The sequence below is a fragment of the Cyprinus carpio genome, chromosome B21, assembly GCF_018340385.1.
Source record: "Cyprinus carpio isolate SPL01 chromosome B21, ASM1834038v1, whole genome shotgun sequence".
Taxonomy (NCBI): domain Eukaryota; kingdom Metazoa; phylum Chordata; class Actinopteri; order Cypriniformes; family Cyprinidae; genus Cyprinus; species Cyprinus carpio.
The window spans coordinates 7,627,643-7,699,731 of NC_056617.1; the positions used below are offsets into that span (position 1 = coordinate 7,627,643).

At 36.6% G+C, this 72,089-nt stretch overlaps 2 protein-coding genes across 12 annotated transcripts in view; one reads left to right on the plus strand and one right to left on the minus strand.

Moving 5' to 3' along the window:
• Positions 1 to 8,316, plus strand: part of zgc:113162 (uncharacterized protein LOC553743 homolog) — an 18,025-nt gene extending 9,709 nt beyond the window's left edge. For both annotated transcript variants that reach the window (XM_042748079.1, XM_019072056.2), the window contains 6 exons: positions 766 to 814; positions 1,072 to 1,221; positions 5,406 to 5,579; positions 5,907 to 5,990; positions 7,600 to 7,686; positions 7,881 to 8,316. In XM_042748079.1, the coding sequence (XP_042604013.1) occupies positions 766 to 814; positions 1,072 to 1,221; positions 5,406 to 5,579; positions 5,907 to 5,990; positions 7,600 to 7,686; positions 7,881 to 7,982 (646 nt within the window). In that variant the 3' untranslated portion in view covers positions 7,983 to 8,316. The remainder of the gene's footprint in view (positions 1 to 765; positions 815 to 1,071; positions 1,222 to 5,405; positions 5,580 to 5,906; positions 5,991 to 7,599; positions 7,687 to 7,880) is intronic.
• A 12,939-nt stretch (positions 8,317 to 21,255) lies between these two features.
• On the minus strand, positions 21,256 to 53,774 carry LOC109045518 (NMDA receptor synaptonuclear signaling and neuronal migration factor). Of its 10 annotated transcripts, none has more exons than XM_042747790.1 (16): positions 53,380 to 53,774; positions 39,982 to 40,029; positions 38,933 to 39,709; positions 37,220 to 37,286; positions 36,986 to 36,991; positions 35,792 to 35,860; positions 30,942 to 30,994; positions 30,493 to 30,582; positions 28,449 to 28,576; positions 28,009 to 28,092; positions 27,538 to 27,571; positions 26,408 to 26,478; positions 26,064 to 26,143; positions 25,868 to 25,970; positions 23,400 to 23,475; positions 21,256 to 22,640 (listed from the first exon to the last, which is right to left on the minus strand). In XM_042747790.1, exons 1-16 carry the CDS (start codon positions 53,411 to 53,413, stop codon positions 22,543 to 22,545), a joined length of 1,818 nt encoding a protein of 605 aa, XP_042603724.1. In that variant the 5' UTR covers positions 53,414 to 53,774; the 3' UTR covers positions 21,256 to 22,542. The 10 variants fall into 10 exon arrangements, with proteins under 10 accessions (XP_042603724.1, XP_042603719.1, XP_042603718.1 ...); XM_042747785.1 differs by having other exon boundaries at positions 39,982 to 40,034; XM_042747784.1 differs by having other exon boundaries at positions 38,933 to 39,757; positions 53,380 to 53,773.
• Positions 53,775 to 72,089: the final 18,315 nt, after the last annotated feature.

The window sequence follows — 72,089 nt, forward strand, 5'->3', positions numbered from 1 at the left end:
GTGAAATGGCTACAATTTAGATGGTGTTCTGTCATTAAAAGCATCAGCCTGTGAGACTGTATTACCTACTGTACACACAGCCATTGTTTTAGATTCTGAGTTTTAGTTATGTTTGCCAATCATTATTAGTATAGCTTTAAGTATAGATGATATATCTGCACTAGTTTAGTTTGCAGATAGATATTAGATATTTTTATTAAGAAGATTGTTATCATTTAAATGTGCATCTTAATTTCTAATATTTTTATTGTTAGAGGACCTTTCCTGTCAACTAACACTCACAAAAGTTAATCTTCAAGAACATAAAGACTTTAATGGTGTTATTGAATTATTAAACAAATTTCAATATGAATATCCATTTTCATACTGCACACCTGTAGCGTTTAACGTGTTTTATTTTTAATATATTTAGACAATATTATATATATATTTTTTATTTTAATATCAATTATCATTAATAACATGAAAATAATGTTTAGGGATCAGCCAGAATTTGAATATCCCTTTGTGCTCATATTTAGGGTAAGAACTAACATTTAACCCTTTGTATTCAGGCCATATCTAGAGAGCATAATATCATAAAATGTGGCCTCCTTTGACTACCCAGAACGCAAGCAGTATGCAACTGCATAGCAACGCCCTTTTAACTGCCCTATCATGATATAGCAGGGAGTTTTAGATAGGCATTACTTACATTTGGCTGAAAATGTATTTGCACTAATTTGTTTCATTTATGAATCCATTACTGTGATTTTTATTCTGTAGGTACCTGGGGATCTGTGTCAAGGAGAACAAGCTGTACCCAATTCTTGAGGTGGGTGGCAACTTTTAGGATTTAGTATTCACAGTTCAGCATATCCAGTCTTTTGCCTTATCGACGTTCTGCCCAGAAAGTCTCATGACACAAGCAGTGACTCACCATTGTGTTTTTCTAATGTGTCAAGAGTATATAATTTTCTACAAAGAATTTTTTTCCTGATTTAACATGCTGCAAAAGTGAACTGCATTTTCACTGTATAAATCATAATTCGAAGTGTTTTATAATCTCATGTCGTTCCCTCCTCCACCTAGTATGTGAGTGGAGGCTGTCTGGAGGAGCTGCTGGCCAGGCATGACGTCAACCTCTGCTGGAGAGAGAAGATCGAACTGGGCTGTGATATCAGCCGAGGAATGACCTATCTCCACTACAAGAATATCTACCACAGAGATCTCAACTCTAAGGTGAGGATGAGTGAGTTGGCAGACTTTAGGGATCAAAGTTGAGCAATTATGGCAAAGATATATTATGAAATATCACCTTGCAGTGTCCAACCTAGATTTGAAAGTGTGTGCCAAGAACACGCCTTGCATTTATAGCTAATCACAGACATTTGTAATGTCACTCCATTGAAATTTCTGCTAATGTTTTTCACGTCTAATGTTCTGTTAGCTTGCCTGACTTTACTGACTTGAGTCATGTTTTGAACAAAATGTGTTCAAAACATGATTCAGCAAGTACCATATATGCAGATAAAACCACAGATTTTAGTGTTTAACTGGTAGTTAGGACACTTCGCTTGTGTCCATTTCCTCCTTTCTCATATAACCTAATATATATTTTTTTTTTATTGCTTGCAGTTTAGTTTCCGATATTAGTTGTGAGATAAACATAATATTATCTCCCATAATCTTACAAAGTGAAGATTTGCATACTTACACAGTGACCCCAAAGGTATCTGGATGCTTAAGTCATACTTAAAATCTGTTAAAATAAAAAAATAATATTTTATATAAAAGTGTTTTTTGTATAATATTGATATACGTTTTCTTTTGTTATATATTTTGATGTTTTTTCTGGAGTGGGTTTTTTTCTGGTATGTTAGAATGCTTAGTGAAATTCTGCAATGAATTTAATGCATTTTATAGGTAGTATGTGTGGAAAAATATCTATTTGGCTTCTATTCACTTTTGGAGAAAAAAAATGAATGGCATTTTGTGACAAGTAGCGCTCAGTGTCAGTTTTTCAATGTGTGAAACTCAGAGTGCTTGATATTATCTTGAGTGAAAGGCTTTGGTTTCTGTAGATTTATTTCAGTTATGGTTTCCATTCATTGCTTATGAACACAGTTGCAGAGTGATTGAATGTAGATAACGTGTTTAATACCGAAACACACAGAACATGAAAAACTGTGCCACATGCCTACACTGTGACCATTCTCACACCACGGGCCAAGGTTTTTCAACATTTTTTGGTAAAGAACATTATGTCCTGAAGGAAACATGTTTTGTAAAGGAACAGAATCAGCCCTGGGGAAAATAAGAATGATGCTTCATGCTTTTCTTCAGAATGTGTTTATAGAAATCCAGTGAAGGAAAAAACATCAGGAAATCCTTCCTATTGAAAATCCCACTGTAAATACACTGGCCTTTTAAAGTTTGGGGTCTGTAAGATTTTTTTTCTCTTATGTTCACCGAACCTGCATTAATTTGATTAAAAATACGGTAAAAACAATTATATTGTAAAATATTATTATTTATATAACAGTTCTTTCTGGTCCTCGAATCTAATTGGCAGAGAGCCTTTTCCAGCTGTGCGATATTCTAGTGATAACAGAACTGTTTCATCGTTTGTATCACTCTGCTTGCAGTATTTCTCAAAGAGAGCCTCATGGCAGATGCTCAAATCCATTATGATTTTATAAATAATACTCTTCTTGTGTCACAGAATGTAGTTTTTAGTCGAGAATATACTTGTTTAGACTTCAAATATGCGGTTTGTTAATAAAGATAACGTCTATTTGATATTTTGCTCCGACGTTTTCAAGTATGTGAGCTCAAGTATTACTGTTATTGTGGAAACCGTGATATATTTTTTCAGGATGATGAATAGAAAGTTTAAAAAAAATGATTTGTTTAAAATAGAAATCTTTGGCAACACTATTACTGTCACTTTTAATCAATTTTTTGTTTAAAATAGAAATCTTTGGCAACACTATTACTGTATTGTTGAAAAAGACAAGAATTTTGTTGCATTTTGGGAAGGGAACCTGTACCCCATAAAGCTGTAAGCAGAGAAGAACAGTCATGGTCCTGACAGGTTTAACTGTGGCAGTTGCCAGGCTGCAGTGAGCAGTGAGCACAGGCCTGTGTGTTTGAACAGAGATGGGAGGTCAGACCTTTATTATGCTAATGCTGTAGCCAGCATTCACCATTCCATAAACTCCAGACTGCGGCTGCTTTCACTCGCTAACCTTTTTTTCTCATTTCCTTTCTTCTTTTCTTCATAAGAAATGACCCGCTGACTCCTGTCAACTGTCAAGCTTTTATCCTCTCACCCTGCTCACAAGCACAGACATAAATTAGCCTTGCCTTATTATAACTAGATTCTGACATTTTCTGAAGAAAATATATATCCATGCTAAAGTAAACTCATTCCCACAATGCTGTGTTGTTGCTAATGTGTTGGTAGCTGGTGATTGTTTACTGGCCCAATGTAAGTCTGAGGGATTTTTTTTTTTTTTAGCTTTTATCATCCACCAGGAAAAGAAAGTACACTCACTTGAACAAAACCTGAACAAGCCACATGAAGTCCATAGCACAAATATTGCTACTATAGTTTACAAGCCATTACACATTGTGGAGGTAAAACATTACTCGTTCTGCTTACATAACACAGCAGGTTCAAATTTCCACGCCAGAGGTTACATGTGGTTGTCAATGGGTTTACTTAAAATACAGGGGTACTGTTACTGCCACACATGAAACCTCAGAGCATGATACCACACTCATTGCACATTCTCACCGATGTCCCATTGATGTATATCTCTACCTGCTGCTCAGGTGAAAGACTCTGGTGTGTGCTTTAATGAGAGTTTGTTCTCACCCTTCCACATCATATTTATCAATTTGTGCATTTTACTCACTAATGTTACTGATTCATTGACTGAACAAAATGCTTGTCAAGTAAAGCTGATTTGACACTTAAAAGAACTCGGGTAAATTACACTAAATTAAGTTCACTTGATTACACACATTCATTGAGGAACATGGGCAAGAGAAGATTTAGTAGAACTCAAGTAAAAGTCAACTTTAGTGTACTAAAAAAATAATAATAATGTAATTATTAACAAACTCAATTATTACATTTTGTAGTTGTTGTTGTTTTTGTTGTTAAAGATATAGTATATAAATGGCTTCATTAACAATCAACATCATTATTAAATAATTAAATAATAATATTAGATAATTATTAAATAATAATAATTAAATAATAATTATTATATAGTATAATGAATTAAATAAATGTATCTATAAGAAAATAATTGTTTAATTATTAAACCCAATTATTACATTGCATATGTATTATTATTATACATTGTTTATAATAATATTTAAATTATTATTATTAGATAAGTAATAAATGAAATGAAAGAAATTAATATATCTATAGCACTGTGAAACAAATTTTTTATAAAAAAAATTGTTTCGCTTTTATTTATAAGTTTATTACATGCTGAATGTGAAAATCACATTACGTTTTGTGTACCAAACTAAAAAAATATATATATATATGCTGTCCACTTACACATGCTAATTTGTTGTCACTCATGCATAAAAATTACATAAACCATTACCAAAAGTGAGTTGTGTTTATGTTGAATGATTTTTGTCTTTTATGAGTAGTCCCACAGTGATCTGGAATGTTCCAGAAAGAACTAGAATGTTACAGAAACGTCTAGAAAATTTTAATCCTTGTGAAAGTAAAATATCCTTCAAAAAACATGCTAAATTAGTATAAAAACTGATCTGTACTAAACCAGTGTTCCATAATTGACCTGACCAAAATGCTAATGCGTGAAAATAAATAGTGCAATAATAACGAACACCACAGAATTACGGAAGAACCTTAAAAATTCAAGTGAAATAATTTGTTACATTGTGTAAAAATTTGTGTAATAATGATTTTTTATTATTATTATTATCATTTAAATATCGTTTATAGGTATATTTATTGCATGCTATTATATAATATTAGTCCAATCATGTTAGAGCCTTGACTTTCTGTTTATAATAGAGGAAAACAGGAACTTTAAAGTTTAAGAAGTTGAACTCCACAGCTTTGGAGTCATGTGTTGATGACAAACTGTCCATGACACACCAGATTTAAATTATTAAATGGTCAGGTAATGTCTAGGTTTTTCTTCCTGTGGTGCAATACTGCCATCTTGTGGCACAATACTCTAATTGTGCTGCTTTATAGTTCTGTTTGGAAAAATTATCATTTTGGTAATCTGAGATGGAGAAAAATCTTACTTATACTTTTTTCCTTTGCTTATTTTAGCTTGCTTTCTTTCCTCATACCACATTGCAAGATGTGAGATAAAATCTTCTATCTTTTATGTGGAATCTTGTTTTTGTCAATCCAGAACTGCCTGATCCGCGTGACCTCGCGTGGCAGGGAGGCCGTGGTCACAGATTTTGGGCTGGCCAGAGAAGTGGGGGACCTGCCTGCAAATGACCCTGACAGGAAGTTGTCTCTGGTGGGGTCGGCCTTCTGGATGGCACCAGAAATGCTTAGAGGAGAGCCGTACGACCGCAAGGTACTGAGAACAGAATACTGTACCAATAAAATGAGAGGGATGACGTTATGGTTGGATAGTCTTTTTCCAGAAAATTAAATTAGTATTGATTTACTGACAGATTTCACATGAACCTTTTGCAGTTGCATCTGAATTAAAAATTAACCTTCTGATTTGGTGCCAACCTTAATAGGTCAGGGCTGAGGTACAGATTTGGAAAGTCATTTATAATGAGTAACAGATAAACTGTGAGCTGTTTTTACTTAATTGAGAGAGAGAGCCAGTGCTGGTGCTAATGTTATTAGAGTTTAAACTGAACCTCTGCCGTATTTCTCTGTTTAATCACAGGTGGATGTCTTCTCTTTTGGGATCATGTTGTGTGAGGTCTTAGCAAGAATCCCTGCCGACCCAGAAGTGCTGCCCAGGACTAAGGTAAACACACAAAGAAAACAGTTTCTACATCTTTTTTTTCAGCATATGCAAATGAATACTACTTCTTCATGTACAATATATCGTTACACAGAATGCATAATTTAGCACTTGCATGAGCTCTGGGATGGTTACATACAACCCTTGAGAGAGGTTTGTTATGTCGCGTGAATTAATATGGTTCTCTTTCCTGCATTGGGGATGAAAGTAAGGTCAGACAGATTGATTGCGTTTAGTAGAGTGGTCATTTATGCTTCATTAATTCTGATGGACAGCCGATGATGTCTGGAGGGGAGAGAACAGATAGATCTGATCCAGGTCAAGGGGACCATCACAGACATTTAGATTCTTTAGTATGGATCTATTCATCGTGCTCTTCTGTCACGTCAAGGATAATGATTTTCTGGTCCATCTGTAGTTGTTAATATATGTTTGAGACTAAAGACACATAGTTGTTATGTACCAGTCAAAAAATGTTGTTAAAGTTTTTGAAAGAAGTGTCTTATGCTCATTAAGGCTGCATTTATTTGATTAAAAAAAAGTAAAGTTTGCTTTGACTCCCATAACTGCGATATATTTTGTTTGTAAGGTTTGTCTGTACTTTTTAGTGATATATATAGTTATGTTTAAAGTTATTTGAAAAATGTATCTTTTAATTTCAAGGTGAAATATAGTTTGTTAGTATAGTTTGATGAAGTATAGTTTGTAAAGTTTGTTGCAATTTTATGGTGAAATATAGTTTGTAAAGTTTTTAGTAATTTTGTAGTAAAAGCATAGTTTGTGTTGCAATTTTGTGGTGAAATGTATTTCATAAAGTGTTTTGTTAAAGTGTTTTTCTGGACAAATCATAAAGTATAGTTTGTAAAGTTTGTGCTTATACTAAATTTTGTTTAATTTCTTGGTAAAATTGCAAGAATTTGTCTTACAGTTTTCTGGTGACATATAGTTTGTTTTGTAAATTTCTGGTGAGATAGTTTGTAAAGTTTGCTTTGCATATTTCTGGTGAGATATAGTTTGTAAAATGTTGTCTTGCAGTGTTATTGTGAAATATAGTTTGTAAAATTTGCATTACTCTTTTTTTTTTTTTACAGTTTATCATAGTTCATTTATCATATTTTGCATTTTGTTGTTTAAGTTTGTTCTACACTTTCCTAGTAAAATACAGTTGTTTGTCTTTGACGCCCCTAAAGAAGTGTTTTCGAATTGGGGATAAACTTTGAATTGTGGGTTCGAGTCTCGGGCCGGCAATACCGCGACTGAGGTGCCCTTGAGCAAGGCACCGAACCCCCAACTGCTCTCCGGGCGCCGCAGCATAATTGCCTGCCCACTGCCACGGGTGTGTGTTCACGTTGTGTGTGTGTTCACTGTTGTGTGTGTGCTCACTGTTGTGTGTGTGCACTTTGGATGGGTTAAATGCAGAGCACGAATTCTGAGTATGGGTCACCATACTACTGTATGTCACTTTCACTTTTTTTTTGTAAATTTTTTTTATGAGATATATTTTTTTATGAGATAACTACTGAATGCTGACAATGTCACATCTTTCAGTATGCAGTGTTCTTTCAAAGGAAATATTAAAAGGAAAATTGTCATCTGTGTGATCTGTCGACAGGACTATGGGCTGGATGTGGAATCGTTCAGAGAGCTGGTGCAGGGCTGCCCAGAGCGGGTTCTGGAACTCTCTGCCAGCTGTTGTCAGGTATGAAGTAGCGACTCGAGGGTCGTGTTTAATATGGCGTGACTGTGAATAGAACTAACACCTGTCAAGAGAGAGATTTCACCTTCAGCATTAATAATGTGGCTCCTCAATCACCTGGTTAACTGTTTAGAAGATGCATATGTAACAGATTCAGTGAAACACCAAAGCTTATCCTGTTTCTGTCTTTCTCTCAGATGGATGCATTCCGAAGACCTTCCTTCTCTGAGCTCCTGGATGAGCTGGAGGACATCGCTGAGACCCTAGAGCCATCAGACAACGACCTAACCACAGGGTGATCTCACAAATCCATCCTAACAAACCCCTGGACTGAAGGATTTAAGGGACTGTGCTACATGAGAGTGCAGCAGTGGACCGTGACTGGCACTCTGTTCTCCCAAGAGTAGAATATAAAGGGGAATGTCTGGTAATTGAGGACAAAACCACTCAACTGAATGTTCGCTCAATAACCAGTTCTGGACGCCCTCCATGCAGCGTGTGAACCTGAATGATTGCGAGAGTCCATTTGAAAGGCTGAATTTTACCTTTTCTATTTTTTATTTCATATAGATGAAAGTAATATGATTTTTTAGGGACCAACTTGTCAGCTGATTTTTTTTTACAAGACCAAATTCTCTACAGACCATTTCTGTTTTATATGGGTTTCAGAAAAGTTCCTTTTTTTTTTTAGGAAATGAGCTTAAAATTTAAATACAGCAGAGGTTGCACAAACCTGGAACAAACCAGACCAGAGAAACTAATTTGTCCTGTATTTGATTTCACCTCACTGCTTAAAACTAGCATATTCTGTCAAAATAATAGCACACTTTGCTTATTTGACACACTGCTAATGTCACCTATTTATGCCTTGTTGTACTTGCCATGTTACCCATTTTCCCCACTGTTAACATCCATGTCTGATTGATAGAGCTCTAAAATTATCCAGTTAAATTTCTCAAAAATATGTTTGTAGAATATGCATAGAGCTCAACTTTTAAAACAGTGTTTTTGCACAAGTGTTACCCTAGACTACAAAACCAGTCATAGGGTCAATTTAGCAAAATTGAGATTTATACATCAACTGAAAGCTGAATAAATAAGTTTTCCACTGATGTATAGTTTGTTAGGATAGGACAATATTTGGCCGAGATATAACTATTTGAAAATCTGGAATCTGAGGGTGCAAAATATTGAGAAAATCGCCTTTAAAGTTGTCCAAATGAAGTTCTTAGCAATGCATATTACTAATCAAATATTAAGTTTTAATAGATTTAGAGTAGGAAATTTACAAAATATCTTCATGGAACATGATCTTTATGATTTTTGGCATAAAATAAAAATCTTTAATTTTGACCCATACAATTTATTTTTTGGCTATTGCTACAAATATACCCCAGCGACGTAAGACTGGTTTTGTGGTCTGTAATGTAGTACTGAATAATAATTCAGTTCATTTAGTCATAAAAGCTGAACAATCACAAAACCATAAAAACAGTACAGAGCTGTTTGTTAATGTATTACAGTAAGGGCTGTGAAATCACTGTTTTCTCAGGTCACAAAGGGGTTTTAAATATGTGAATATTCTCATATTAGTTGGGTCTTGTGCTTTGTCCTTGTGCATATGTTTGTATAATCCTTTCGCAGATGTCCACAACTAGTCTTTCTAAACCAGAATCTATTTTGTTTACGGAGTTTAATTGAACTGTTTGTATTATTCCTGACTCTATTTGTGTATATGGTGCTCGGTTACGTTCAAATATGTATATATCTAGTTTATTAGTTACTCCAATAAACGCATACTGATTAGTTTTCATTTTTTTATTTATTATTTATTAGTTGAGTGTTGTGTTGTATGATGGAGTACGAAGTAAGAAGGAATGTGTATAAATGTGAGAATGAATAAATGTAGAAACAGGAAAATAAATAAAGAAATAAATGACTTGGTAAAAACAAATATAATTCATTTATAATAAAATGTAATCCTGAATTAATTTATTTTTTTTATTTTTACCCTTTTCCTTTATTTTTATTACCCTTTTCCTGTAATATTTTCTGGTTTTTTTTTACATTTCTTTTTATACTTTTTAACTTTTATTTATGTATTCTTTCATTTCTTTTTATATTTAATTTATTACATACAATATCCATAAAAAGGTATATTGATTAGCTTTCAGATTTTTTAACATTTCCAAAAAACACAATTAAGCAAAATCCATCAAAAATCAATATGTCCTTATTAAACTCCTTTAGGCTGCATTAAAAAGCTCTACTTAAATCAAATCATGACAGTAACTCAATATGATAAGTACTTGGGCAAGACAAAAACAAGTCTGATTTGTGTCCTACTGTGTGTGAGTGGAGAATTGCTTCTTTTAGTCATCAGTATTCAGGTACAGTTCAGGGTTCCTGCTTGGTTTCTCTGATATGGGTGTCTGTATAACTGCCCGTGCTCTTCTCTGTAATTGAGGTGACTTGAAGGCCATGGATTTAGCGTTCGGACAATGCTGTGTGCTCGAAAGTTCGATTTCCACTGGGCCAGTCCTGTAAGAGACGTGGCCCGAGTAATGTTAACACTTTAACACTTTGCTACTAAATAAACCTTAGATGTGGCATGTCAGCGGTTTTCTAGGGTAAACTGAGGGCAGATAAATTGAGGTTTAGTAGAGTCACAAGCAATAGAGTGAAAGGGGCATCTGTGAACTGAACTTAATTGTTCTAAACAGCCCTCTCTGTAAAAGACATGTGTCAACAAAGAGTTGAGCAATCATATAGCAAGAATGGGCCTTTTTAAAAAAATTTTTTTTTTTTTTTTTGATGTATGCCGCAAATCAATGTTTCATTTAACAAAATCTGTTGTTTCCTGCTTCATTTTTGCTTGACAAAATGGCTCATACAAACTAAAGGGACAGTTCACCCAAAAATTAAAATTCCGTCATTTACTCAGCCTCAAGTTGTTCCAAATCTGTCTGAATTTCTGTCTTCTGTTGAACATAAAATGACATTTTGAAGAGTAAACTAAACAGTTGTTGGTCCCCATTGATTTCCATAGTATGGAAAAAGAAATACTATGGAAGTCAATGTTAGAGAATCAGAGTATATATTTGCAGGTCGGCCTTCACAAGCAATGCACAAATCAAAGTACAAGTGCTCGGGGTAAAGAAAGTGGGGTTTAAGAGTCAGCAAAATCATTCCATTCACTCCGGTCAGCATGTTTCAGGCAGAAAGAGTAATGGCCTTCTGTTACAGATTATCTATAGAAAGGTGAAACATCTAAAATTGTACAGCTGAAGCAGCAGCTAAAATTATACACAACCTTATTCACCGTGGAGTTCACTGTGTACACGTCATCACTGATTCTGATTGATGCAGCTGTGTTTGTTATCTTGCACCGGTCTTATGTATAAAACAATGCTATACTAAGAGCTTTGAGTAAATGCTACGGTTATGGGAAAAGGCATCATAGGCTGTCAATTTCAGCTCGCTCATCAAGAAAGTAACATTAAAAGCCTTCAACAAGATTTGCTGATTCCAGGGGTGCTTTGTATCCAGACGCCATGTTTAATTATTTATTTAGAGAACAGGTGCAGCAACAAACATCTCCAAGCGCCATATGAGGATTCTCGTCAGTACTGTACAACTGCAGGTGCAAGGCCTGGTTTTGTAACTTTGCTTTCAGAGATTCTCTACCCTTGTGTTCAATCACTTCTATTCTAGTCTGAATACAAACAAAAAGCTGACCCGGCAAAAAAAAAAAAAAAAAAAAAAAGGAAGATTCTGGTTCCATAGAGACTTTTGTACTATTTTATGCACAATGTGTATAGATCGATCGATAGATAGATAGATAGATAGATAGATAGATAGATAGATCTATTAACTAGTACTCTATTGTTATTTTCACACAATAAAAAAAATCTTTAAAGTGATCGTTCACCCAAAAATCTAAAAATGTGATGTTTATCTGCTTACCCCCAGGGCATCCAATATTTAAGTGACTTTGTTTCTTCAGTAGAACACAAACGAAGGTTTTGAACTCAAACCATTGCAGTCTGTCAGTCTTATAATGGAAAAGAATGGGAATCACTGCTTTGGGAGTACAAAAACGTACACAAACAAAACTAAATTAAACCCTGCAGCTCGTGACAATACATTTATGTGTAAAGACACAAAACCATCGTTCTGTGCAAGAAACTGAACAGTTCTTATATTTTAAGTTTTTTACTTCTGATTTTCACAGCAATGTCCGAACTGTCTGTCCTGAGCGTGTTCTTCCAAACAGCAGGTGTCTGATGCGTCTTCTTCTTGCTTTACGGCGGATCGCAGACTTATAAGTGCATTACCTCCACCTATAAACCAAAATGGACCATTGACCCTCTATCTACAATCGCAATTAAGAGTGTCAATGGTCCATTTGAGAGATAGGTGGCGGTATTATTTAGGTGAAAATTTAGGTGGCTGAGATTATAAATCTGCGATCCACGGTAAAGCAAGAAGAAGAAAGTTAGTCAACTAAATTTATTTATTTAATTGTAGCTAAAATAAATTGATTTCAACCACTTACCTTAAAAAATGTGGATTCATTTTTTTCAGTGTTTAATTAACTTTAAATTTTTATTTAATTTAATTAACTTTAAAATTACATAAACTGTGTACCATATTTAAGTGTCTTTATCTCACAGTCTCGTTTTCACCCGCGTTCAATTCAAAATGTCATCTAACCAAGGTGCAGAAGAACTTCACGATAAATGGTTTCTTTCTTTCTTTCCTTCTTAATTTTGTTAAAACACGGCAGGTGAAGGTCTGTGACGTGTTTTCCCCCTACATCTCAAGAATAAGTGACGCGTCGTACTCGCACTGTCCTCTGGGTGGCGCTACTGTCGAGCCTTCCGTCAGGTGGGTTCATGTCCAGAGCAGATCTCAGACCTATATAAGAGAAAATGATAGATACAGGACCATCTCTCTCATCTAGGTCAGTGGATGATGGAAGAGAAAACATATTGCCTCTACTGTCACAGCTGAAGGCTTCCTGGCATATGGCTGTTTGGATTGATGTTCTCTGCGCAAGGCCAGTCTGTTCACTGCGTCAGTCTCAAGGCTTCATATGTGCTTTCACATAAACACAAGTCTGTCCAAACAACTTTTACTGTAAGGTTAACTTTTCTTAGGCCTTGGCTAGTTGTTACAGTGTACCCCAGGGAATATTTCTCAGGCTATGTATATTTATTTATTTAATTGTATGTAAATGCTATAGCCTACCCAATGTATATTTAAAAGTAAACATATACAGAAATATCAAACCAGCCCTTTGGATATTTCTCCGACATATTGTGCAGTAGCGAATATATATATATATATATATATATACACACACACATATATATATATATATACATACATATATACATATATATATATATATATATATATATATATATATATATATATATATATATATATATATATATACATATATATATATACATATATATATACACACACACACACACACACACACATATATATATATATATACATTTTTTTTGTTAAACATGGACATATAAATATTTATGAGCTATGAGGACCTAATTAATATCGCTGCTTCTGTTTTTAATGCTTAATAAAACCCTTTGGAGTCAAGGCTCATAAGAAATAATGAGTTTATTATGCATAAGGCTTATTACATAATCCCTCCAAAACAAAGTTCATCAGGTTTTTGATGCAAGTTAAACCACAGGTGCTCATTTAGGTGAATGAATAAAGTAATAAAGAGGGAGAGAGAAGAGTTCACTGATCCAAAGCCCTTGCGGTCCGCTGCCTGGTGAACAGTACAAGTGATAAATCTCTGCAGCTCAAGCCTAGAGGGCTGCAAGACGCACGTTGTGCCGTGACAAGTCATCAGCGTCCTCACCGCAGCCTTGAGCTCAGCAAGGTCAGCAGATCACGGCCCCCCTCATCTCATGACTGCTCCTGTCCGCTCTCACCTCGCCTGTCCAGATGGCCTTCTGGGAAAGAGTGAAACACAGTGCCGGGTAAATCTACTTTTAAATAAGCAGAAAAGTTGAACAACATTTTGTTTTCTTTGTGGGCAAGATTTGAATTGAACCAAAATAAAAACACCACAATAAACCACAAGTAATCCACATGACTCCAGTCAGATCTATTAACATCTTGTGAAGTTAAAAGCTGCACCTTTGTAAGAAGCAAATCCATTATTAAAAGGATTCACATCATTTTCTCACTGTCATGTCACCATCAGAGTAAATGATTTTGAAAACATTTGAAACTTTAAACTGTTGCTTCTGACCAAAATATAAGTACATAATAATGCTTCCTCTAGTGAAAAAGTCAATACACTGTTGTCCTCTCACATCAAAATCACATATTTGTTTATAACTGATCTGGACAGCTGATTTCAGTGCTTGATATGTGCATATATCTCTCCTGATTCAGAAAAGATGACTTTTTCACTGGAGAAAGCAGCACAGAGGACTTGTATTTTAGCCTAAAGCAAAGTTTTGAAGTTTTAATGGTCCATTAAGAAGTTTTACATCTTAATGGATTTGTTTCTTACAAACACACAGCTTTTTACTGGAGTGGAGTTTTAGTAGAGTGAAGTCGTGTGGATTATTGTGATGTTAGACTCTCATTCTGACGGCACCCATTCACTGCAGAGGATACATTGTTGAGCAAGTGATGTAATGCTAAATTTCTCTAACTCTGTTCTGATGAAGAAACACACACACACACACACACACACACACACACACACACACACACACACACAAAAACAACTCGATTTGGATCGCCTGAGAGAGAGAGTTAATTTTCAGCAAATTTTCATTTTTAAGGTGAACTTTTCCTTTAAAGTCAACAGGAAATTGAAACTGATTACAAATAATACTTTCCAAATTGCTTGTTGTTGTATTTTTCTGCATATGTCATGTATAGGCCAAGAAAGATATTGGATAGCTGTGTTCAGTGGATTAGAGAAAGTCTGGAGAAAAATTAAGGTTAGAAAATGATTTTCACTTTTGTGTACACACTAATGAATTAATACAATTACAAGTAACATGAACTGTTAGTTAATTTTTCTGTGTTTTTGTGACACAGAGTTTAATGAACGCACATCGTGCACCAAAGACCAAGGTCAGGATTTTCATTAAATAATAAATTAATTAAATTTCAGCATGTTTTTCATCAAACCCTATTGTACACCCGAAGAACACTTAGAATATACAACATGTTTCACATGGCATTATTCTGTGATACTTTTGTGTCTTTTTAAAAAAGCTTGATGCTGGTCACTATTCACTGCCATTGGATGAGCATAGAGCAGGACGTTTTCTCCTTTGGTGTGTCGAAAAAGCATTGAAACAACATCAGCATGAGTAAATAATGACTGAATTTTCATTTTAGGGTGAACTATATCAAATTAATATGAATTAAATCATGGTGCCCACAAATGCCCTTTAGCTGTGACATTCATCAGATTATATTATTTTTTGAATTAAATTCTTAATGTTTTTTTCTATAAAGGCACAGATGGACAAATTAAAATGTAATAAAAAGGGGTAGAGAACAGTAATAGCATTCGTGAAGAGAACAGTTGAGGAACAGTGGAAAGAGCTCACGAAGCATGATCGAAACAACATTTTATTAGAAAAGAAAAGCATTAGAAACACTTTGCACCCGTTCAGTGCCAGCATATTGGAATATCGCCACATGAGTTAAATCTCCAGCACAATGATTCAGTTACACCATGAAATGCACGAGACACAAATCTGTAGATATTTCAATGACATAATCAACACCAGATATATTTGTTATGTAATTCATATCTACAATACCTACTTCATAAAAAAACAATAACATGTCATCATTATTCATGTGAACGACAAAAAAAAAAAAAATCAGTTATCCTTGATGGTACACTCACTCCACCTCTCAAGTGGCACAGAGAACATGTTTATTTTACTCTTTACTGAATAACAGACGAAAAAGGGTGTATTTTTTTTGAATATTCATACTCTTCAGTTATAAAATGCAACCTCATATGATGTGAAGAGGGTTGGAGTGTAATGTTCTGAAAAGCAAACCATCTATCAAGTCCCTCATAAGGCTAATGAGCTCTGGCGCACCTGCGCTCCTGCTAATCTTTCCACACACATGAACGGGACGAAGCGAGATGGGCAGGAAGAGAGAGAAAACATGAGCGCGGATGAATGTTTATGGAGAAAGTCTAAGATATTTATGCTACTCGAGGGCATTTTGAGAGAATTTTGAGATGGTCGGTCTGTAACTACGCCCTCGCTAGAAATTAATTCGGTATAACTGACCAGAGAACCGTTAAAATGCATTAACAAGTGTAGTGCATGATCACGAAGAGCTGAAATATATGAAAGCCCATTTGCCATGGAATAAAAGACTTTTCTGAAAAATAAGATTCTTTTTTTTTTCAGAATTTTTTCAGAGTTGTGAGATATAAACTTAGAATTTGAACTTTATTTCTCGCAATTACAAATTTACATTTAACAAGTCTGAGTTTATATCTCAATAAATTTTTTTTTCTCGAAATTCTGAGTTTAATTCTCACAATTCTGATTTTTTTTCTGTAGAATTGCCAGTTTATAATTGCAACTTTTTATTTCACAATTAAGACTTTTTTTCTATGAATTCTAAGAATTGCGAGATATAAATTTCTCACAATTCTGACTTTTTTTCTCAGATTTCTGTTAATATCTCGCAACTATGAGTTTATAGCTTGCAATTCTGCATTTATAGCTCAGAAATCTGAGATTATATTTCACAATTCAGAATTATTTTCAGATTTTTATCTCATAATTCAGACTTCTTTTCTAAGAATTCTCAGAATTCCGAGATATAAACTCAGAATTACAAAATATAAACTCAGAATTCAGACTTCTTTGCAAATCTGAGTTTCTATCTCACAATTCTTTTTTCTTTAGAATTCTAAAGCTTATATCTCCCAATTCTGACTTTTTTTCCTCAGAATTCTGTTTTTATATCTTGCGATTTTGAGTTTATATTGTGGATCATATCAAGCAATTTTTTTTTTTTTTTTTTTAATTGCAACTTTTTATCTCAAAATTCTTTAAGAATTCTCAGTTGTGAAATATAATCTCAGAATAAGATAGAAACTTAGAATTCAGACTTTTATAGTTTATATCTTACAATTCTGACTTTGTTCCTTAGAATTCTGCGTTTATATCTCGCCATTTGGAGTTTCTATCTCATAGTTCTGAGTTTATATCTTGCAATTCTGAGTCTAAATTGTGAGATAAGTATTCACGATTACATTTTTTTGTTTTGTATCCCATGGCATTAGATATAAAATAATACTGTATATAGGCTACTACATCTAATGTTGTTCTTTGTGCTCTCACTAGAAGCACCAGATTGATTTGGTGATTGTAGCTGACCAATGCAAGATATATAAATGTAAATACTGTACTCAAGAGGTCAAAGTTCAGCTAGTTTACTTAACCAGGTTAGTTCCGAATAGTAGATAGGCCTCATTTAGCCTTCCATTAAGGCTGTTAGAAGCAAGGAATAGATGCAGAACTGACTATAAGCAAAGTTGACGTATTTTAAATCACATACTTTTAGGAAGTAGAGTTGTGATGGATGGAAATGCTAACAGATAGCTTTCTCCAGATATTATAGACCTTCTTGATCGTAATGCCTAATAAAGGCTACTAAAATTATGAATAAAAATAAATACCGGAACACTGTACTGTTGTCCATAAAGTCTCATAAAAATACCTTGTATGTTTGAATAAATAAATCTTTTGTCTAAAAAAATTACAGCACCGCTCCTTTAATACATTTTTTACACATAATTAGTTTAGGCCCAAAAACAAAGGGAATACATTAGATGGCTAAACACTGTTAAAGCTGAGGCAATCTTCTGATCGTGTACAGTGACAGCTGAAACCGCCCATTCATGCACATCAAACTCTTATGACAAACAATGCCAATTTAAACATATGCACGTTCTGTTGGTTAGCTGGTTTAGAATCAACCTCTACCACCAAATCTCTGGGACTAGGGGTTAGGGGTTGGGTTATTGATGACATTTGGCCAGGAGCTGAACTTGTCAGCCTTCTATAAACTGTCTCTGTTTACATTAAGTACAAGCAAACTGGCATCAAGTGAGATCAGTAAGACTTTACAGTAAGGTTCAATGTCTTAACATAACATGTTAATGTAAGGGGTTTTATACACTAAAAATAAACAGCAGTTATTAATCAAAGTTATTGTTAATTTACACATATTTCTACATATTTTAATATTTTAAGTTGAATAAATCAACATCATTATACATTAATTATCATTGTTTATACATTATTTATGTATATTATTATGAGGTAACAATGAACAAAAATATATTTCTATTAAAATGAATGAATAAAATTTAGCTAGATTAAAGAGTTCTCATTGTTAACTAAGACTAAAATTATTAAAAAAAACTTTTGATAATTTATATAAAGTTGAAATAAAAAATAAAATACCAAAATGACTAAAACTGAAATAAAATAAAATAAAAACCAAACTAATTACACACACACAAAAAAAAAAAAAAAAAAAAAAAATAAAAAATACCGGTAGTAAAACCTAAATGGAAAAATAAAAATAAATAATATAAATACTATTAAAATAACACTGATTCATAAAAAGATGTTGTTTATTGTACCTAATGCATTAATGTTAACAAATTGACCCTTATTATAAAGTGTTACTGAAAAACATTCTTTGAGGCTAATCCAATAAAAAGATCAATTTATAAAGCGGCTTCCTCAGACATTGCCAAAGCTTTGTGTGTTGAAGAATCAAGATTCTTCTTAACAAAAAAAAGAAGACTTTGCACAAACAGCCATTACTGTCCAGCACAAGTACAAAATAAACAGCATAAATATATAATAAATATAATAAATTAGTAAAAAGCTCAAAACATTAACATTACATCATAGAGGAATTACATATATTGCTACATCGACAAACAGCTTTAAAACACTATTCAAAAGTAAATGAATAAATGTGCAAACATTCGTACAGAACAGTTGTAATAAGTGATTTGAGTGATAGACTGCCCTCCATTTGATGCATTCTGTTCGTACTGGACGTCCCGAGATAACATTCCCTCTCGCCACCAAATGTTCCCGCTATAGCGTGATGTTGCCGTCTGTAGTATAGTGTTAGTAGATTCTCTCTTTCCCTCTGACATGCCAGGCTCTCTGACGCCCACTGTGAGTCACAGATGGCCCCATAATGACTGGAATTGCTAGAGGATCAGGTCCAATTCATTTGCAACCTATTTTCTGGCCGGGGTGCAGCCCTTTAGGAGAAGCGGTGTGTCAGCTAGACTAGAGAGATAGCAACGTCCCCTAAGATAACAGAACCTTACTGTATTCTATATCCAGACACTTCCAGTGCAGTTTTGCAGACTAATTAAAGCTTTTCTTCACTAGCTTTTGTGTATGTCTGCCATATTGGATCACTTTTTGTACCTATAAAATGAGGGCATGAATGACTAAATATCTTGGTAGCACATGTACATTGCCAAGATGTCCAATCAAAGTGTGCATTTTGATGCATTTTAGATACATTGCTAAATATGTAATGTATTAATATGTTGCTAAAATGTTCCTTGTTGCTTTATTTGAAACATTTGTGATTAAAAATGTACCACATGACAAAAAATGTCAACAACCAGGAATGTAACAATATGTTGTGTCACAATATATAATTATACAGATTTGTAGTAATTTGTATCGTGGCGGTATAGCGGCAGTATGTATTGTGTTTACCCAAAATAAAAGTTTAAAGTTAAAATTTTGCTTCAAATATGGTATACCCAGAAGGTCATCTTCCATGTTTATTAAATTTTATTAATACATTATTTAATAAAATACAATATTTTACATTTTTTTAAATGTATTTAGTCCAAAAATATTCAAGTACACCCTGATGTAATACCAAATTTAGCATTTTAATGAACAGTACTTTTTGATAACTGTTTATCATGTCTTAGAAATAATAATAATAATAATAATAATAATAATAATTTAAAGGGATAGTTAACTAAAAAATGAAAATTCTGTCATCATTTACTCACCCTCGTGTTGTTCCAAACCTGTACGAGTTTTCTTCGTCTGCTGAACACACACACACAAAAAAAGATATTGACTTCAAGTCAATGGCTGAAGTCAATGGCTACTGTCAATTTTTTGCTTACATTCTTCAATATATCTTTTGTGTCCAACAACTGCAAGAAATTCATACCGGTTTGGAACAAGTGGAAGGTGAGTAAACGGTGACAATTTTCATTCCTGTTCATTTAACTGTATTTTAGCTTTGTTTGTGTCGTGAGAGTATATCATATCATGAGGAGATATTGTGTATCGAATTGAATTATGACATGAATGTATTGTTACACCCCTATTGACAACCCTTTAGAATGAACAGATTAGTACCGCCCCCAACTCACGCCATTGGTTGAACCACAGTGTTTACACTTTTCTGGGAAATAAACCTTATTTTTAGTTGTACATCCATATTAAATTGAAATAAGAGAAGGTATTTTAATATTAAACACCATTAAATCATCTCTAAATGGATCAAATGGATACATTCCCAAATGATGAACATCTTGGCAAGGTATGTTGCTAACGTTCTATTAGTATGTTGTTGGAGTTCCTTTCCTTCTCATAAGATGGCTTGACACAGCATACTTACAGCTTCACTTATTTTCATGGGGCAAGACCTCATACTGTCCATCAAGTAAGTTAAAGATTTCCTGAATAACACTAAAGGAGTAGCCAATTAGCATTGTGGATACATAAAAAAAAAAACAAGACAAGAGAAGATTCCATCGTTCCACCAGCTCAAAGTTCTTCATGAGTGCCTGAAGCCATCAACATCAAAGAGCCATCAGTCTGAGCAGCTTGCTAAAGAGGGTATGGCTTATTAGCTTGAGTACATTAGAACATTCATAAAGATACACATGAGAAACAACTCCCGAGTTGCTCTAAACCTTTGAAAGCTACTAATGGAAGAAGAAAAATGCATAGAGTTTACACCTGCAAGCTGCCATAAAACGGTCTAAATGGTTCTATTATCCATATACGGCCATCAAATACCATCCTGCCCCATAAGGCAACAATGACCTTCAGAACAATGCCTCTTCATGACCCACAACACCAACGGCTTTAGACTAAATAGAGAGAGGCTGTTTTCACACTAAAGCTGATGGTGTGAACCCAAATCCATTTGGTTGGGGTGAAATCGGCTTCTGATATCATGAAAACAAACCCAAGTCAAGAAAACAGGGGTTCATGTGGAGTCAAATACGATTCACAATTGTTATAAAAGTAATCCAGCCTTATTTGTGGATGCCAGAAGCTATTGATGGCATATCATTTAGTATACATACACTAGCATTCAAAAGTTTGGGGTCAGTTATATTTATGGATTCAAGACTGCATTTATTTGATCAAAAATACAGTAAAAACAGCAATATTGTGAAATGATATTATAATTTAAGTGTTTTCTTTTTGAATATATATTAAAATGTGACAAAGCTGAATTTTTTAGCAGCCATTATTCCAGTCTTTTGATCAAGTTAATCAATCCTTGCTGAATAAAATATTAATTTCTTATTGGAAAAATTTTATTGAAATTTTACTAATGGCTGTATATTTCGTACAGAAGTGCCACAGTAAAATTTGGTACTAAACCCAAACAAATGAGTAAAAAAGTGAACTGGACAACAATTCCCTTTTTTGATGTATTGAGAAACACATGATGAAGATGCAAATATACTGCCACTTGAAGCCGAATACTATGTTTAAAGACAGACAGGTTCAAACCAAGTGTCAAAACAGCCTAATTGTTATCAACACATTGACACAAGCGCTTATTTTAGCAGTTCTGTAACGTCTCCCAGTAATGCTATGTTCCTGCTGACACTTCAGGTGCACCTGGTGTAGATGTCTGGCTATATTGAGGTCAGTGTTTCTATTATTAAATGACTGGAAGTCACAATTTCCCAGTTTGGGGACTGTGTATGGTTGTGTTTTGCAATGCGGGTCTATATTTTTCGATGGAGGGACAGATACTGGCATGTAATGAGTTGTGCCGGAAGCAAAACGTGATGAAAGATTACTAAATCTATGAAGTATGTCGACAGAATGTACATTCTTTCCACCTAAATGACTTCCACACATCTGGATAGGGGACTAATTAATATATATCCGAAAAGCCTAAAACCTGAGTTATTCAAAATAGTTCATTAGAAAGACCACAACAATAAACATCGAAAAAGTAAATTGTGTACCATTGACATTTAGATTATTTGCATGACTATAGCTACTCTATATACTCATGAGATGTATATCCTGTATGTATACTGATATATTAGTTTTTTTTTTTATATAGGACCATTTTTGTGTTCTGGTAGGTATGTTTCGGCGTGACACTTGTAAGCACAACGGTCTCGGCTAGTGATCGATAAGTCGGCGATATGTTAGTTTAAAAACAAAAGCAGTCGACCGACTGTCAACCAGTTCTGAGAAACGACTTCTCTTTTCTCCATTAGAGAACAAAAACATCACATATCCGGATTTGCCATTCGTTTTTGTTTCTTGTGTGTTACCGTTCTGAGGCGGTCGAAGTCCACAGAGGTGAGCTGAAATAAACAATACTCAAGACGCAATGATGGCAGCGAAGTGGATGTGTCCCTCTCCACTCCTCTTCCTCCTGAACTCCAAAATGAAAGCTGGTGGAATGGAGTTTTACAGTGGGACGTCCTGCCCGCAATGCTACACACTGACCCGCGCGGGGTCACAAGAGATCTTCGTAATCGAGGAGTTTTGAGTGCTGCCGGGTTTTCCAAAGTCGAAACAGACGGAAGTCAAAGTACATCTCAATCATATCTTTGCCTAAAAGAGAGGGAAACAGAGACGGAGATATGAGTCTGGAATACATTTGGTGAATTCCATGTGAGCACGTCTCTCTATGATGAACAGACACTTCCATATAGATTTGCTCAGGCCATAATTGGAAAACAGCATGCAGTGAGGGACAATATAGATAAAGAGAGATGAGAGAGAAATTATAGAGAATGAAAAGAGTAAATTGAGAGTCAAGAAAAGAAAGGTGGGTTGTTCAGTCGGCCCAGGACAGGTGAAAAAAAAGAAGAAAAAGACCTGAAAACTACCTTTAAATGGTTTACTATTATAAAAACATGTCAGTAAAGATGAGCATTACCCACAAAGTAAAAGTAAATTTTTTTGATGCATTTAAAGTTTAAAAGAATAGTATATATTTGAAACATTATCTTTACTTTTTACTTTTCCATCAATTTAATCCATTCTCTGCAAAAGATATATAAATAAATATAAATGAAACAATTTGTTCAAATTTATTCATACTGACTCTGGTCTATGTTGTTTATATGAAAAAAAAAACCCCAGAAAAAATAACTTTACAATTCTGGAATGACATGAAGGTCAGAATTTGCATTTTCGGGTGAAAAATCCCTTCTACATAACATGCGGTGTATATATATATCAGTATTCTTTCATTAACAACTACTAGATTTCAAATCATGCAAGGAAGAGTCTGTTTATGTGTGCTTATTTGTGTGTAGGAGTGTGAGCATAAGCACATTTCAGCAGTTTTATTGCAGACAGTCTCACCCTGAGCGGAGAGCTCCAGCGGTGACTCAAACGTGACAGAATAAGGCCTCATCAGGTTCTTCAGTTTCTGGAACAGCTGTTGGCACATGATAAGCCAAGACATTAATAATCCGCTTTTTTCTCCCCCTCACACAGCTCTCTCGCTCTCTCCTTCACTCGCTCTTTGACTCGAGGAGGTTAGTTAGGGATAATGGCAGCCTCTGTGTTTGTGACCCTGGATAGATCTCACACGGGCAACTGGAAAGGCAAACGAGAACCTTCAAAAGAACCCAGTTAAGATCTTAACATCCATGCAGCGCTCTGAGATGCTTCAGAACCCGGACAGAGATTAAAGATGAAGTTACAGACACAGATTTTCTCTTCTGGCTCACCCTGCCTTACAGAGTGGATAAAAATGAAAATATGAGTACAACTCTAAAGGGGAATTGTCATTTGAGATCAACGTGCATTGATATTAACTCGCGAATGCAAAATTCTGTCGGCAGATAACCCAGCATGCATTCACGAACTCACACAAGTCAGTCATCCTCCGTGTGTCAATCACAAGCACGCACGCAAACGCAATTCTCAGGAACAGTGGCGCCTCTTGGGCAATGACGCACGGCTAATGAGATTTACACCAAACCCGTCTCCATAGAAACGCATTCGTACATTAGGTTCCAAGGGCGGCATGAATGTGTCCTTGGGGTGTAATCTCGGGGCTCCTGTCATATAACACTCATCAGGCTACCAAACAAGACAGAACGAGCTGAAAGTTAACGCTGACCCTAAAGGACAGATGGAGATCCAACAGTTAAGGAAGTCTCAGATTAGATGTTAATGATCACAGCAACTAGTTTGAGTGTTATATACACTACATTTCAAAAGTCTCTTAAAGGGATACTCCATCCCAAATGAAAATTTTGTCATTAATCACTTACCCCCATGTCATTCCAAACCTGTAAAAGCTCAGTTCATCTTCAGAACATTCTGATGATGACTTTCATACCTTTTATGAACTGTGACACTGTTATTTACTTGACAGTCTATGGGACAGTCACAGGCCTCCCGGTTTTCATCCAAAATATCTTAAATTGTGTTCCGATGACAAACGGAGCTTTTACAGGTTGGAACAACATGGGGATAAGTGATTAATGACAAAATTTTCATTTTGGGTTGGAGTATCCCTTTAATACGTCTAGCAAATATGCTAACCAAGGTTACATTTAATAATCAAAAATACAGTAAAAACAGTAATGTTATTGATAATTATTATTTAAATTTAAAAGAATTGTTTCTATTTTAACATAATTTAAAATCTAAATCATTCCTGTGATGCAAAGCTGAATTTTCAGCATCATTGCTCCAGTCTTCAGTGTCACTTGATCCTTCAGAAATCATTCATATATACTGATTTAGTGCTCAAGAAACATTTTTATTTTTTTTTTTTTTTTTTTTTTTGTTATATTTTTGAATATACTATATATGCTATTTGTTATTTTTATTTAAATGTATACTTCTGGTAAAGTTTTATTAATTTTGCAGTTTTTTTGTCATTTGTATTAGTTTACAAAGTTCTTTTTCATTTTTATTTAATTTTGTACTTAAACTAAAAGAATATATACAAGTACTAAAATAAATAATTCTAATATACTCGTTTGGTGTTAATAACAGTTCTAATGATTATCTATTTTAGTTTTGTTGATATTCTACTATAGTTTTTAATAATATTTTGAATTAGATTTTATTTTTATTTGAGTTATTTTAGTAGGTAAAGTTTGTTTTATTAATTTAAGGTAATATGAATTGAAATGTGAAAATTTGTGTTGTTAACTTGTTTATTTTCATGTTTTTTTTTATTTTTATTATAAGTTTTATAATGGTTTTATAATTACCCTGAATGTTATCAATGCTGAAAACTGTTTTGCTACTTAATATTTTTGTGGAAACTGATCTTTTTTTTTTTAAGGAATATTTTATTTGAAATCAAAATGAAAATGCAATATTCTAAAAGTCTTTACTGCAATTTTTGACAAACTTTTGAACAATCACCAAAGTCAGAATCAAAGTTGGGTTTAGTCCTTACATTAAAGAAGTCGATATGAAGTATTTCCAAAAACTGAAGTGTACTTAACAGGAAAAAGTAAGAACACTTTCACAAATTGCAATGAATAGACGGTTACAGAGAGCAGATGCATAAACACAGCTCTATATCTATTAAAGATTGAGTACTGGACAGGAAAGGGTTATTTTAAGTTATATAACCAGGGGGAAAATGTTGTCAGGCATGATGGTGATGGTGACAGACAGAGAGGTGTTATATAGAAAAATGGAGAGATGGAGTTGGTGCATGTCTGTGTCTAAAGAGATGAGAGCTGAACAGTGGCCACAGCAGGCCCCAGAGGGACCATTTCTAAATATAATGCAGAAACTCAAGGTACAAGGATTACGTAGATACCGCAGACTTGCTGCTTCAGAACTTGACATACCTTCTCTCCATTAGGATTGCCCAGTACATAACAACCCATGATGTGGATCAGGTTGGGCTCTGGATTCACTTTACTCATAAACCGACTCAGACGTTTCCAAAACCTGCATGTACACCACAAACACATGAGCGAAATCCCACAGATAACAGTCATTAAAGTAATATCAAAACAAGACTTTTCTATGGATCTCACTCACAGGCTCATGTCTTCCTCTTTCTCGACCTTGGCAAAAGTGGCCACTTTATTCTTCAGAAGGTACAGGTGCCCCGGGCCGCCCTGAAACAGAAAATTACACATTTAAAACCTTACATAACATCAAACTCAAAGAAACAGAAGATCAGTAGTATTGCCCTCTGAACTGAGAGAGACAGACCTGTGAAATCCTGTCCATCTGGACACACAGCCATCACGCAACATCAAAACCAAATCACAGCAGTGAAGTACTGTATTATTCCCACAGACACTGCTGATTCACTTTGGTGCACTTACAGTCTCATTTCTTGTCATTTTGTTTGTTTGTTGGCTTTGTTTTTCTCTCACCTGACAGAAGATCAGCATGCGCCAGATCTTACTGCCCCTCCTGTAGGCTGTCAATCTCTTCTCAATCTCCTCTGCACACAAAACAAACACTGCTGTAGTCAGATTGAGTGCATATACATGCATGATCTTACAGTGCATATACATAAGTTCACACAGTCTACAGCCTTTAAAAGTTTTTTTTTTATTGGGGAAAAGCCATGGCAAGCAAAACCTTCTGTATATTAGACTGATTTTACTTTACATGTAAGAGTCTATAATCACAGTTCTATCAGCTTATTCAAAATATAAGTTTAGATGTCAAAAATAAGATAATGTAACCACAATTTCCATGCATTTTGCCTTTTTTTGACTTTATTCCTGAGGTTACCCTTTATTATAAATAATAATATAACATTATATTATCATTTTTATATATCGGACGAAATTATGCATTATTTCTATATATTATTTCAAGCCCTTTCATAATTTTAGATCGAAATCTAGATTTTAATTATTATCCTAACTTAACTTTACATGTAAGCGTCTATAATCACTGTTTTAAAGGATTATTTAATATATTACAATATTATTCAATACATAACAGACTTATTCAGGATGAATTTCCAAATCTTATGTAACTACCATTTTCTTGCATTATTTCTTTCTAGATTTGCATGCAAATATATAATTATACTATAATATATTACATACTTTTCAAGCCCTTTCAATACTAATTCTTTCCTTTTTTTTTTTTTTTTTTGTTAATAATGAGCTAATTTTGATGGCTATCATCATTTTGTTGCTTGTTATATGGAGAAACAAATGAACAAACAATCAACATTATAATTAGCATAACTACCCACCAGCATTTAATGAGCACACTGAATAAATCTTGATCACCACAGATTTTATAGAGTCACTGTTGTAAAACAGTCACTAGAAAATATAGGCACTTCTCTGATCCAGTGTCATTTATCAGGAATCCAATTGTTATTGTGTTTCTCATGCTGGCTCGTGCAAAAATCAATAAAACGCCCAACGTCGTATCACAATGAAATAACCAGGCAAGGGGTAAAATGCTCAAACACACACAAAAAAACACACACGGCCAGCAAACACAGCAACAAACACACACACATAAAGCTACATACCCAAAATATCATCAAACGTGGCATGCTCATGATCCTGGAGATAAAAATAATGAAAACAATTAATAGAAACACACAGATAAGACCAATTCTGAAGGGAAAATGTTCTTTGTATCACGCTTAACGTCTCTTATCTCTATTTTACACTCCAGATAACATTACTGGCGTCTGCGTTTCTTTGTGCTGTTGAGGACGTGTTGTCATTTACTATTGTGTTTGCTATCAGTTTGGTCATAACTTGTCTGTTAAACCTCTGGACAGTATTTTGTGATGGGCCCTCTTTTATCACATCCTATAGAGTGCCTTTGATTCTACTGCACAGGACAAAGCAAACATTAGCTTTGTGTTTCAAATATCTTTTAGCTGAAAATCCATTAAATACTAATTTGTTTTATTGCAAATGGTCAAAATGGACATCTGGATGATGTGTAATGTATTTCTATGTGATGTAGAGTGAAGATTGGCTTGACTTACATAGAGAATAGGTATAATAGATGGATCGTCCCTTCGAATGATGTTGGGGACATATTCTGCTTTAGGAACTTTAGATGAGATCAGCTAAAGGATACAAAAATGACAAAAGTTTTAATTAAATTAAACAAATAAATTACAGTCATATTCCGAAAATTACTCAAAATTAGAATCGTAAATTTAATGTAATTAAAGAAAATAGAATTCCTTAAGTAACATAAATAAAAATGGTCACCAAGAAATTAATTTAAGTCAATCAAGTAAATTAAGTAAAATATACATTAAATTAACATTATATTTACAACAAAGTTATGTGAAGCAAAATTATTAACAATGAAAAACAAAAAAAATCAAAACCTGAATTGCGGTAAAAACTGAAAAAAAAAAAAAAAAAAATATATATATATATATATATATTTTTTTTTTTAAATTAAATTGCATACAATAATTTTAGGAGGGATGAAGTCATCCCCCTCACACGCTAGTCTCTCCATCTCTTTCTCCTCCTCCCAGTCCATGTCTTCACATCCACCCTCCTCTGGAGTACCGCAGGTCGTCTGCAGATCCCCACCTGTGGCATCACACAACAGCAGAGAGACAGTTTAATGATGGACACAGAGAAAGCAGTAGGAAGACAAAGAGAAAAAAGGAACAAGTGAGGAATAAGAAGAGGAAAGAGTGGATGGAGAAAGAGAGAGCCTGAGATAGAGAGAAAAAGAAACAAAGATAAGACAGATTGACAGTGAATTTGTTTACATGGACTGCAGTAATTGAGCTGTTTTGCTTCCATGTGAGGAGTCATAAACTGATAACAGGAAAGTTCACTAAAAAATGTTATTCCAAACCTTTATGCTGTTATATCTTATGTGGAACATGAAGAGGTTTTTTAAGGAAATCCCACAGAAAGATGGTTAATATTGACCATAACTGTCAAGGTACTCATCATAAAAATAGTTCATATGACTTTATGAACATTCAGTGTTGCCTAGAATTCCACAATACGTTCTGTAGTGTTATGACTGTTAACTAAAAACTAATTATTCATTTTTTTCCCAACAAAATAAAACAAATTTTAGGTTAAAAAACACTTTAAAGAAAATTTGAAATGTTGCTTTGGCAAATGAAATAAGTTGGCAAAACTAAGTTTAGAAAAAATATATATATTATTAAATACTATAACAGTATATACATAAATAATCCTAAAATAACACTGTTTGTGAAATTTATTTTTTCATTTTCCACTAAAAATAACAGATTGTGGGTTTGGAATGACATGAGGGTGACAAAATGATGACATTTGGAGCATTTTCATTTTTGGGTGAACTATCCTTTTAACGGCTAAAACTGAGCTTTAATTTGCTGTGAATTCCTCTTTACAATTGTTTGACTGCAGTCTGTTTAAATATACAGCAGAACACCTAACTAGAGTTATGAATTTAAAACTGCAATGAGACTGTAGTAGTGGTTGTATAAGAGAGAGTAAAGAGGAGAGAAAAAACAGCCAGCTATAGAGATAGAAAACAGACAGAGAAAAGCCAACATACAAATATTGCAACTGTAAGTCAAATGTTCACAATCATTCTTAAGGCTCCCCGAAGACACAGGTGGCAAAAACAAACATGATGACAAAAATAAGTCTAAAGACAAACTACACACAGAGTTAAGAGTTAACATGCTGACACAGAATTCTACAGTGTGCACACTTACACACACTCACACACACACTCACACACATACGTCTCCAGAGTCCAGACGCTGCAGGCAGGACAGATACTCACAGAGAGAGAAAGAGAGGAGCACATATTCGGGACAGAACCACGCTCAGAGGAAGACAGACAAACAGGATCAGCATCAAGAGCAGAGGAGGAACGTCACCACCAGAATGTTTATGTGTGGGATATATAAGTGGTCTGCAAGAAGGCTTCTGGTCATAATGTAATGATTTTATATACACTAATATTCAAAAGTTTTGGGTCTGTACGATTTTTTGTTTTAAAGAATAATACTTTTATTCTGCAAGAATGCATTAAATTGATCAAAAGTGACAGAAAAGACTATTGCATTTGTAACCAAAAATTATATTTCACTTTTTTTTACCTTCTATTAATAATCCTGAAAAAAAAAAACACAATTGCTTTCAAAATGTTTCTGGTTTCTGAATTATCATGTGGCACTACAGACTGAAGTAATGATGCTGAAAATTCCGCTTTGCGACCACATGAATAGAATAAAATAGATACTTATTATAAATTGTAATAGTATTTCACAATATTACTGTTTTAACTGAATTTTGATCACATAAATGCAGCCTTGGTGAGCATTAGACTTCTTTCAAAACCATTAAAAAAACACTTACCATAAACCTTTGAACAGCAGTGCAAATAAGTAATAACTAGTGCTGTCAATCATTTTATGCTGTGATCTTGATATGTTACTGTAAGTGTGTCAAAGTGGCATGTATAAGTGTGTGTGTACAGATGGACTCACTGTCTTTTGAGTCGTTTAGGGAGTCTTGTTTGACAGGGGTCGGATCGCTCCAGGATCGGTTGAAACTCTTCGCCCTGCGCTCTGCAAATGCTAGTGAAGTGGAGAGATGGTCACACGCACACACACGCCACACCCCATGATCCTCTAGTAGGCTGTATCACATACACTCAACAACTACACACACATTTCTCATATGCTTTAATGTCCATTTGTTCCTATGCTACACTTGAAAAACACATAGAAGCAAAATGGACCAACACTCGTCCTCAGTCGCTGGTTTATAGGTCACAATGATGCAAAACTGTCAATCATCTTTCAGACAAACATGCAAAAATACGCATGCACATGCTAATCTACAGCACATGCATCACATGTACAAACAAAAACACACAAAACTCACAAATGGAGCTGTGCAATCATTCATACTGTACACTTACACATAGACTCACTTTGTGCTTTCATTCTTCTGCTGCCCACCATTCTTAAATGCTTTCGGAAATTCCTAGAAATTAGTAGAAGAGGAGTGAAAGAAAAAAGAGGGTGGAAGGAAAGGAAGGTAAATCAGGTCATCAATATCTGCATGTGTGTGGCACTACACCAAAAACCCTTGTTTCTTATCTGCGCTTGGGAACCAAATTTCCCTTGGTTATTCAACAGTGCAAACATATTTTGAAGGCCATATGAAACCCATAAACATTTATTTATGGTAGTACCCCTGTTGAAAAAAACAGCATATGCTGGTTAGGTATGTTTTGAGGCTGGGATGCCAGTTTATGCTGGTTTAAGCTGGTCCTTTGTTGGTTTATGATTGTCCTTTGCTGGTTTAAGCTGGTCCTTTGCTGGTTTATGCTGGTCTTTTGCTGGTTTAAGCTGGTCCTTTGTTGGTTTATGATTGTCCTTTGCTGGTTTAAGCTGGTCCTTTGCTGGTTTATGCTGGTCCTTTGCTGGTTTATGCTGGTCTTTTGCTGGTTTATGATGGTCCTTTGCTGGTTTATGCTTGTCCTTTGCTGGATTAAGCTGGTCCTTTGCTGGTATATGCTGGTCCTTTGCTGGTTTATGATGGTCATGTGCTGGCAAAGACTAGCATAAACCAGCAAAAGGACCAGCATAAACCAGCAAAGGACCAGCATAAAGCAGCAAAGGACCAGCTTAAAGCAGCAAAGGACAAGCATAAAAACAGCAAAAGGACCAGCATAAACCAGCAAAGGACCAGCATAAACCAACAAAGGACCAGCATAAAACCGCAAAGGACCAGCTTAAAGCAGCAAAGGATCAGCATAAACCAGCAAAGGACCAGCATAAACCAGCAAAAGGACCAGCATAAACCAGCAAAGGACCAGCTTAAAGCAGCAAAGGACCAGCATAAACCAGCAAAGGACCAGCATAAACCAACATCCCAGCATCAAAACAGACCTAACCAGCATATGAAGTTTTTTTCAGCAGGGACATCACTAAATATTTGCACCACGCAGGCTGTCGAAGAGACCAGCAGAAATCCTTGCTTGTGTGCGATCATGTGCAGTATTGAACCAGCAAGTGTGTACGTTCTTTGAGCATTTGGCTTTTCTCCAGCAGACTGAGAAAGCAGACAGAGAAAAATGCCACTGCAGTAGAGTTTGTCCCACACCTCCAACATAACTACCCTACACATATCCATGGCAACTGTACACTTAATTATAAAAGCTGAAACGCTAGTAAGGGATGGACAAATGTGACAGAGACAATGAGGCACGTTAAGAAATAACAGCAAATTATGAAGACAGTGGAGTTCTTAGGTCAGAAACATACTCTACGCAAGTACGCAAATGCTGATGCTATGCTAACACATTACAAGCATGCGGTCCTGTTGTACAAACAACGTGTTCTTGTGTTACTGTGGTAAATAGTTACCTTCAAATATCTGTGCCATGAAAGCTATGAAACCTTCATGAAACCTATGAAATCCAGATTTGAGCTTTGAGGCATTTAGTTCCTGTGTGTTAGCTTTGATACTAGCAATATGCTAGTATATTACTAAATGTTTACAAAAAGCCAATGGAAATGCTAACAGCTAACTAGCTTTCTTCAGGTATTCATCGTTTTCAGTCACATGACTGGTACTTAGACCTAGTTGGCAAAACATTCATAGATTTGCAGCACAGAAGGCATTTGTGTTTATGTACTAGTCTACATTTTAGGCCTTGGTTTAAACCAAAACAACACTCTTGGCAGGACTGCAGTGCTACACATGGTTAGCGCACTGGGGAAGCATATCCTCATTAGCCAGTGTATTGTGTTATGAAAATTTAATTTCTAGAGTTTAATTTTTAGAGTCTGTTTCAGTGTTTTTCTCCAACAAGTGTCCTGTTTTGTGACATAATTACACTGTAGATCATGGCTAATTGGAAGGGAAGTAATGAGACAGGAAGAGAGAGGCAGAAACATGGGAGGAAGATAGAAAAAGTGCTTTGTTTACACATGTGACATAGCTGTGCCCACCTGTGAGAGGAGGGAGATATGGAGAAATCTCCCTTTTCTGTCCGTCTTACGGCTTATTTACACCCACATGCATTAGAGAGAGAGAGAGAGAAACCTCCCTCGCCCCCGCAGCTGAGGATGAGTCAGAGGCTTTTTTCTCCATTGTCTCTTCATTCTCTCACTCTCTCTGTCCCAAGCCTGCATTCTCTGCTCCTCTATTAGCTCTTTAATTTCATCACCACCTCTATCACGCTGTTAAATAATTCTATTCCCTCAATCATGCCCTTTTCCTTTTTTTAAAGGAATATTTCACCAAAAATGAAAATTCTGTCATCTTTTCTTCATCCTCATGTTGAAGACAATATTTTACTATTTAAACAAATGGTAAGCTTTAGTATAAATAATTAAATATCTAGGAATTTATAATACATTTATTATTTATTATGTTATTTTTATCCTGGGTGCTCTTCTACTTGAAGTAACTGAAAGTGAATGGGGGCTGGAATGATCACACTCCAAAAAATTACTATAAGCACCAAAACGTGCCATATAAAGTGGATCTTTGGTATGAAATATAGTGAGAAAAAATGACGCCATGGGGATACGTTTTCGACGTTGTCTTCGCTTTGATGTAAACTAAAGTAACGTATCCGCGTGACGCAGCTGACACAGAACTGCATATGCTGTTTACATTCAGTGGATACTCTCCAAAATTGTGCTAGGGTGACGCGAATTGTGACAATTGTTGAATAAAGTCGTTTTTTTTTTTTTCTTTAGTGCACAAAAAGGATTCTTGTAGCTTCGTAAAATTACAGTTGAACCACTGATGTCACATGGATTATTTTACCGATGTCCTTGCTATGTTTCTGGACCTTGATCGTGTAAAGATCCTTGCTGTCTATGGGTTGGTCAGAGAGCTCACGGGATGCATCAAAACTATCTTAATTTGTGTTCCTAAGATAAACGGAGGTCTTGCAGGTTTGGAACGACATGAGAGTAATTAATGACAAAATTTTCATTTTTGGGTGAACTAACCCTTTAACAACTACCTTACTAACTATTAATAATTTAACAAATTAGGAGTTTATTGAGGCAAAAGTCATAGTCAATGGTTTGTTCATAGCGAGAATTGGACCTTAAAGTGTGATCAATGTGTCACTGGGCTTGCAATGACATGGGGACGAATAAATGATGAGCAATTTTTATTTCAAGTGAACTGTCCTTTTAAGGGGAAATTCAGTAGGGTCGAATTACTGTAAGTGCTATTTCAAGTCACCTCAGCTTTCAGCAATTACTCAGGTGTTTTTCCATACCACATTGTCTTACCCCTATAGCAGCTGTGCATTGTGGGAGACAACTGGCTGGATGCTCCAGACTCCTGTCTAATATGACCTCTCCGGCTCGCAATCGTCCCCACCCACAACAGCAAGTCTGATTACGTAATTGCCTGCTTGCCTTTTCTTCCTCTCATTCAGATTCTCACTCTCCTACTTTCATCTCTCTCTCTTTCATTATCTCTCTGTCCTTCCATTCTCCTCTTGAATGTATGATTGCAGTGTATCATTTGTCTCACAGGGTTGACTTTCCAGCGACGCATCACACCACCCCTGTCCAGCAATACACTCCTGAATCATCTACTGCTACTGTGACCATCTGGTCCTGTTTCAATTACCCCTGATCCGTAGAGAGTATTCTGAATGAAATATACTGCCTAAAAAACAAAAGCCAAGCAAAAAACAACCTTACTGATTATATGAAGAATATTCTAAAAGATCAGATCAATATAATGATATATCCAAACTATCATACAGTATATGCTAACCCTTTTCTTTTTTCCTGTTTTGGTGAGTAAATCAGAGGCTTAGAAATGAACAAATGTGTGCGTGGATGGGATTATAAATCTTATCAGCATTGACTATTGAATATTCATTAGGTGATGTAATGCTCATCCAGTAGTCAAAACTGATTTTTTGAAAAGCAGGACACTTGCCAAATTATGATTAGCACCATACTGATTCACTCAACTGCTGATATAACCAGTTGGGAGAAACTGCACTATGGTGTAGTTCAAAATGCAAAGCAAAATTTTAAAATAAATGAAAAACTAAATTTTTTTAAAATTATTTCATATACTTCAAACATCAATAATCACTCCCTTAAAAATGTATTTGCATTTTAGCATGCATATTTTACTAGCTAAATTAGTATTACCTCTATAATACAATATGCCCAGCTAGCAGAGGCTGCAATATGGTGTAGTTTAAAAAGCATCTTATTAATTTATATCCATTTTAATGTTTATTACCCTGAACATCGCTGACATTATTTAGCACTGGAAGTGTCCAGAATTTCTCTTGCACTCCTGTTGACATCGGTTGGATTACTATTTCTGAGGTTGCAAACAATTGCAATTTTCCTCTCAAGCATAGTTCAGTCGCACCTTGATTACACAACAGTAAGAAACTTGGTTTGCGGCTTTGCAAAAAGCAATTTCAAGGTGTGTTGTAACCATGGAGGTAGGACATTAAATCTGACTCTCATCTCAGCCCAACCACACAGCAAATTGGGGGCTAAACTGCTTAGGGTGGTTCATGTCTAAGAATAATGAATGCGCAAATTCCTCAGACAAAATATCTATATTGATATGGATACATATCTCAGCTTTAGATAGAACAACAGGTATAGATAGATAGATAGATAGATAGATAGATAGATAGATAGATAGATAGATAGATAGATAGATAGATAGACAGACTGTAGTGCCAGCTGTACTGCTAAAGCTCTTCCTCTACATCTAACAGGAATAAAAGCAGCGATAAATGACAGGCCTGCAACAAAGTACCTCTGGATGATGGCAGCTGACTCCACCTCGTTTTTTCTCCTCTTTCTCTCTGCTAGACTCCGGAAAACCCTGGCAGGAGGTGACACAACTTTAATGCCAGCGAGGGAGAGGGCTCACCGAAGTGCGGTTAGAGGTTAGAGCCATGCTCATGAAAGGGCAATGTTAGGCTGGGGTTAGGCAGGAGGAACTCCTTCTGGGTAAATAAAGGTTCAGCCAATGAGCAGAGCCTCGGATTAGATCGAATGAATGGGACTTATGCCACCACACACTGGTGCAGAAAATCAAGACCGTTTATTGTTGCTGCATTGTTTTGCATTGATAAGAGAATATCTTGACCTTCCTGATAGCATAACCAACAGTGTCACCTACAGATTGATACTTCTTACACATCCAGAGACTCAATTTCTCCTTACAATTAAATAAAAGAAGTAAATAAAATAAAAAAAAAAACACTGCAGATACACACCTGCAATTCAACATGCTGTTCAAAACCATATGAAATTATCTCAAGGGACACTTAACATTTCTAGATAAACGACTCAACTCAAAAAATTATCGGCATCAGCATCTGTCAGCATTTCTAAACCATCCAAGACAACTACATCTGTGTCTCTGGCTGAGGTAATCAGAATTATTCAGACCAGCCTATCAAATGTGTTTCTAAGCCATTTCTTGAATCAAAATGCATCGCTGCATTTCGCACCACTAAAGCAACATCATCAATCTTTCCCTCAGGTTTTCAAACCATGCGCATTCTGATTCATTTATACATCAAGGTGAAATCATTTTACTTCAGACAGCTGTGAAACGGCCGTTTCCTCGGTTCATACACACAAGCACTGTTTGAATGGGACTAGTTACTCTGAGAAGATCCAGAAAATGTTTGTTTCATAGACAGGTGTGTTCTTCCTCACAATCTCATATTACGAAGCAATTACGAAAAAATTACAAAGCAAATTACCTCAAAGATCCTTTGAGAAATCTTATCCCTTCCAGATAGGAATGTTTGTGCTTGTAGATAATTTTTTCTACTTCACTGCTTCTCATTTATTTCAAACACCATCAAATATTGTAAATAGAGCTAAATTTGTGGGACTGAAGGGATGGCAAGGGTAGGCTGTGCTGGGGAAGCTAGCGTTTGACATCACACACTGTCATTTTGTGACATTTAAAGGGTACAAAAGGGATACTCACGAAATCCTGTAGAGCGGAGAGGGGAGGCAGACAAAAAGGAGAGAGAAAGACAGACAGAAAGCTTAGATAACAGCCATGTTTGAAGAAAGTGTGTGGTCAGCGTGTACTTGTCAGCTGAGTCAGAATGTGTGTTAGTGGTGAGACACCTGTTGTGCCATCTGTACTTGAGGTCAATATAGGCGCCTAACTTCAGTGTGTGTTAGTGTGTGTGTGTGTGATGAAGTGAGTACTCACGCCTGCATGGTCGTTGTAGCAGTCTGAAAGCTGAACATGTTTTCTTTAGGGAACCAACTGTTATCTTCTGGTTAGAAACAGACATAAGAGACCACATTAGTACAGTTGAAATTATATATCTGAATATATGAATTGCATAAAACTGAACAAACATATACAGTGGCCCCAAAAAGTACTTAGACACATAAGCCACATTAAAAAAATTAAGGAGTTTCATCGCAATTTTAACTATATAATAATAATACACATAATATACATAGGCCTACATACATAAATACACACACACACACACATACATACTGTACCAACACACATATTAACAAATGTATAGCATGAAAATATACCTTGTGCAATTTTAATTAAAAATAAATGGCACTTGGTTAATTATCTGTCATCTAATGACACATCTACATTTTTAAATGAATGTTTGGGTTCAAAACAAGTGAAGCTCAATTGCAAGTATTTGTTTAAAGTCGATTACTACAAAAAATCCTTGTCCCTTAATTTTTCCTTTTGTTGTTGTTGTTTTAAAGAAAGCAAAAAACATGGTAAAGCGAAGCACATATAATAGAAGTCAATAATGCAAATATGAATCACCTTTGTTTTTATCTGTAAAAATGTGTATTATTTGAGCATCTAGTATTCTAGACAAATTAACTTCTCGTTATTCATCAAAGACGCATCTGGGTATCTGCGGGTTGTTGCCAGTACATCAACAGAGACATGCTGTCAGATGAAGGCATAGCAGATGACTTTGTTTCTGTCTGATTTTCAATTGTCAGACCTTATGAATGCATGCAAACAAGAAACAGATGTTTATGTCTATCTGCTGATTCTAGACAACTGGAAAACTACCTGCTTAGCTTGATGTTGAAAGGTTTTAACTTCACTCAAAGTCAGTAAAGGATTCCATCACACCAGTCTAATAAATAATATTGAAGTGCCATGGCTGTACTGTACATGTGAGTAAACTAAAAGCATTTTATTCCCGTGGCTCAATTGCAACACTAAGGTCATGGGTTCGTTTCCCAATGAATGCTTGAACTAAATAGTCTGACTTGTATAATGGTAACATTTATAATATTTAAGTACCACTGCTGTACAACACTATTGGCTAAAATAAAAGCATTTTTTATTCCTGTTGCTCAAACAGTTAAGCATGGTGGTAGCAACACCAAGATCATCATGGGTTTGATTCCCAAGGTATACATGAACTGACAAAAATGTATACCTTAAATGCAAAAGATATTGCATGCAATTGGGAAAAAAAAGTGTCTGTCATATGCATTTCAGGGCTTAATTTACTATCAACAAGTGCCTCACTATCACCACAATTTCTGCTTATTTTTAAAGAAAAAAATCAGAATTATTTTCAGTAATCAATATTAAGCCCAAATGCTGCTGATTGAGCTTTACTTTTGAACCTGAAACATTCCATTAAGTGTAGTTTAAGCATCCAAATACAGTACTTTCTGGGGCCACTGTGTGAAGATCCACCAGCAACAACATACACACATGGTCCACTCCACAGAGGGAGAGAGCACAAGAGAGACACACAGGAGAGAGGAGAGAGAGACACAGGAGAGCGGGAAAAATACAGACCACGGCACATCGAACACATCGACGCCCCTGTTGTTGGCTGAACCCCACCCCTTCCCCCTTGGCCAGAGCCTCTCTCTCTCTTTCTCTCCCCTGTCGCTCTCCCCCTCTCACCTCGCTCCAGCCCAGTCACGCGGTCCACACTGCACATCCGCTCTAGTGGTGGCCGGCGCTGCTTGCCTGCCTCTCGGGTGCTGCTTTCCAGGTCCAGGGAGCCCTGGCTCCGCGAGGGAGCCCCGGCACAGGCCTCGCACGCCAGGCCGCATTCCTTTCCGTCCCCCCAGCCGCGGATGTTGTGCGCACTGACCGAGCTCTGCAGCGGCTGGGAAAGGTGGTGGTGCTGATGGGGCACCCCGTGGTGATGGTGCGACATTCCCGCGGCAGAGATGTGCTGGTGGGGGTTTGATCCACTAGTTGCGCTGCTTCCACCTCCGCTGGTGTTGCTGTGATGGGGGTTGCCATGATGGTGGTTGCTGTGATGATGGTTTCCAGATCCACTTCCGCTTCCACGGTGGTGGTGGTGCTGAGTCGGAGAAGACGAGTTGGAGGATGTAGAGGGCTGGGTGAGCGCTTCGGCATTACATGCCTCCTGCGCCCCTTTCAAGACCTCGAGCTCCAGGTTCTCCTTGCTTCCCCGGCTGGTTCCCAGCATGCCGCTCTCTCCAGTGATGGTGTAGACCCGAGCAGGCTGCAGGGCGCACTCCACACACTTCAGCTGGTCCTCCTCTGCCGAAAAGCTGCGCTCTAGGGACAGTCTGCTCTTGGAAGAAGTCGTCGGAGGCGGTGGTTCCAGAAGGCCCAGGGCGGGGTTGATCAAGCTGGGATCGGCGCCGACGGCAGAGCCCTGGAGGGTGCAACTGTGGAAGTTGTTGTTCTGAGTGCACAGGCTGTCTGGGGAGTCAGAGTCGTGGCCAACGAGGGTGTCAGACAGTAAGTGATCTTCAAATCAAACATTAGGACAGATGCCAAGAGAAAGAGAGAGGAACGAGTGAGAAACAGCAAGAGATGCACAAAGAAAAAGACAGATGAGGTAACACACGCTACATTAAGAAGTGGCACAGTTCCTCATGAAACATGAATGCACCTGGAGTCTGAGAACATCACAGGCTCTGAGTGGACTAGAAAAAGAAGAGCGGAAAGGAAGAGGATCGGAGATAACTGACCTGATCCGTTCTCAGGATGAGTGTGAAGGTACTCTCCGAATGCACGAGCTGCTCTGCAAAAAACACACACATATTCGTCACTGGCAGGTGCAAACTGTGAATACAGTCATGGATGAAGGATAGTGTTAGGCATGATATGATGTGAAGTCACAAGCAAATGACTTGGTTCTATTAATGCATTGTTCAAAAAAACTCACAAACCATTACAGGCTTGAATCAGTCTGACAAATCTTTCATCAAACTAACTCACTGAATCGGAGCAGTTAGACTCACTTACTGAACTGCAAGTTATCACTATATTCAATGCTGTCAATCTCGAAACTATGCTTTGTGTGTTTAAAGGGATAGTATACCCCAAAATTTCAACACAAACTGTTTTGGTGTCCACTGACTTCCAGGTCTCCTGAAATGTTCATACAGGTTCGGATGAGGAGTATCACATGAGAGTGAATGAATTCTGGCATAATAAATTTTTTTCTATGAATTATCCCTTTAAGGTTTTGGAAACATCAGTTAAAATCATTACTGACTGATTGTTTAATGACAGTGTATGGCTAAAATAAACATTTGCAATAAATATTTTAATAATAATAAAAACGTAATAGAAAAGTACTCTCAGCTCCGTTTAGCACATTTCACCATGTGATATCCATTCTGCAGAATTCCACACATTTTCTTCTGAAATCAGCTTAGTCATCAGGCTACAAAACCATAGAAGCATCACACAGAGTGAACAAGAACTGCATAATCCAATGACCCTGTCAGCAGCTGATCATATTTAACATTTACTGCAATCCTTTCATTGCCTAAATCCTATTTTAATGAATTAAGCCCATCATGATGTCTCGTTTATAAGAGAACTTCAGAGCATTCAAGCAAGCATTAACGCAAACTTGCATTTTAAAACATGTATGCATCTGCATACATTTAAACATTATATCACTATATGTATAATTTTATTTGGATTTAATTATGTAAATGAGGTTTTGTGTGTGTTAAAGCAATCAGAATTTTGTTTTTTGTTTTTAACTCAGAGAGGTACTCACACCGACACTGATGAGAGTCTATTTGTTGCTGTGCCTTTAAGACTTATGTAAATATCCTTTTTACATATGACAGCACTTTGTTTTGGCGAATTAAACTCTTTTATGTATAAAAGATTGAGTAAATTAGATTTCTGATGATATGGCAACAACCATTTCCCCCCACAAATGAACACAAGAAAACCATTTTAGACATAGTCTAGATGGACGATGGTTTCTTGTCCTACTTCCGGATCCAGCTGTCAGTTTCTCTCACTTCTTTTTCAATTTGAGAAATGACAGGCCCAGAGCGGCCTACTCTTAGCCTCTTAATGTCACCTGCTAAGCTGACACCAGCCTCGGGTATAAAGGGCTTTCACAGGGATATGAGTAATGCTCTGCATGCGGCAGCTGTCTGCATCGGGAGGTTTGAAAGCCGGACTCCTTAAACTTGAGAATGTGGCTCGGCTTCTGCAGTGTGAAGGCTGAAATGAGGGGCAGGCATGTGGAAACGCATGTGACTGTGAAAAAGGGGCATGTGGCAGAAAGAAAGGTGGGAAAACAAGAGTGGGGAGAGGAAGGGAGAAAGAGAGAGGAGGAGGAACAGAAACACGCAGTGTGTAAATGTAATTGGTTGCTTTGTATTTCAGAGCCACCCACAGATTCAGATGTAGTGTTTTTATCTTTCCAGTCAAATAGGAAGAATGTGGGAGAATGATGGATTTGAAGGGTGAAAAAGGGACAAACAGAGATAAGTAGAAATATGGATGTGAAAATATAAATATATAGTAATTATATAATTACATATATAATAAAAACTGAGAAATTAAGAAAAATAAACATGATTTTCAGCATTTTTTTTTACCATTTTAATCACCTTTTTCCAGTTATATGGTAATAAAAAACTGAATGTATAATAATTATAAATCATTGTAAATCATAATAAATTATATAATGAAAAATATTTTTTAAATATTTGATAAAATTCGGCATGTCATGTGAATTTCGTGTCATGTCGTGTAAACTACAAAAAAAAAAAAAAAAAAAGTATACCATGTCATTGCATTTTATATCATCATGTCAACATCATGTCATGTCAACGTTTAAAAAAAAAAAAAAAAAAAAAAAATATGTAAAAAAATTAGCATATGGTCACACTGCAGGTTACATCAACTACTATAATAAAATAATTATAAAAAATATTGTTTAAAATTAGTATAGCATGGCATGCTGCAGGTCACGTCAACAACTATAATAAAAAAATAATTTAAAAATAATATTTTAACAACTGTTTAAAAAGAGAATGTAATGTCATGCTGCAGGTCGTGTCAACTACAGTACTATAAAATAAATAAATAAATAAATGTGGTTAAAAATGAGTATAGCATGTAATTACCTGGATATAAAAAATGCACCTTTATTATCTGCATGAGTTTCTCTTAAATATAGCCTACAGAAAATTATCTTCATCAGAACATGATAACAGCTTTGATTGGTTTGAATTAAAGGATCATGAATAACAGTGATGCAAATGATCAGCTGCTCGATAACTTCAAGAGATGCTCAAAACCTCATTCATACCAAAGTAAGCACTAATTTGACACTTAGTTCACAGGCGGCTATAAAGAGAGCGTCAAAGGCGGAGAGAGTGAGAAAACGCATAAAAAATGCGAAACGAACGTCACAACGCTTCCCAAAGGAAAAATTTGTCACCACTGGCCCGTTGTAAACAGCAGGAATCAAAGAGACAGAAAGAGAAACACAAACTAGTTCGGGCCTGAGGGGGTATCATCAGTAACAATCGATAACACCGACTGAGAATTATGGGAAATTATTTAGCCAATCAGAACAGACGATTAAGATTTGAATTAACAATGAAGCCAGACAAGCAAAGACGCTTTGGTGGTTCCCATTTCATACAGTACACTCTTAAAAATAAAGATGCTTCACGATGCCATAGAAGAAGCTCTGTGTAAATGGTTCCATAAAGAATCTTTAACATCTAAAGAACATTTCTGTTTCACAAAAGGTTCTCTGAAGCTTCTTCAGATTATAAAAAGGTAAGAAAGAATGGTTCTGACTGAATGGTTCTTTGTGGAACCAAAAATGGTTCTTTATATGGCATCGCTGTGAAGAACCTTTTAAGCATCTTTATTTTTAAGAGTGTAAGTGCATATTGACACCTCGATATTAAACGAACAACAGCTTATTCTGTTCCGCATACGGTGGCTTTGGCACTCGCCACTGTGTAAATCTCCGGGTGAGTCATTGCTTTTCGGGAAGCTGATTCAATCTTGTAGAAGACATGATTGATGAGTCCTTAATACGCTCTGCCTGAACCTGTTTTCACCACACAAACAAATATTTGCAGGCAACAACACATGCTTTCATACCTTTAATGTATTTAATGAACCTGTTCTGCACAATATACGCCCCACACATAATCCCATCCATTCCCCACGCACGGAAAACCCACTCCGATCTCAATATTGCAACCTCCTCCACAGAAGCTGTCACACGCCCTGGGATCGTTCCACAGGAATCCCTGGTGGCTCGCAGTCGCCCTCAGCTTTCCTGACGTAATGTTCAACAACATGACACTTGTGACAGCACTTTAAATTATTCAGTTTTACCATAACAGCTCGTGTAGAACCAGGTCATTCTCACCCGCTTCGTAGCAAAATCCTCTAATGCAACAGGGTTAATTGGAATGCCAATTCAGTCTGAAGAGCCACATACTTGACCTGAAGAACAAAGGAATGCAGTAAGCATGCTGCCTACATAGGAAGCTAACTACTTAGGGAGCATCCTGACTATCAATTTGGAAGCCTCTACATAAATGACGCACAAAATTTAGACTGATTTGATGTTATCATGTTGCTAAGCTAACTGTGTGATGCCTAAATAAGCATAAAATATTAATTTTACACATACTGGGATAAAGAATACATATTGAATTTGTATAATATAGTATCATCGATACTATGCAGTAATAAATTAAATCTGAATGTTGGATTCTTTCACTGAGCTGTAAAATTAAACAACAACATTAACATTATAATTAAAAATTAATAAATAAAGATACATTTTAAATAAAAGTTAAGGTTGGTATCCATCTGTTCCTGAGCACTACAGTTTTAATGTTTTAATCAACTTGATGCCCCAAGAGAATGATCACATTAATAAAATATCCGAAAAAATACAGGATAAAAGGATACATTTTTAATTACACAAATTATACATATTGAATTACATGCACTGTTTTTTTTACATTTCAGTATTAATGATATTATGCAGTAGTGAATTAAATTTGAATCTTGGATTTTCCACTGAGCTTTAAAATTAAAGCTCTTTTTTTCAATTAAAATACATAAAAAATTAAAGAAGAATACAAATAAAATTTTATTTTAATAATTAAATTTTTTTTGCGTGCTAAAATTCTACATTGCTTCCTTTTCTCTTAGCTGATTTGATTAACATCAGCTAGACATCCCAAGCTGAGGGACTTATCATATTAATAAAATATCAGAAGAAATGCAGGAAGATAAGAGGGAAGGAAGGGGGGCGAAAGAGAGGAAGGGCAAGAAAATGGGTAATGGGTAAAGCAAGGAAGAAAAAAGAGGGGGAAAAAAAGAGGAGCTAGGTGAAGATGAGATAATAAAAGGAAGTCAGCATACTTCCAGAGATGTGACTGAAAAAGATGAAGGTGAGCAAGAGGATGAAAAACTATGTAAATGTGTGTTTTGACGCTGGAGTGTAGGAATGCATCATGTGATTCCAAGAGGTCAGAGAAACAAGGTAGATGAAAAAAATGAGAGCTGAGAGGAACATTAAACATATGCGGGCAGAGAAGATGCGAGAAACTGGTGAAATTCAATACAGCAGCAGAGCCATTTCCAGTGGCTCAACCAATCAAAAGCCATTTACAATAAAACTCACACACACACACAAATTCTACATTTCTGTAATGCATCTGCATGTTATTTTGTGTGTGTGTCTCTGTAATTATCATTATTCTCAATGGCAATTCCTTATAGATTCTCATAAAGCATAACTTTGTCTTATGTTTTTTGTACTACAGTATTTTTTGGGGAGGGTGTGCTTAATAGTCATGAAAATAGTGCAAAATATCTTGTACTTAATACATAAACCGCACTACTACCACTAGTTTCTTTCTCTTTTCATTTCAAAGGAATTAATACTTTTATTCATCATGTGTAACTGAAGACTGTAGTAATGGCTGCTGAAAATTCAGCTTTCCCATCATAAAAATAAACTACATTTTCAAATATATTATAACCGAATACATTAGTTGATTAATTGATTGATTAATGAATTAATTTGTTATTTGTTCTGTGTTTTTATGTATTTTATGTCATTTGTGTTTAAATTGGTGGTGAGTGGGGTCCAAAACAACTCCAAACCCCAAATACTTTTACTGTATGCCACAGAGGTTTGGGACAACAGGATCGTGTAGAGCAGATTTCTCAGCACAAATGTTTTAGAGCTCTTTCTATCTCTTTGCTTTCAGCAGTGTTACTCAACAGAAGCAGCACATAAAAGCATTGGCACAGTAAGAGGGGACAGAATCCATGACAGTGCACTCACACACACAGCAGGCACTCATGCATGAAACATATACACACGCTAGAAAATTCACACTCCAAGCCACTCTCAAACACAGGACTCTCATAATGCAGTACACTATTGCTTTTGTGTTTACACAAAATGCGATTTTAATTAATCACACGGCATTTACAGCGTTTAACATCAATTGTTAAGAACTGAGAACAAGAGCAAATATGGCAGATTTCAAATCACTCACGCCAACCAAGCAACTTCCATTGAGATGAATGCTAATACTAACAGATAGACAGGTATCATAATTAAAGGGATAGGTCACCCACAAATAAAAAATTGCTTAAAATTGAATCACCCTCAGGCCATCCAAGATGTCCAGTAGATGAGTTTGTTTCTTCATCAAAACAGATTTGGAGATTTTTTATAGATTTTTTTTATTTATTTTTTTTATTTTTTTTGTAATTGGATCTTCCGCAGTGAATGGGTGCCGTCAGAATGAGAGATCAAACAGCTGATAAAATAATCACAATAATTCACAAGTAATCCACATGTCTGCAGTCCATCAATTAACATCTTCTAAAGTAAAAAACTGCATGTTTGTAAGACACTAATCAATCAAGATGTTTTTACCTTCAAACCGTGGCTTCCGGCTAAAATATCCTCTATCCATAATATTGCTTTCTCCAGTGAAAAAGACGTCTTATCAGAATCAGGAGAGAAATGTGCACCGATCAAGCACTGCATAACAGTCCGAATCATTATAAACAAATATTCAGATGGATTTTGATGTGGGAGGAAAACAGCGGATGGAAATTTTCACTGGAAGAAGTGTTATTACTGATTATGGTTTGGTATTTTGGCCAGCCCAGAAGTGACAGTTTAAGGTTAAAATACAAACATGCAGCTTTTCACTTCACGCGATGTTAATTAATGGACTGGAGTGGTGTGGATTACTTGTGGATTGTTTTTATCAGCTTATTGGACACTTAATTTTGACGGCACCCATTTACTGCAAAGGATCCATTGGTGAGAAAGTGATGTAATGTCTAAATTTCACCAAATCTTTTCCAATGAATAAACAAATTAATCTACATCTTGGATGGCCTGAGGGTGAGTACATTTTCAGCAAATTAGAATTTTTGGGTGAACTATTCCTTTAAGAAATGAATTAGGTAAACTTAATTGTCTAGTCACTTCACCAAGCAGACACTTTTCCCAGAGATCCTTATGCATTTAATTCAGAGAGGTCCTTGAAAACAGTTATATGGTGAGTGGATAACATGAATTTAATATGAGCCTGGAGACAACCCAACAGTCAAGCATTTCTGATCCTTCTGACATATTTTCCTCTTATATATTCTGAGCTAGTAAAAACAGCAGCACTGCTAATGGCATGTTCTTGTAGTGCATGTTTGTGCAGCATATGGGACCTGCGCTTCGGAACAGACCACAGATTAAAATGTCACCCTCCTCCCACTTCCACGGTTTGAGAGCCGGGCTTAATGACGCCTGGAACCCTCCTTCGCCTCTCTTCAACTCTCACTCGACCCTTTTCTCTCTCTCTTGCATAACAGCAGAGACAACAATGTCAAAGGCATAATCGCAGAGTGTCAGAGTCATCCTGAGATCTGCATTATCTCAAATGGTCAGACTAATTACAGGACACGGTCTCATCTCCGCTACCAGATAATAAACAGAGCAGGAAGTGAAGGGGGGAGACACAGCATGTTCTGACTGACTTCTTATACGAGTATATAAGATGTGGAGTCTCTTCACAAAGATGTATAATTAATGATGTTAAAACTGCGATTTAGCGGTTATGCATAGTGGGAGGTATTATCTAGGATTTGTTCTTTTAGCATTTGGATAAAATAGGATTAGTGAAGTCTAACCTACCGAAAAAGGGATAGTTCACTCAAAAACAAAACTTCTTGCATTATTTACTCACCCTCATGTCGTTCCAAATCTGGATGCAGTTATTTTGTTCTGTGGAACACAAGATAAGAAATTTTTAAGATTTTTTACATACAAGGGCCATGTGAAAAGAAGTGCAGAATAGGAGAAGGTTATTAGAGAATAGTTAAATTTCAGTCTGGTCCTTACAGAAAACTATCAAATAATTTTACTATACTTGAAATATAGTACATGAGTTATACTACAGGTCAATCAAAATAGTATGTTAAAATAATAATAATTTATACTTTTATTCAGTGATGATGCATTAAATTGATCAAAAGTGACAGTAAAAAATTTTTTGTTTTTATAAAAAATATATAGCAGCAAAACTGTTTTCGACAATGATAATAATAAAATGTTTCTTGAGCTGCAAATCAGCATATTAACTATTATTATTATTATTATTAATGTATTATTATTATTATTAGAATGATTTCTGAATGATCATATGTGACACTGAAGACTGATCGCTGAAAATGCAGCTTTGCCATCACATGAATAAGTTACATTTTAAAATATATTAAAATACAAAACAATTCATGATATTATTGTTTTGTTGCATTTTTAATCAGATAAATGCAGGCTTGGTGAGATTCTTTCAAAACATTAAAAAAAAAATCTTACTGACCCCAAACTTTTAAACAGTATTTTACAAAATTATTTTAAATAAAGAGAAACTTATTTTAGACAATATGTACTCAATTATCTTTAAAAAAATAGAAAAGTTTATCATTCTTTTATACAGTGATTGTAAAGTCAAAATAATTTAAAACTGACAAAGTGAGAAGATAAACACTGCCGTTAATTGGCCAAGTGGATATGGTTATTGATTAATGTTTATAATCTCAAAATCAATCATCATCAATCATTTGTTAGGCTTGTTATTGTTGCAAGCAGACTAGCTTGACCAGAGCAGCTATGAAGGGTACTAGCCAAAATCAGCATATCTACAATGTACCTTGCAGTCCACAATTTTAAGATGGTCACCAGCTGATACAATTTAGCTGGTCTTGGCTGGTGTTTAAGCAGTGTTAATAAATGGCTGATTTAAATGTCGACACAATGCCTAAAAAAAAAAAAAAAAAAAAAAAAAGAAGAAGCTATATATGAAAATCTTTATAAATTCCCTGCTTTGATATTTAATATGAAAATACAAGCTATTTTTAATACGCTGGAAGGAGGGTGACGACAGGGCTGCGGCTCTAGATCCTTTCTGGGAAACTATGAGCACATCTGAAATGCTAGCATTCGGCAGACTTATCCGTGCCCAAAGATCAATGAGTCAGATATCATCAGCCTGCAGTGAATAAAAACACACTGAAAAGAGCCTCACTTCCCACTTCACAGCTCAGACTAGGCTTAAAGAAAGGCAGTCTCTTCAGATACTGCAGGCATGAGAGAATATCTGGGATGCTTCCTTAAAAGGTTCCATATAAGTCAATGGATTTCAGTGTCTGTTTCAAGTGCCAGAGGTAGAGATTACACTGCACTGGTCTTACAACGCTTCGCCAGCAAAGACGTTCAACTTTGGCACAGGGTCTGTCTGTAATAATGTACGAAAAGTAATTTTCCTAATCTTATTGGAGTCTGTTTTTCTTTAAAATATTCCAAAATCATCAAAAACAAATTACATAAGACTTGTTTTTAGGTAATATCTTAAATTTAATTTATTTTTTCCTACCTATTGGCAAATAATCTGTTCCTGTTTTCAGCATAAACCTTACTAGTTTAGTTTAGTACATTGATGGTTAAAAACAACAACATTCCAACAAAGTAATAAAAGTAATTCAAAATGTATTCTAAAAATGTATGCAGTATTGCTTTTTGCTTTCTAGATGTTTTTTTTTTTTGTTGTGAAATATCTTACAATACTGCTGTTTTGTGAAGTATTCACACCACACTGCAATCATCCAAACAGAATGAAAAAACACTCCCAACCTCATAATAGTATGACATCTCACTAAACACTCAGCCAGTACATCATATTCAGTTTGGCATTGATTTTAAGACACGTCTGACTGCTTATCCCTTAATAACATCTTCATCTAATTCTGTTACGCCTATTATCCATCCCGATATTAGGGATACACACTATTAACAATACAGCAAAGGAATAACAAATGGATTTCTGAATGTTACTGTACATTTAAACCTCCAGAATTCACACCTTAACTAAAACCCAAAGGATTCACAAAATAGAAATATGCATGTATCTACCGAAACGAGACGGAGTGATAGCACGGCCGGTGACTCAGACTCTCGGCTCATAAATCAGAGTGGATGAGCATCAAGTGGAAATCTGCAGATCACTCATGATTATCATACAAACACTGTACAGAACAGGCTCTCAATGCTGACCCAGTGGCCCTGAAAACATTCAGTCTAAAAATGACTCAGAAACACAAAAAAAGAAAGAAAGACCAGGAAGAACCTGTTACATAAGTCATACAAAGTTATTCTGAGAAGAAAAGGATATTTAGCCTATTGCTAAACAGCAACCTAGTTATATATAAATAAAAAAGGGGAAAAAATGATTTATAAACAACAAAAACTAATACACATTTGAACTAGAATTAAAATAAAAACAGAAACTGAAATTATTAACAAATTACAATAACATCTCAATGATACTAAAATATCACTGGTTCGGAACGAATGACATATGGTGAGTAAATTATTACATAATTCTCACTAAAAATAACCCATTGAGGGTTTAAAAACTGCAATCTTCTAGTTACCAGCTCAGATCATATCAAACGAGCATGTTTCGTTTCACACTTCTAAGGATTATTCAGAGAAAACAACTACAAATGCATGATGTGGCCAAGCTGAGAAGATTTTAAAATTAGTGCAGGTTGAGAACAGGAGTACTTCCTTTTCTGTAGTGTGTGTCGGAGTGGGCCGGGGTACTACTGATCCTGTGTGTATTCACAGAACATGGTCCACCTTCAGATTTTGCTTTTGGACAGCTCAGTGGTCATGACCCAGTGTCTGAAGGAGAGGAGATTACCAGAGACCGCCTTCACAATGTGAGCACAAAGCATGCATGTTATTCCAAACTGTGTTGAGAAAGATTAGCTTTTGACATAAATAGCCATTTCTTTGACAGTCACTGAATCGCAATGTGACAATGATTTAAATTCGGCTTTGGCTGACAATTATTCTACAGCACAACACCTCTTTCTTTGCTCAAAACACTATAATTTACAGGCTATAATAGCAGTAACAACTGCCACAGGGCAATGACTAATTATTTTGCAAATGAGCAGTTTCTTCCTTCAGGGCAGGTCCGCATCTGAAGTCTGAATACTGTCTTATTACTCCAATGCAGCTTTCTTTAATTTGAATTCAAGGTAGTTAAGAGGCCCTTTTGTTTATGTTGATAGAGACAGACCCTAGAGCATTGACTCCAAGATTTGAAGGCCACCAGAATATTTGCAATATTTCTGAGAAATCTGCTCATTTTCAAATTTTCCATTTTTCTTAACAGAAACGTGGAGTAAATATATTAAAAGTATATAATAAAATTATTATAAATAAATATTTATAGTTAAGACATTTAGAAATCTTAAAATATTAATAATAATAAAAATGTAATTAAATTTGATTATAATAATTTCCATGACCTTTCCCGGTCTAGAAATCAAACTTTTAAAAGCCCAGATCATGAGTACCATGGTATTCGAAAAAATGGGAATGAATTAAGGGAACAAATAACAACAAATATGATTTCAGCTAAAATATGATTTTAGCTGATTCTAAACCTAGTTTTGTCTCATTTGAAATCAATTTAAGTCATCTTTCCACCTCCTTATAAGTGTGCTGACGCCCCCTAGTGGGTCCTGGCCACCTGATTGAGAACCACTGCCCTACAAGTTAATCAAGAAAGACTTTCACCAAATAATTGGTCATAATGAATCCAAAAAAGATTCATATGTTCAGCAAACAGTATGTAGATTACTCATGCATTAACATTAATATTGCATAACTCAAAACTAAGTATGAGAGTGTCTTATCATGCCATTAACGTGTTGTGTCTGTTTAGGACTCTGTCTACCGTTATCTGTTACATCGGTAATTTCTACTCAGCATGCAAAGCCGTTTGCACAGATCTACCTGCCCTGCATACAGAACAGCCACTCGTTCAGGCTTATGACTCGCACACATAAATTCACCGAGGTAAAGGAATGCCATCCCATTCATCACCTCAATCCATGCCTGAATGCTTTAGGTCTACAGCTGGATTTAGACAAGGTCATTTCAATGACCTCTATCTACAAGGAATAACAGCTGCAAAGTTTTTCTGCTCGAATGCAACAATCACAACCCATTCTGCATGTGAACATTAAGGATGCAATGACTCACAGCATCCCTGAGGCACCAGGCCCAGACGTTAGGATGAGAAGGTGAACCTCAAGCCATCTTATGAGTTATGACAGACGTGATACACATGAGAGCTAAACAGACACTAGTTATGTAATAACAGGTCTGTAGTCGAGACTAGCGGTCAATCAATATGAGCTTTTCATAAATAATAATGAAATCAAGCCACTATTGTTTTGTCTTAGAGTAAGGTGTTGATTTAACGCCTGTACTGCTTTCCAATGACGATATAATTCACCATGACACAGGAACACCAGGGGCAGCACGAGTCAGTCACGGATGATTGACAGATAGAGTCTCGTGCACATTTGCCTGTTGCAAGTGTATCAGCAGTGAAGGACGGTGCCAATGCCTTGATCTACAGACGAGAAGATGACTCGTTAGGTTGCCTTGCTGGAAAATCCATCTTAGGCTGCAGAGTCTCAAGCTGGTCTAACATGGTCTAAGATAATCATTAGCACTGACAAGACTATCTTAGACCAGTAAACCAGCCTAAGGTGGTCAAGATGGCTTTAAGAATGAGATGGGAGTTTTCGATGGATTTTACAACAGCATTCTCATATTTATGTGCTTAGGAAATAAACAGTTTACTGTGAGACCTAAGAGTAATTAACAAAATGAATGAATAATTGAATATATTAAGTAAGTTGTGGAACCCCTTACAGGGATAATTCATTGAAACTTTCCCTCGCATAACATAAAAACAGAAATTCTGAAAAATGCTTTAGGTGCAGAAGCACCATAATAGTACAATGACAATAGTATTGTGTGAGGAACAGTTCAAAATGTAGGTTATTCGCTAATAATAATGTTCACTTCCATTGAGCTGATTATTGAGTCACTGATATGAACCTGAGAGCCCTATCTGTAATACACTGATTCACTGGAAGATTCAACAAACATGACATTCTGAATTCGGTCATGTAGCCTACTCTAAAAATATTTTCATTAAACAGGGATTCATTTTCGTTACGTTCCTCACATTCTGTATCACATGGATCTCGAAGACTTTTAAGATACTTTAATATATATATATATATATATTTTTATGAGGCTTGAAATCTTCAGTCACCATTCATTTGCATATAAAAGACAGATATGTTGTTTTCCGCAAAATATATAGACATGCACGTCTGGAGCAAAATGAGGGAAAATAAATTATGACAGGAATGTCATTTTAGGGTGAATTATCATTTTAATGTGAATATCAATGAACTGAATATTCGCAGATAAATGGGACTGTAACGCTAAAAAATGCATTCGTTTTCGGGACGTCGGTCTTCTAAATGACCGGTTAGCTCAGACAAATATCACGGCTGACCGTTCCTTTCTCGCATGAATGAGAGCTGAGATCCCCACGCGGCGTTTTGTAACTTCAGAGCTCTGAAGCCACACGTACGAATGCAGAGCTGAGCTGACGGGCTTCCTGCGGTGCAAAACCCAAAACGACACTCACCTAACTTTGGCTGCCACCGAAGAAATCGCATCATTTCTCAGATTCTTCCTTTTGGACACTGCAGTTCCCATGCTGGCATGGAAACGACGATTGCAGGAAAACAGCACATTCCAGATGTCAAAGCATTGGAGAAAACGCGTGAAAAAAATGATAGAACGGGTTGGTTTTGGGATGCGGATCCTTTTGCGTTCACATGAAGGTCTGTTTGTAGCATAAAGCAAAAATTCTGCAGTTGATGCGGGACAGAGGATGCTGCCGTCTCCTCTTGCTAGTGTCAACTAGTTAGAAAAACACGCACGAGCAGATCCCCCTCTCTCTCTCCCTCTCTTCATTGAGATAAGAAAGATACGACGGAGTGAAGAGTGTTTATGGTGGTGGGAGTGTGTGAGGGTCCAGACAGGAAACCCAGTGGGACCATATATGGAGCGACCACTCCTCCAATTCCGCCCACTCGCGAAGTGGGTCCAGCGCTAACGTCAGGTGCAGAATGAGCTGGAGTGACCAGAACACACGCATAAATACCGCACTTCTCATTATGTTACCAGAATCATAATGTTTTATGGGCCTCACATAGTTATATATAGATATTTATCTATCCGCTCATCCATCTCTCTGTACTCTATCTATCCATCCATCTGTCCATTTGTTCATCAACATCTCTCTTTCTCTCTCAATGCATCTATCCATCCATCCATCCCCTCATTCCCGTCTATCGTCTGTCCATCTGCACACCCATCCATCCCCTCATTCCCATCTATCATCTGTCTATCCATCCCCTCATTCCCATCTATCGTCTGTCCATCTGCCCATCCATCCATCCCCTCATTCCCGTATATCATCTGTCCATCCATCCATCCCCTCATTCCCCTGTCTATCATCTGCCCATCCATCCATCCCCTCATTCCCGTCTATCATCTGTCCATCCATCCATCCCTTATTCCCCTGTCTATCATCTGTCCATCCATCCATCCCCTCATTCTCGTCTATCGTCTGTCCATCTGCCCATCCATCCATCCCCTCATTCTCGTCTATCGTCTGTCCATCTGCCCATCCATCCATCCATCCCCTCATTCCCCTGTCTATCATCTGTCCATCCATCATCTCCTCAGTCCCCTGTCTATCATTTGTCCATCTGTCCATCCATCCATCCCCTCATTCCCGTCTATCGTCTGTCCATCTGCCCATCCATCCATCCCCTCATTCCTGTCTATCATCTGTCCATCCATCCCCTCATTCCCGTCTATCGTCTGTCCATCTGTCCATCCATCCCCTCATTCCCCTGTCTATCATCTGTCCATCCATCCATCCCCTCATTCCCCTGTCTATCGTCTGTCCATCTGCCCATCCATCCATCCCCTCATTCCCGTATATCATCTGTCCATCCATCCATCCCCTCATTCCCCTGTCTATCATCTGCCCATCCATCCATCCCCTCATTCCCGTCTATCATCTGTCCATCCATCCATCCCTTCATTCCTGTCTATCATCTGCCCATCCATCCATCCCCTCATTCCCGTCTATCATCTGTCCATCCATCCATCCCTTCATTCCTGTCTATCAACTGTCCATCCATCCATCCCCTCATTCCTGTCTATCGTCTGTCCATCTGTCCATCCATCCATCCCCTCATTCCCGTCTATCATCTGTCCATCCATCCATCCCCTCATTCCTGTCTATCGTCTGTCCATCTGTCCATCCATCCATCCCCTCATTCCCCTGTCTATCATCTGCCCATCCATCCATCCCCTCATTCCCGTCTATCATCTGTCCATCCATCCATCCCCTCATTCCCGTCTATCATCTGTCCATCCATCCATCCCCTCATTCCCCTGTCTATCATCTTTCCATCCATCCATCCCCTTTTTCCCGTCTATCGTCTGTCCATCTGCCCATCCATCCATCCATACTCCCTGTACATCTATCCATCTACACATCTGTCCACCTATCTATACCCTATTAGTTCATTTATCATCTAACTTCTATCCATCTATCCATATTCTATCTGTTTATCCATCCATTTATCATCTATCATCCATCCATTTTTCATATATCTACCATCCATCCATCCATTATCTATCCATCCGTCCGTCCACCCACCTACCCATCCATCCATCCGACCATCCTCTTTGTATATATCTCAATCTGTCCATCTGTCCGTCTATCTATCTATAGGCTACTCAATCAATTTATCATCTACTATCTATCCATCCATCCATCCATCCATCCATCTTTCCTCTGTCTATACATCCATTTATAATTTATCAACTTTCCATACATACATACTCTATCTATCCATCCAGTCATCCATCTATAAAGGCTATACATCCATTTATCATCTATCCATCCACCAATATTCTCCATCCTCTCTGTATCTATCCATTTTTTGAATCTATTTATACTGCAAAAAGTGTAATATAACCTAAAAGAATGCTTTTAAGTGGTAATGGCGAATGTTAGTTGGTATTGTCAAAAATCGTATTCTGTATGACTGAATCAACCTGCATACTATAGGTTAGATCAATTCAAGCAGAAATAGCTCACTGATCTATCCAATTTATTAAATAAAAATCTTCACCTCACTTTTCCACATTTGCATACGTGTATGTGTACCTTCTCAGGTTTTCAGACAATGCATGTTACTGTATTGCCATGCACACTCACACAGGCACATACATGCACACATGGATCCTAGCAGTGTGCCCTAGGTCTATAACAGCCTGTTAACTATCTGCGGTTGCCTCACTGAAGCAGACAGACAACAGACGAACTGTCCCTTTGCTGTAGGACAGCTAGACAAACAAGTGCAGAGAACAGGGGCTTTAGTGTAGCAGCATCAGTAGAATCTAGGGTCTGTTTGTGTCATATAGGCGGAAATCAGCTGGACTGAAGAACAGTATATATTACAGTGCTTCTGGGTTTTTGCTGTGGTCGACGCAGTTTTTTAAAGTAAATAATCCGTGGTAGCCCTGGGCTGCGAGTGTGCGTGGTGGGACTGCCGATGAAGGGAAGAAAAACAGAAATGAAAGAATGACAAAATGCCCTTTCTTTAACACAGCACCGAGATGTACAGCACTACATACAGCATGTACTGGCAATAAAGCCGACAGAATTTGTTAATTATCCCCACACAGACTTCAGTGGATGTACCCATGCACAGCTAAGCGTTACAGATTAATTATTAAAAAAATGTATTAAAAATAATTCCCCACCTCTGCATAATAGACTTCTTTTCCAACTGAATAAAACATCTTGTTTACTACTGGCAACATTGTCTGAAGCCTGAAGCTTTGGCAAGAAATGTCCTCTGAAAAGACAAATGTAAAATGAAAAAACTCATCAACTAATGCACACACACACAGACAAAACCAACTTGACATTGAATTTGTGCTTTTGTGTCTTTTTCTTTCAGATAATGATGATGATGATGATGAAGAGGGAATGGTGAAGCAATATGTTCCTCCGGACAGGATGCCTTCATCTGTGCTCTGGACAAAGTCTCTCTTTTTCCTCTCTCTCTCTCACACACCTGGATCATTTCGAAGGGGGCGCTGCTGTTCCCATCATTCACTGTCTGTTCCAACACAAATAACCTAACAAGGTCAGCCAAAACACTCGCACTCCATTACTCCACTGGCTCATTGTGTGCCAGAGCTCCTGCCACTGCTACATCACATTTGTGTATCGACAGTCACTAATAACGGCATGTGAAATCTCATAAACTCCCACTGACACCAGCAAGGAGAGCAGTCCTTAAATCCTGTTGTTATATTTTGCAACAGAGAGACCCTTATCTTTGCTGCTTTGCATAATTTGTAACTTAATTTGAATAATGCAGTAATTGGTAATCATGTAGGTACAACAGGCAAATGATCATTTAAATTGGCACAGCGTCTGTTTCAGCAAATGTCTAGGAGAAACAAATATATCTGATGGAATTATTCAGGAATGTAAGAAATTTAAATGTAAATGTAAAATTGACATACCTAAAATAAAATGCAAATATTTACACTATTATCCCACAGACCTTGCATGGCTTCACGGTAAAAGGCAGCATGCAGTATTGTACCTTAAAGGAACATTCAGAGGTTTAATACATAAAATGGCATATCACATAAGTTACATAATGTTAATTACCACAAAAATTAATCTCTTGACCCTCCTTTCCCTTGGGGGGAAAAATATTGGTTACAGTGTGGCACTTACAGTACAGTGAATGTGACTACTGTAGTACTGTACATTCATGTTAAAATACTCACTGTCAATAGTGTAGCTATATGATGTCAACAATATGCATGTTAACATTAATGGACTTTACTGTGGAAAAAAATGGCTTAACCTTTTCTGTGTAGTTGTATCAAATTTTATATCTTTGTTGCCCAGAATTTAGCCAGGAATATTCCTGCAAGTAATGCCTCTGCCAAATAAACACATGTATATGTGAGAGACTAAAATTTACATTTAAGAGAAAATGAAACACTGAAAAGTCTGGTTTAGCAATGTAGGTCAACTTACAGTACATTGCTTTAGGCTCAACATTACACTGCCAGTAATGAAAAGGCAATGATGCAAATGAAAACTCAATGATGCAAAAGAAATTACTATTTTTTAACAAATCCATTTACAGTAAAGTAATTGATTTTTGTGACAGGAAAAGTCACACATATCATCCTCCAGATGACACCACTGTGAAGAGGCAGCGGTGCTGATTTATTTAGAAACCCAGGATGTACACATCATTAAACAGATGATTACAGCACAGATCCCCCAGATACCTTTTGAGTCATACTGTATGCACACACCCCCAGACTCTCCACATCTCTTCTGAAACCTGTCACTACAGACCATCCTTAGTCACAAAGGAACGACGACAACGGAAGGACCACAAATTTTAACAACATCACTCCATGGCTTTGCAAACATTTTAATGGGCAATTACAATACTGTTGTTATTTATGGCTTACAGCTGTTCACTTCTAGTTATTTAGAATCTTATTAACAGTAATAGTTCATCCCAAAATAAAATGTTTATCAACGTCAACTACCTACCCTGTATTATTTTCTCTTCTCCATGAAACAAAGGTCAGGCAGAATGTCCGAGCTGCTCTGGTCCGTTCAGTTTAAAACTGAATGCTGATGAGTACTGTTAAAAAAGTTTAAAAATAAATAAGTCAAATGCAAGTTATTCACTAAAATCTAAATCTCTTTGCAACAGCTGTGAAATCTCATTCCCTTGCTAATATTTTAACAAACACATAACAATGGGCAAACATCCAGAACGGAACAGCTCAACATGGACAAACCATTATTTGCATTTTTCTAAAAGAAAATATGAAAAAAGAATTGGAATTTTTCTTTTTCAAGCAGAGTAAATGGTTGACCATTTAGCAAGCTTTACTTCTTTTACATAATACCTCCATGCCCTTTTGCCAAGTAGCGAGCCGCGTGGAGAACAAAAACAAAGAACCTTCCAGACAGCAATACAATGTCTACTTCAGAGAAGGTCAAACTCTCACATTCACTAAACTCCACCAGGCTGATTCAGACTGACAAATGGACAAAAGGCAAAGCACGCAAAAGCACACATACACCTGCACACACACCCCAGCTACAACAGCCCTATCTAGTTGATATCCTCAGGATTTTTGCTACATTATGGGGATTTTTAGTATAGCTCAGTGCAGCTAAATGACAATCAAAATCTCAACCAAATTGCCACTCTCATTCTCCATGGTCACAGTGGTACACTTCATGTTTCACTTAATGTATGAATGTATATGTATAATGTCTCAAGAAAGTGGAGTTAGCTGCCCAACTAAAAAACTCAGCATTTGTTTTCAGATGCATCGAGATTTGGTATTTTGTGTCTAATACAATGACATCCAAAAAAAGAGACCTAAATATCCAGATACTTTATGGCACTAGGTCTACAAGTGCATCAATTTGAAGCTGAACTTGCTCTATAACGGAGACTATGTGCCCTGATCTCACCCATCTCAACTGATACTGTCAAATAATGATACTGAGCTTTAAATCAATCTTTCTTTTATCAATTCTCAGTGAGTAGACCCAGGCGCACAGATTTTCACAGGTTCTACCTAAAAATAAATAAATAGAATTAAGCAAAGTGTGTGTGACATTAAATATAAGACCTGTCAAGCTAAGGACAAAGTCTAACAAGTTTACTCTAGAGATGGCCACGAGAAGTGACAGCAATACTGAAAACACAATTGCATGACTTTTAAAGATTTCACACCAAATCTAGTCCATAATCGTACATAATGTGACAATAAGTACATTGTTTTCTCTGATTAGTTATAGTATCAGTAACTTGCAGTCATAATTCATCAGACAGCAATTTACATGAACATTGGCCCTGTTTCAAATGGCACTCGCAGCCCTCAAAGTTGCTTAGTCCCTTCAAGCCTTGACAATGTGACAAGGACTGTTGGGTAACAATTTGCTGTGAGGTTTGATCTAGTGCATGATCGGCGAAAGGGTGCATCAAGGGCACATAGTGCATCCTTCTGAACCCTAAAATGACAAATGGGACACCCTACAGTCTTGAGGACAAGACAGCGACCTTCAAGACAACATGCAACACTTTCCCTTAACAATGTTCGCTTTCTTTCAAAATGATTGTCTGCATTTTTCTTTTGAAAACTGAATGGAACAGAATAGTCTTTAATCTTTACATGCCATCTTAAAATGTGATTTACAGCATGAAAAGATGCTAAAAACACACTGGCGTGGACAAAACGACTAAATGCCCACACAGTTTATCATGCCAAAGCCCCAAAGGTCAAACATTCCGGAACATGTCCAGCATGTGTAAATCTCCACAAGTGTTCTGAAAAAAATCCAGCAATGTCATCAGTGCTGCAGCACCGGGACAGGCACCATTAGTGCCTGCCGGATTATCCTGCCAGAGAGAGGGAGCCCTCGCACCGTACGTGAGTCTCATGCCTATCAGCTCCTTGTTTCACCTTGGCACATACCGCAGTAGCTAAGCACTATAGTAGGGTGACGAACAGTGCCATGATTTGTGTGTGTGATTCACGTGTGAATATTCGCACTGGCTGCCGCCTGTATCTCACCCTGACATGAGGCTCTAGGAGAATGATGCATATTGCAGGGAGATTATTGCTTTACACTCTCTCACCCCTGCCTGCTGTTGGCTGTGACCATGTGACCTGATTCCTGGCATGGAGGGAGGGAGATGGGAAGGAACAGCTGGGAGGGAGAGAGGGAACAATAGAACGGAGGTAGGGAGAGGTGGATACATGAAGGTATGTGGAGACAGATGGAGAGGGGTACAGGCAAGGTGCTCAATACTAATGTACACGTATTGTAACTGCATACAGTTTTATGAATTATGCATTCTCTGCTGTAATAATTATATGAAAATCCAGTTAAACAATAATAGGGCTAATCATCTTCATAAATACTGCATGCAAAAGTGGCAAGAGCTTTTGAGGGTAACAGGTGCACTTCACATTAAGCACTCCAGACGAAGACCTAGTTGCATGATTCGAGAAAGTTCGCTATGTGGCATCTCGAAACAGTTTGATAACAGCAAATAAACAAGATATCCTGGAGCACAACTGTAAAATCTGCTATGTCTGATCATTGCCCAGACAAGCGGGATTAATTCCCTGGGGCCTCAAACTGCCAGGGGCTTTCAAAGCCTCGGGGCACATGAAATTTCCAAGTTTTCCAAGACTTCCAAGATTAGACCAGCAGGAAGTGAAACACCAGGATTCCTGGAACATACAGAGTGAGCTGAACATCAGGACCTCCAAAAACATATTTCCAAGGGTCTCGTCTCCTGGAAAAGGTGGAAAACTGTTATTGGTTGATTATATCGATCAGATGGCTACTTTCTTGTCAAACTGTGTAAAATAAGTTGCACTAGACATTCTGTTGATACTGAACGGTCTTTCTATAATAACATTACCTATACAAAAATGCCTTTGAGATAATGGGGTTTTAGAACAGTTCCAAAATAGTAAAAAAAAAATTAAGTTAAATTCAAAAAAAAAAATACAATAATAATAAAAAAAAATTGTTTAATTAAGGTCTTCAGAATCACTATATACTTCCAAGTAGATGTGATAGGGCAGGTTGAAGCTAAGCTCTGCAGGAAGGTAACTCTCCAGAAGCAGTACTTGGACGGACATCTTTGCTCTAGGGGGCCACTCTCCTTCTGAGTTTACCTTTCCCCCCTTTATTAAACACAACTGAATTAGCTAATTAAGGTCTTCAGGATTACTAGAAACTTCCAGACAGGTGTTTTGGAGCTGGTTGGAGCTAGTGGTGGGCAGAGCGAGGCTTCATGAAGCACTGAAAGAGTCAAAGCAAATGTGCCAAGGCTTCGAAACAATTCTACACCCGTCAGATGAAGCATGTTTGAATTGTAATAAATATTTGAAAGTTGTGTTTTTATTGTTCTGTTTTTGTAATGTGTTGTAACATGTCTGACAACTGAACTATTTGTGAATGTTATTTTGGTCATGAAAAATAAACATTAATAAAACACATCAAGCCACAACTGCCATTTCATCAAGATATTTATTTAAATATATTAATTGTTCTGCTGCATTAACTCCACTTTTATACTTTGCGGGAGTTAGGTTAAGACAGATGTGCGATTGTGTGGTTTGTTCCCAATCAAAAAGCAGATTCGGGTCTCGAAATACTTGTAAAATGCCCCGATGCCTTGAATTGCCTTAGTCACGAGGCATGGGTGTTTCAAATCACACTTCGGAGCAGTGTTTCGAAACATCTGCGCTTCAGGATCTCAACACCGTGTCGAAACGTCAGTTTCGCGTCAGCCATCCCTAGTTGGAGCTACACTCTGCAGGACACTGGCCCTCCAGGACCAGTTTGACACTTGCTCTAGAGCAGTGGTTCCCAGCCATGTCCCTGGAGTACCCCCAACACTGTACATTTTGCATGTCTCCTTAATCAAACACACCTGATTAAAGGCATCAGCTTATTAGTTAAGACTCCAAGACCTGAAATGGGTCGTCAGACAAAGGAGCCACGCAAAATGTGCAGTGTTGGGGCAGAGGTAGTCAACCTTTCATTGGGAAGGCTACCATCCTGTAGAGTTTACATCCAACCCTAATTAAACACATCTGAACGTGCTGATTAAGGTCTTCGGGATCCTTCAGGCAGGTGTTGGGGCAGATTGGAGAAGGTTTGGACATCCCTCCTCTAGAGTATCTAGAGAATATGTAGGCTGTTCTGGAGTTTGACCTGCCTGTCCTTTAGTGTTTACTATGCCTCTCTATCTCATCTCCAGTCACTCTCTGCCTCATCTCTGGTTTTACAGTTCCCCTTCAGAGATTTGAAATGGGCTGGCACTCATTTGTCTAAATATGACTTGTGAGGTGAGGCAGGGCCGGGAGATGAGCATGCTGACTCTGCCGAGCACTGGGGGTGAATGAAAGCCTGGCAGCTCTCCCGTATGCTGACAGATGAATTATTGAGCACTGTTTACCAAAACGAGAAGCCTTGGTGTGCTCGTTCAGGCTGGAGGGGACTGGGAGAAAGGAAAAAACATGCCTCAGAGCAAACGGCTGGATTCACTGTGATACCTTCACTAATGATGTCATTAAGGCTTTGTCTTGCTTGGTATGCTTCTTCCACACATACAAAGGCTCCAGAAAGTATCTGGACGCTTAAAGGGATAGTTCACCCAAAAATGAAAATTCTGTCATTAATTACTCATCCTCATGTCGTTCCAAACCTATAAGACCTTCACCTTCGGAACACAAATTAAGATATTTTTTTTATGAAGTCTAAGAGCTTTCTGACCCTTTCTGACCTTGTTTCCTTTGCACGCAAAAAGTATTCTTGTAGCTTCATAGAATCACTGTTGAGCCACTGATGTCACATGAACTATTTTATCATAGTCCTTACTACCTTTCTAGGTCTTGAACAGACTCTGTTGTAGTTCCGTTGCTGTCTATGGAGGGTCAGAAAGCTCTTGGATTTCATCAAAAAATATCTCAATTTGTGTTCCAAAGATGAACGAGGGGCTTATGGGTTAGGAACGGCAAGAGGGTGAGTAATTAAATGACAGAATTTTCATTTTTGGGTGAACTATCCCTTTAAAGCCCCCTTAAAAATTCATTTGCAAAGTCATTGCATTGCAAACCCCTAAGGTTTGACAAACAGATATGCTATTTTTAAATAAATCCTATTTGGTTTGATATGTTGTTATATAATTCTGTGACATTCATTCATTTTAAAGAACAACTCGAGCATCCAAATGCTTTTAGGGCCACTCTATTGGCGCTTTTCCACTGCATGGTACTGCACGGTATGGTTCACTTTTGGGGGGTTTTCTACTGGGTACAGTACCTGGTACTTTTTTAGTACCACCTCAATTGAGGTTCCAAGTGAACCGTACCGTTACCAAAACGTGACGTGAAACTCTACTGATCACGGATTGGCCAGAGAGAATCGTTGCTACCTGCGTCACTGAACTTGCGACACAAACACAAAAGAACAGCTAGTTTTAAACAAAGTCCTTTTTTTCTATAGTCTTTGATTTAAATCAGCACAGCCAGCCAACGATCAAAAGAAAATGTTTTGAATGAGCGCACCTTTTTTAACAACCAAAAAGTTTTGTTGTCTGTCACGAAAGTACAGACGTTCCTCTCGCTGATAGCAGAGGAGACGGGGCGACTAGCGAGAGCTTGATAGGGCAACGTGGAATGAAAAACTGTCGTGGCAGCAGATGTGGCGCAACTATAAAGACATGTAAATAATCCCGCCCACTCTAAAATGATACTAAACTGCAGTGGAAACGCAAACCAAGCTGAGCCGTACCGTACTGAGCCGTGCCGAGCAGAGTCGTACCACGCAGTGGAAAAGCGCCATATGTGGGTATAACAGACATTAACTTACACACCTACAGACATCTAAGTAAGTGAACAACTCTTTGTAGTGTTCCTGCTCATGCATGAAATACACAAGCTTTGATGCACACAAAGCCATTTGGGATCACAGCGTTCTTTTCATGTCCAGTTGTGTGGGTGTCTGTACTGTATGTGCAGAGAGGACTGCTCTGATATTAAGAACAGTAGGTTGGCTCATGTCCCCAGCAGTCTACTGAAAAACAAACGTTGTGCATCCATGGTGACCCATATCCCTGCTAGGACACCAGAGCAAGCGAAAGGACAAGACATTGTCAAAGACCATGATAATCAGAGTACATCTGAACTCATGACTCATCTCTCAACAGGCAAAGAATTTACTCTACAATTTCATTCTTCATCCACTCTTTCTGTTCTTTAATATGACAGTGAAGTCAGAGGAGGCAGTCACTTAGCCGTTTGCTACATAGCAATCCTATGCAAACTTATATAAAAATGTAAAACTTGTAAACAAACAATTTACATCTGAAGTAGAGATTAAATGTTGGACACTGATAGCCAACCTCTCTCTGTTCTTTAATATAAATGTCTTAATTTATAATATAATGATGTAGCTTTTTTCATATTTTGCAATACTTTCGAACTGAAATGTCCAATGAGTGGCAATAAAAACACATTTAGTGTAATCCAACACAGATTCATAGAAAACTTGCAATGTTTTACATTAGTTGTTGTACATATTGCAGCAGCTCGGAAATTAAATGTCTGGTGAGCAGTGAATTTGAAAATAGCATAGCATCTATGCTAAAACCTGACCGATAGTGTTAACCAAAGCAAATGTGAGGTAAAAATGCATTTGCTGAAGCAACTGTGCCATTTCAGCTTGATTCTGCAAGTTTTTGAGATCTTATATCCTAGAACTGAGCTACCAAGCCATATGGAGCTGGTTATGTGATGCAAAACTAAAATGTATTCATTTACAAATCATGCACAATCGTGGTAAAAGTGTCATAATGTTGTGAAAGTATTAACATGAAAATAAGTCTTAATTAATCGATAATTTGCCCTGCAATCATAATTTCATGAAAAGGAATAAAAATTGTTAGTGTTTTACTGCCGTATATGTATGATGCAAAAATGTATATGGATAAGCCCTGGTTGATATGGCTTCCAGAACAGACCATTTTTATCTAAATACGTACATAGAAATATGCTGAAAACAAGGACTGAACAACAAATACCTTATTTCCAAAGTAGTCACTTAGTAGACGTTTTACCCTAAGCAAATTATAGTACTCCCAGTAGTTCACTTATTGCATTATAAATTATAGTAATTTTATAGGACAGGAATAATTCCACTAGATCAAGGACAGGCTAATTTTTGCTTCTTATGGGAATCAAACACCTTGCTTTACAATTATCAGCCCTGAGCTTTAGCTTTTAAGCTAAAAAATATCATGTTACTGATAAATACTGATGTATATGTATAAGTAATATGCAATTAGTGGTTAAAAATTGGGCTATTAACCAAAAGTTTGCAGCTTAAAACTCTAGAAGGAGATTTAACCTCATATAAGTTTAAGGCAGTTGCCCATGTTGTATGTCACATAGGATAATACAATTGCTAAATGTGATTTTGCATAGTGCTTTTCTAAATGTCATAAAACATGAAGAGAAATGATGACAACATTGGTTCCACACAGTGATTTTAGCATATGCAACAAATATAATTAACAAGCAATAAAATCCAACAACACCATTTGTGCTGATCAACACATAATTTACACATCAGATGCAGTAGCCCTAATGATAAAGTAGACACAAAGAAGTGCAGTCAATTTAAAATGTTCAAGAACAACATCTCTAGTCTGTGACAGAACAACCTCACACATTGATTTTATCTATCTGTCATGAGGGCCTCGGGCTCCTGACGTCACCGCTCTTCAATAAACTGGAGCAAGAGATGCATCCTCAGTGCTACAGACCAGTGAATGAAGGATTTTTTTTAGTACAAACCCAGAGCAGCAGTGGATTGGTGGTAATAAATTGCTGCCTCTCTCTGAACAAGTTCAGACATGGCACATCCACTTCAGTACGCCTCAGGGAGATTAAAAAAGAAAGATCTGGCCACCGCAGAGTTGGGAAGACAATATGTGATGGGGAAAACAACCTCAACAAATAGAGAAACCAAGACAGTGGAAACAATATATAGTATATATGAACAGTGTATGTATATTAATAGAATTAAACTGGCCATTTTGCTGCTATGTTTTTAATATCTTGACATAAATGCTCTTTTTGAGTGTAAATAAAAAACAAGCTGACCACTAGCAGCCCTCAGGGCAGACATCATGGGACTGACTCTCATATTTGAACTGCCGTTCGGACAAAACCTTGGGAAGATAAAATGCTAAAAAAAAAAAATTGATCTGGAGAAAATACTGGAGAAAAATGAGGCCCCATTCGAACACTTTATGTTCATATCTGCAGGAGAAGGGGGAATACAAAGACGTGCACTCAAAGGACTCATGGGACCATGATCTTGCCTGTCTTAGTGTTATATAGTACACTCAATCTGTAATTTCTTCATCTTCTTCTGTTTGGGGAATAACTGTGTCTATCCTAGTTTCACCTTATTAATTAACCAAAACTGGAGAGATGTATACTGGAGAGTCATCATAAGAACAGATATTTCTTGTACTTTACAGCTTACAGTTAAACATCAAACTGTTATTTCAAAAGATACTGAAAAGATTTGGTATGGTATGAGAAAATACCGTGGCATCCCTAGAGAAAATTTTTCGAGTTTGTATTTTTCTAATCGAATACACAATTTTAAAAAGCAAAATATACTATCAGTATAACAACATTTCAGTGAAAAGTATATTTCCAAAGATTAATATAGTTATTTGATTAGTAACCCCAGAATCTTAATTTCTTTATTTTGCATCATATCTTTTATCTGTTTTACATTTGTAAAAATCTTAAATCCTAATTAATTTCCGGGTATATAAACTGTAAATAAATTAATAAATACATAAATAATCCCTAATACTATTCATATAATACCATTTATACCATTCATATAAGGATATTCTTGATCTAGGCACAAATAAATAAATATAAAAGTCCATCCAAAAGTCTGAGACACTATAGAAAATATTCTAGTTTGTAATTTTTCTAACCAAAATGATTTTAATTACAATTTCTATTATCAGCATAATAACACTTGAGTGAAAAACTGAACTGAAAAGACATTAATATAACTATTTGTTTAGCAACCAAAAAATTATGGTAAATACAAAATTCTTAATTGTAATTTTTTTGTTTTTAAATTCGAAACAACAAATCTTGCTATATTAGAGTTGAATGAAAGAAAGAAAGAAAGAAAGAAAGAGAAAGAGAGAGAAAAGAAAGCTGGACCAGATGGACCTACTACTGTACATGTTACCGTAAATGTAAATACATAAATGGAATGTTTGCAAACTTGAGATGTCTTAAGAATCTTTCATGACCTGCCTCACATTTGAATCAAACTATTCTTTCCTTTTCAGTGCAGTAACCTGCATCTTTCAATTTTGTAGTACTGTATTTGGATGAAAGTGCCTGTTATGAATGCAACAGTTTGGGGAATGACAGATTTATAAATGAGAGTGAGAGCAATGAAGAGAAGTAGCAAAATTGCAAGGAAGAGAAATCAGCCAAAATGTGTTTACTCACATAATAATAAATCACTCATAATCACATCTGTCACAACTCCTCCTTCACTCTTTCTCCCACAACCCATCCGTGGAGAAGATGAACAAGCTAGACAGATGAATAACGATGTTAATGTAATGCAAATGACAAATCAAATGAATGCATATACACCTGTGCCAGAATCGAACTTAGCACCTCAGACTGAAACAGCCAATTTTATAATGAATACTTTATAGCGTCATAAAATAATCAGGTCAGAAATGTTATGAAATGTGTGCTAACAATGAAGTCGGCACCATTTTGGTCTAAGAAAAGATCTGGCTTGGTATTTTTGTGATTAAAAATAGCAGTTACTCTTTCTAAAGCATCTCACATGGTGCGTTGTGTGTCTGTCTGTATTCGTGGGCACGTGTGTAGTGGATCTGTTTTTAGAAGCTGCATGCGCAGGGTGACGCACTTTCACAAGAGGTGAGTTCCCACCTTTCACAGCCCACAGAAATAGTCCCAAACCTGCAAAAATAGAGCAACTGCCTGATTTAATCTGCAGACGCACACCGACCTGCCGATGCGAGATCAATCAACTCTCTCCCTCCCTGCGCCTCCCCTGGACACACACACATACAGTCGTGACTAAACACCCAGAGGAGAGCAGCAGGGATAAACACAGGCAGAGAGAAACTCAAAATCCCTGCTTCAAACAGCGAACAGATCAGTGATGCCCCAAGGGTCTAAAAGATTTCTGAAAATACTACCATTTTTTTTATTAAATAAGTTTCTGCAGCTGTATTTGATGTCTTACTCAATCTACTTACACAAAAGAGTGTGATTATAATGACATTTCCTGTGCAAAAAAGTACTGTGGTGGAATTGTAAGTCAAGTCACTTTTATTGTCACATCACCACAGCACATGTGCCTTGGTGAGTGAAATTCTTGGGAGCGTGCTCCAGAAATTGCAGAAACAATTTACATATAACCATACAGTCAACAGATGGCAATGTGCAATATGCACACACATATAGTCAGTACACACAGTGTACTGTAATGTTATTAGATGGCAATACTATGGCACACACACATACACAAAATGCCAAGGAAACATTTCTCATTTTTATTTAGTTTAAGCTGAAGTACTAAATGCCTAAAACTAAATAAACCAAAACCTTAAAATTATATAGACATAAAAAACCTAAAAAAATATTATAGTAACACTGATTCATATATCAAGGTACTTCAAAGAATACTTAATACCTTGGTGCATGTCCAAAACCTAAAACATTATAATACCATGGTTTATGTGAAGTCCTGCAAAGCTAATATTTTTACATAGAGGATAATTTTGCATAACTGTTAATATTTTTTAGGTTATTTTGCCCTTCCCAAAAATAAGCAGGTTTTTGCTTGGTATTAGTGTTATTTCCTATTATAGTATTTATTAATATAATTAAATTTGCTTTTATTTTTATGCTTTACATTTTAATTTTAGTTTTAGTCATTCTGATATGTGCCTTTGTCATTTTATTAGTTTTTTATTATTTCTATATAGATTTTTTTTATATATATATATATTAATATTATTATTATTACTATCATTATTATAATTACTACTACTACTATAGTTTTTGTAATTTTACTACTTTAACTTGAACCAATGCAACATTTCAACATTTTAACTTGTAAGCTTAAGTTTAGGTTTTTCATATAATAGTTTAGCTTTTCAGTTACTAAAAATGGTAGTTTCTGTTTAAGGTCACATGACAACACTGTCTAAAAGTCAAGGAGTCTCATTCATGAAACATAAGAAGAACCAATTTCTGTGTAAATCATTTGTTAAGCTATTCTTATGCAAATTCAGTGCAAATTTTTAAGCAAGTATGGTTTTACAAACAGTTTCCACAGACATTCGTTCAGCTCATGTTTTGTGAGAGAGGCCCAAAAGGTATACGCAACTCATTACTTAGGTACACACACGTCGGCAGCAATTTTCTGTCCACTTGAAGGTTTCTCCTCATCAGTGTCTACACTGGGGAGTAAGGAGACACATTATCCTTTCTTTAATTTAATTATAATTTCCCTCATTTATCACAGCTTGAAGCTTGGAATGGGCTGGACATGTTCTGCTCAAACCGAGACCACTCGAGAATGACTCATTACAGGCAGAGTTTGCCACTCTTAAAACAAAAGGTCATGTGACACCAACACTTATCAACTAGTCTGCAAATTAGTAGAACGAATAGAATATTGTGGCCCTGTTGGGTGATGTAAACTACAAGTCACATACATGCATGCATACATACATACAATATTATATTCCATTTTTTGTGAAACTTACCTTCTGAAATTATTGTAAATCTACAGAACAGGTCACTTGTTCAAGGTCTTTAATTTGTCCCTAGAGCACAGTACACAAGGAACACAAACAACTCAAAGCCACTGAATCAGAAAAAAACATTACCAATGCCCTAAAAGCAAAACCAGCAGCCCCATCAAAATGAAAACTATAGGTCAATAATAAATTGAGATGGTTCAGGAAATCAGGCATAGTAAGGAAAGAGGTCACATGAGAAAAGCCCATGCAGGCAAGAAGAAAAAGCGAAATCGTAATGCCAATGGGCCGCTGGTACAAAAGAAGAAACCTTTATGTAGCTGTCACTAGTCCTCGCTTTCCAACAAACATTTATCACTATAATTTACCTACATAGAGACGAGAAAGCTATTAATAAAGCAGAAATAAGAATAGAAATGAGTGGATATGCGAATGAGAAAGAGAAAGACTGAGCTAATAATCATATATAGTGCATGGCCCCAACAGCCCTATTTTAGTAACAAACAATTTTGCATACAAAGTGTCCAATCCAGCAGTAAATCCCATCAGGGGAGCAAGTGCCCCTACAGTGACGCTGTGGTTAAAGGAGGAAGAAAAGCCATGATATCAACAACAGACAGAAAGTTAATCTGGAACATTCAGATTACCTGGATTTACAGTGGAACCAATGAGGCAAAAACCAGGGCAGAGTGACCATGACAGTTCAGTTCAAAACAGTCTATTAGCCACTAGTTCAATCACTGAGGGTTGATTAGGATTCTTAATACCACTTAGGAGGCTTTTGGGAAAATCTTTGATTACCCTACACAAATCAGTGAATTTATTTATTTTTTATTTCTCCGCCACTCTATGTTCACTAAACTTAACTGCAAAAATTATGCAAAAATGCTTGTTTCCAAACAGGTTTCCAATTCATTTCTATCACCCCTTCTGCAATCAATCAGGAACAACAGTCACGCTGCAAACTTTAAACTATTGTTTGAGTAAGTTAAAGGATTAATTCATCCAAAAAATGAAAATTTGCTTAAAATTTACTCACCCTCAAGATATCCAAAATGTAGATGATTTTGTTTCTCCATCAGAACAGATCTGAAGAAATTTACCATTTAATCTCTTGCTCACCAGTGGATCCTCTGCAGTGAATGGGTGCCGTCAGAATGAGAGTCCAAATAGCTGATAAAAACAACACAAGTAATCAGCACAACTCCAGTTCATCAATTAACATCTTGTGTAATGAAAAGCATGTTTACAAGAAACAAAAATCCATCAAGGCGTTTAATTAACTTCAGACCACTTCTGGCCAAAATATGAATCCATAATCCATAATAATGCTTCCTCAGGTTAAAAAGTCCATCTGCTGTCCTCTGACATCATAATCTTCCCTGTGTTCTATTGGTTGCCTGAATCAATAGCCCCGCCTCAAATTCAAATATTTACATATCTAAAACATCCTACAAATGAGGAATACAACAAGTGATTTATCCTAAATGACAATGGTGATTCTACAAAACAATTCATCTTAAACAAAGCAATTTATCCTCATACCACGGGTTGTCAATGTCGCTGGTCGGGATGCTCAGACAAACAGTTGTTTAATATGACAGAACTATGTCAGATTTGACAAACGTGTCTCTTAGTACTGAGCAGCATCCATTGATCCAACAGATGTTGACACAAAGATCTGAGCCATAGGCTGTTGCTGAGAGAATTGGATGTGAGAAGAGGAAAGGATTCAGGTCAGGCCGATTTTCATTCCCTAGTCTGTTCACTTCTGATAGGGGTTATGAGTCAATGCACGCAT

Coding starts and splice junctions, on each gene's coding strand:
- LOC109045518 (XM_042747783.1), bottom strand. CDS start 53,450: ATGGGAACTGCAGTGTCCAAAAGGAAGAATCTGAGAAATGATGCGATT. Junction 28,093..28,448: donor TCATCCCTCCTAAAATTATT/GTATGCAATTTA, acceptor TGTATCCTTTAG/CTGATCTCATCTAAAGTTCC. Junction 22,641..23,399: donor GCTGGAGCTCTCCGCTCAGG/GTGAGACTGTCT, acceptor CCTCTCTTTTAG/GCAAAGATATGATTGAGATG.